The sequence below is a fragment of the Lepeophtheirus salmonis genome, chromosome 11 (assembly GCF_016086655.4).
Source record: "Lepeophtheirus salmonis chromosome 11, UVic_Lsal_1.4, whole genome shotgun sequence".
In the NCBI taxonomy this organism is placed as follows: domain Eukaryota; kingdom Metazoa; phylum Arthropoda; class Copepoda; order Siphonostomatoida; family Caligidae; genus Lepeophtheirus; species Lepeophtheirus salmonis.
The window spans coordinates 13,539,332-13,605,698 of record NC_052141.2 but is presented as its reverse complement, the minus strand read 5'-3'; the positions used below and the strand labels follow the sequence as shown (position 1 = coordinate 13,605,698).

Genomic DNA, 66,367 nt, shown 5'->3' with positions numbered 1-66,367 from the left:
GTCCATCACTTTAAGGTTTTTCTCCAATGTTATATCCACCCCCTCTAGACGACCGTTGGGTTGCTGACTGAGAGCATTCTAAGATTATCTCAATAGACGTTTTGAGTGGCTTTCAATCCCAATTTCCAAATCATGAGAATGTATTTACATATAACTCAGTTATTTTTTAACATTTTTTTTTGAGAGATATTCTATTTTTAGATGTTTGGAATAATTCATGGTCCCTTATTTTATCCAAAAATAAAATGTACAGAGCTCTAATACCACCATTTTTTTTTTTTTTTTTTGTATATGTGGATAACATTGGTTGTTCCTACCTATAAGTCCCTATTATTTGACCTGTTATTGAACATTTTATTTATTCCTTCACCTAGATTACCCACATATATTGAAGAGCATCAACATCTATGACGAACGTTCATCCTTCATTCAAAAATAAGCATTGTAAATACCTTTTCAATTGAGGTAAAAGCCCCGCTTTTAACGAAATTCTTTTATAATATTTATGTATTTTATTACATTTTGTGTTGAAGGATCATTTATCATGAATAACAGAGAAAGAACTGGATTACTGGACTTTTTTCTAGATAATTTTCAGATCACCTTAGTTTATATGGACTAATGAACAAGAGTAAACTGGATTGGACCGAAACTGAACTCGATAGAAAACAAACATTAATATGGTAAACCCGATAATTTGAAGAAAGATCGGAAGAAGAGAAGCTTAGCTGTCATGACGTTTCATTGAATTAGCTGTGAGCTGCTATGAGATGAAATAAATAAACAAACATCCCACTCCGTATCTAGCAAGGACATAGGCAAGGATTACCCCGATGTCGATCCTTAATTCTACTTTGAGTCCTACAAGGGCTTATAATTATAACTCCACGATAAATCTTCATTTTTACTTATCCTCTTTCAAGCAACAGTGATTAGTGCTGTGTCAGTTATTATTTTTTGGGAAAATTCGGTCTTAGGACCGTTCCTATCAGTCTTTGGGATCGGTCCCTCGGACTTTTAGTATAATAACTAATTCAATAAAGAAGAAATAAAGTTGATTGGCATAATCAAGGGCCGAACTTTTAAGACTGATATGAAGGATTGAACTGAAGAGACCGAGACTGAACTTGCCCGGACTTCACTCCTAAATAAGGAATGGCAGAACAGCACCAACAATATGTACATTGAATATTCATTAACGTCGCGACATTAATGAGTGTCGTAGATAAAGATCAATCGGGATCCTTTTACCAAACAAGAGTTTTGACGTTGTGACTTGTCTTTTCTCATCGTTTTTTTTTGTTTTTAGTCATTTTTTTAATTTAAAGAGGTGGTGGCGTTCTTTGACTACATCATTAAATATTGCTAATTCAGTCATGGGTGAATGAAAGGATTTGATGAGGAAATTGTCGCATCATCTATTGTTCGTACTTAGGAATATATATGACAAAAAGGGTTTTTCGTTCTTATATTTTCCTCCACTGAATAGTGTATTAACATTATTTATGACTATTGATTGTTATAATTATTGATTCCACACCCTGGGATCCAAGTACAGGGTGTGTAATTGAAAACTAGACATTTTGAATCTGGAATTTTAATAAGTTATATTTCGAAAACTGGGGTAGCTACATTAACTAAACTTTGTACAGATATTGTCAACTGTGTTGAAGTCATTTCTAATCATCAATGAGGCTTCAAATGACTTTGATAATGACCTTGATGCGGCAGTGGAAGCTCTGACTGGTTTTAATAATGTAATTAAGGCTCATAGAGCTCCAATGCTCATTAACAGGAGACTTAAAAGTATCTAGATTCGGTACCCTTGACCGGCAGGTCCTGGGCTCGACATGCGGCCAAAAGGAAAAGTCGAGCGTGTTGGCATCTGGGTATTATGTTGACCACAATGGAATGTTGGTCTCCAAAAATGACAGTGTAACCTTTGCTATACGTGCCGGTGCACCATCATATGGAAGTAACTTATTCCCGTACGGAAACTTTTTCCTGATTACGGAGATCAACTTAGTCTTCAACATATCGGCATAGTCAGTAGCGCTGAGCCTCTACCCGGTTTTTGAACCAGATAAGTGCCATCGCTAGTACATTGGATGCACCAAATCCCAAGCTCATCACCAATGCTGGGTGCTTGGTAGTAATCGGGGTGCGGTCCTCCTCATCCATAGTTCAGATCTTTTCATCGCTGAAAATGATGATGTGACCAGCCTTTGCACTCTACAGGTTATTGAGAAATGCTTGACCACGGTGGAGCAGGTCCTAACGAACTTGTTTTTTTTGTAATTAAAGGACTTTCCTGCATTTACAAACTCTTTCCTCTGTCTTCTTGACGGCATTCCGGATGTTTCTTTCAGAAACCTTGAATTCTTTGCCATGATATTGCATTGATGTCTTTAGGTGGTTCTAGGCAGCCTCCTTGATGTCATCCGGATTTACTTTTGGTCTGACACCACTTTCAGGCTTCCTATTTATGATAATACCGTCATAAATAGTATACCTGTTTCCCTCAATAAAGTTTCAGATCTCTATTGGAGTGTGTGTTCCACGCAAAGTAGAGACACAATTTCGATTCTTTTGTCACTTTTAAGGCCATTTTTCGATTGATGGTGTTCATTTTTTTTTGGAGGAGTGTGTCAATACACGAAGCCGAACTTTATGGGGACAGTGGACTATATGGGGACAACCAATCGAATCACTTTCTCCATACTGTCTCTGAGCGGACTTTATGGGGGCTATATGGATGGAGTTTTAGCGACAAGTGATTGCTATGTGCGGAACAACCTAATTATTAGACAGATTATTGTTATAACTATGACGATTTTGTAAATTAAAATGCGTTAAAGTCAAGCTTTTCCAGTGATACGTGATCATCCACTCCTCTTATGTTTTATCCAAGTACTTCTCTCTTCTACATATATGTGTCAAGTGCACCCGGTACATATTAATATGTACACGGTCCCAGATTCTCTCTACACATATATACAGATGTTTGTTACTCCTTTATACAATATACATACATACATATATGATGGAATTGATGGACATTTATTGATGTTTTTTCACACAATAAGGAAGAAGTCCTGACCCCACTTTGACCACACAGAAAATGAGTGATGTACCAAAAATAGTCATTTCATTTTTTTTATGGGAGTGAAGGGAAATGCGTTTTAATCCTATTATTGTTGGGAGATTTCTTGCTGGTTTTAAAGTGTGCTTACAGAGGATTGGGGTTCCGAGGATTAATAATGTATAATGTACATACATAATGGAGTAGTTGGAGGGCATCTAATGATCCATGTTCATTAGATTGACAGTTATTCATAGAAATTTATATTTTTATATGTTTCAACTACGAATTATCGTCAATTTCTATGAGCAAATTATTCGCATTATGTTACAAATTACACTTAAAGTAGTCAAAATTGATTGTCCCAATAAAATAATGACAAATTGACTGATTTTATTTGAAAGGTACCATATCGGGGCCAATAAAACCCTCTTAAATAAAATAAAAGTTCTAATTTATAACTAAAATTTTGGGGTATCTTAACTCATCCTGCTAATTTGAATACAAAGACTATAATTTACTCCAATTTCTTTATATTTAATGCAAATGTCTCTTTGTGTATGGGTGTGTGAGTTCTGGAGTCCTGGCCAAACCTGGGTCATTCCACGTCAAGTATACACACCCTCACGGCATGACCATCCCCGGTTTTGATGATTTTTGGTGAGAGTCTATGAAATATTTGGGTTCTGTGGATTCTTATATAAGGATTATAGAATTGAAAATTTATATATAATTTATAAAGTAACAATATGATTGAGTCAATCATTTTCATTTTAAACTTAAATTATATAACAGATTCAACTTTTGACTCATCCGATTCAATATCTAAGCGAACTCTAAGTGATCGGTCTAATTTGGGAATAAATGAATGAAGTTTTTGTGTACCATAAATAGGTTTTAGAAAACCAAACCTTTCTTTTAGTATAGTCTTTTTCTTTTTCATAATCTTCTTCTCTACAAAAATATATCTTCATATTTTTCATATTGTCCTGTGCATATTCGAATAAATCATTCGGCTTTGTAATTTGATTATTATAAGGACGTTAGAGGCTCACTTTCGTAGCTTCTCTTTTAATAGTGCCTCCTACACCATCTGAAGGTCCCTTGCCATGACTTGTGGCAAAGAAATGCCACTCAGTAGACAATTGAAAGTCCTCTTGGTGGAGCATGAGGTTCAAAAAGGCTTTACAGTTTTTATATTGCCCTGCACACCCGTCGGAGAAGTAATATATATTTTTAATATGACACAATTTTTCCTTTAAATGATCTACAAGTCGTTTCAGGTATAAATGTACGGCTACAACATCATGATGGTTGTTATCGGATATAATAGTGCAAGAATGGTCACATAGCTTACCTATTATTCTTATAATAGTAAACCCAAGGGTGTATTGTTGCCTGTGCTTTATTCCAATGAAATGATTGAGCCGCATCCTGGACAATAAACTTTTATTTTATGAAAAGTCAACAATTACCACAACTTCTTCCTCCGTAATTTTTATCAATATCATAGTGTTATTTTTATTTATATTTTATAAAAATATATAAATTTTCAATCATATTATGCTTAAATAAGAATTCTATTTTATTTCCTTTATCAACAGAAAATATGTATATTATATATAATACGAGTTTAAATATAGAACAATAATACCAATATGCTATAAAAGCTGCTCTATATACTCTAAACAATGCTCTTGTCGGAAGTGATCCCTTTAAGACCCCACTCTGAATTTTAAATATGTTTGAAAATATATAATGATCCATATTCTACAAAAATTAAAACAAAATCAGGCTTGCCGCTTGGCAGGGGCGCCATTTTGAAGGCTACAAACTTTTATTTTTGATAAATATAAGATTATGATTGAATATAACTTAAATTTTGTGTTCTTGCCAAATTTTGACGTAATTTGTGTAAGTCACAGAAGCCTAATATTTCACACACTCTCTTATTTAATGTACAAAAACCGGCTCTCCAAAAATCATCAAAATCGGAGATGGTCATGCCGTAAATTGCAAAAAAGTGTGTACACTTGACGTGGAATGACCCACCTATAGATGGATTTTCCTGAAATTTTTCATGTAGGTTTTTAAGGCTCAGAGATGGTTTTGGTAACTTTTTTTAACCCAAATAGCACTTGTCTAAAAACGAATTTTTTGAAAAACAATAATTAAAGAACGTAAAATTTTAAGAAAGATTCTCGCTGCATGTCGAAATGTATCTTTGTATACTTTTTTTGAAGGAGATTATAAGATTTAGGGAAGAAAAAAAAAATTGAACAAGGATTTTTGAGAATAATTTGGGAACAATAGTTCAACTGGAATATTTTTTATTATCTAAACCTTACATTAACTTCTTCATCTCATAAAAACTCATCACTCCGTGATTCAACTTTTATATTTTTTTCGGCAATGAATCTAAATTCAAGCTTCCTTAGGTATTTTTAAAAATTTGTTCTTTCAACTGGACAGAGTAGTGACTTTTTGCGGCAAAAACTTAAGGAAGCACAAGAGTTTAGAATTAATTCCTGAATGTCCCGGGCTATTTGGGGGAATTCTACACTATTTCCTTTTAGAAAAAAGGTGTCAAGATACAACACACACCTGTACAAACATGCAGGTATAATAATTAAAAAAAATTGACAGACCTTATTTAATATTAAGCAGAAGATTTCTTAATGTCCCGAGCAACGCCGGAAAAACCATCTCTAGTGTTTTTATAATATTGGTATGGATGTATTTATGCAGGGCGGCTCAACGGTTGTTAAAATAAGCCAATAACCAAGTGGGGTTTTTTATTACTAGCACAGAATACCACAAATATTGGATCATTTTTAGACCTGTAAAGCAGGGGTTCCCAAAGTGGGGTCGCGACCCCCGGGGGTCGCGAGACACGGATGCGGGGTCGCGAAATGCATTCCAAAAAAAATACAATTTTTTTTTTTATTAAAAAAAAAAAAGAATTATAATTTTTTTTTGTATAACATATACATATGAGTTGATATTAGAGTTAAACCATGCAATTGTAGCCGAGCGTTTAGTTGTTGTATTGAATAAGGCCTCAGCCTAAAGAAGACACAGGAGACATAGCAGCCGTTTAGTACAGCACATCCTTCCGGTAAAACCCCTCTTCAAAATAAGAGTCACTAAATAAAATAGCTTACACATTTCCCATCAGTTTTTTTCTTTTTTTCTCCCCTTTTTTTCCTCCACAAAAAGAACATTTCCTTTTTTTATCTTATGACACAGGTTAGCGACAGTTACATTTACAGCAGCACCAGTCACACGGTAGCTGGCCAAAACTCTTTTGGAAAGCAGCTGAAAATTATTGACAGTCACAATGAAACGTTGGTTAATACCAACCAAATCGAGGAGGCCACAGGAACAGGACAGGCTAGCGGAGAAGGAGAGGCTACCTGAGCTTGAGAAACTAGCGGAGAAGGAGAGGCCAGCGGAGCTTGAGATGCCAGCGGAGCTTGAGATGCCAGCAGAGGTAGAGATGCAAGCGGAGCAGGAGAGGTCAGCGGAGGTAGAGAGCAGACAAGCATCCCCGTCCTCAAGTGCGTCGATCTTCGGCAGAGGTGGAGACCTCCGTGGCAATATACATCACCAGTCTGATCAGCACACCAAGGATCGAAAATATCGAGAGGAATTTATCCAGTATGGATTTACATGTGTCATTATCAACGAACGACAACATCCCCAATGTGTGCGTCTCTCTGGTCGAGTGAGCGGGGCCCCGTGGCCTGTGTGTGCGCGCGCTGTCTGGGAGAACAGACACGCACAAGCACGCACGCACGCACGCATAGTGCATGTGCGCGTGGCTGTGCGCAACATTATAATCCACCTCCAGTGTTGTTGGGGGTCGCCAGTCTCTGGCACCGTTATTTTGGGGGTCGCAGGCTGAAAAGTTTGGGAACCCCTGCTGTAAAGGACAAGTTTAAAGGTAAGTTTTGGGAATTCAAAAATAAAGTAATATATTTTCAGTGAATGCCAATTTATGCTTAATAAAAATTATAAGTTATAAAAATTATAGAATCAGTTCTAGGACTGATTGTCCGATGTTTTTTTGTTTTTTTTTATTGTTCCGATCTTATTTCCATTCAACAGTCAAGACGGAATTCTTCAGTCCTACCTACCTTTATTGTTTTTTTTTTTCATTGATAGCTAGGAATGAATTATAGAAACAAGAAAATAATAAATTATAGCTAGAACGTAAAATTATAAGTTCTATCCAAACACCTCTTACTTTAAACATTAGCTTTTTCAGCTATAACTGAACAATAGTTGAAAGGGCGTCATCTTAACTATTGTAGTTGCCATAAAAGACCAATAAGGACTGGTCCTATGACTCACAAATTATATTAGGACCGGACTTTAGTCTTTTATAGACGGATCCAACACTAACCAATACAATTTTTATTAATGTTTATTTGACGTATATGACGTTTACACCAGGTAATATGTTATGTATTGTCTTTTATTTACTTTTAGATCATGGCGAGGGGATTTGTTTTAAATAGATAAGTAGGTACCTTGTGTTTTGACGAGTTGGTATATTTTAATAGTCATAATATGTACATCCTTTTAAATGTAATCCCTTACAGAATATATGTTTTAGTGTATGATTGTACCCCCAATCCAAAGGATTTCTTATTGACTTTGCTCCGGTCCTTTGCTTCCGTCTGTAGGTGGTGTTCGTGGAACATTACATAATACTTATGATTTGAACCCAAAATTGCCTTTGTATATGCGGTGTTAGGGGCGTTTGAATGGGGGGGGCTAGAGGGGATGTAGTCCCCTCCAAAAAAAGTAAAGGAAACCTGAAAATTTAACATTTGATTTTTTTTCTCAAAATATTTATATTTCAAATTTAATTTTTGAAATGTTTTACATTTTTTTTTTTGCAAACAATTGTGAATTTTTGATATTTTTTTTGCATAAAATGTAATATTTGAAATTTAATTTTATGTAAGTAGCTATGGATTTCTGAAATTTGTCTCTAAAATTTTAATATTTCAATTTTTGTCTACAAAATTTAATTTTTTGTGAACAACTGTTGATTTTTGAATTTAAAAAAAAAAATAATTTAATATTCTAAATTTAATGTTTGAATTTTTGTTCTAAAATATGTAATTTTGGATCTCAAGCCCCCCCCCCGAAAAAAAAAAAGATATATTCCTGTAGATACCCCTTGGTATTTAACTCATTAGATCAGAGGTTCTAAAATATTTTAAATATTTCAGCCCTCCTTATATTAAGGTACATCATTACTTAATCCAAACAGGAATAACACTACCCAGTAGTAGCCCGCTGTTTTTTATTAGAACCAGAGTAGTGGGCTCGCGTGACAATATGAAGTAAAAAAAATATTCTTCTTTTCTTGAAAATTATTTTATGTTGACACATCACACATTGATTCAATACGAGGTCAAAAAGACTTAGAGAAAATCACATTTCAGGGTGAGATGACTCTCCCGTGTCACTGCCGTTGCTCCAAATGACACCCAAGGCTATGATGGAGGATGAAATCTTTGTTAAAATATGTGAGAGACATCACCCTTCACATTACTTACTCAGAATCAATGTGAACATCTGTTCACGATCCAGTTCATCTCCTTGTAGAAAAAGATGATTCTTTCTTTAATGTGTGAACTTCATTTGTTGAACAATTTGTGACTTTTAGTGACTTATTCATAATATTATTTTATTTGTAAATCCAGAGTGATGGCTTTAGAAACAGTGGAATGTTTTTGGTTTTTTTTTCCAAAAATTTTAAATTTTTTTCCCTATAAATTTAATTTTTTTGAGTATAGCTATGGATTTTTGATTTTTTCCCATAAAGTTCTTTTTTTTTAGAATAGCTATGGATTTCTCAAATTATTTTCCAAGAAATTTAATTGTTGTAAGTAATTTTTTTTTGTGAATAGCTGTGGATTTGTGAATTCTTTTTTTTCGAGAAAAAAATCTTAAAATGCTAGCCCCTTTCCCCCAAATATGATCCTGCAGACAGCCATAGATATATGATTCCAGGATTAGATTTAATTGAAAAAGATTGAGGTCGTCCTCTTTTTGTTACACCTTGTCTTGTAGACTTTTCTAACGTCCTTGCCATCCTTCTTCCAGCGATTGTAGGCATAATAAACTCTGCTCTTGGAGTTACCACAAGCAAGCTCTTGATTACAGTAGTGCAGTAACCCGCATGAGCCCAAGCTTTTTAAAGAAAGCAGGGAAACTCCCCTGTTAGCATGAGTAAATACATGTTCGCAGAGGGATATTTCCCCTGCAAGATGTACCTTTTTAAGATACCACAGATGACGTTATTACTTTATCATATATTTTATGTTTGTCAGTTTTCTTTATACCTTATATATCGTTAACTTTATTGTATAGCACAACCTTTCATACGAACAGAAACAGAAAAAAACCCCAAAATCATTTGCCAGCAATTAGCTAATTCTTTTCAGCTACTGTTCAATGACTGTTAGAACTTGTCTGCTTAACAATAGCTTATTCTAATCAAAATAATCAATGTTCAGAACACTGATTTGCATAAAAGAAGAAGAAACGGTATACTTTAGTGATAGCACTATAACGTCTTGATACCGTATGCAACTTCGTCTTCCTTTTGCGGAATTTGCCCCTTTAATTCAGTTATAACTTATAAGTATGAATTAATAGAGACTAGTTAGAGAGAGAGTTAGTTTTGGTTAGGGTTGTTGGAATCGTTGAAAAAGAGCGAATTTGATTGGTTGAAATAGATTACTTAAAAAAAAAAAAGAAACAAAAGCATTGGTACCCTTGCATTTTCTAGACAACTCTTCCATACTGCTCTCTCACGTACATCATGCCAAAGAAAACGTGATTTTTTAAGCCAAAGTATTGCGGTTTCTCGTACCCATCTCGTTGTTTATGGCAAGTAGTCTACAACTCCAAAACCTCCCATCAAATAAGTCTTCAAGAAGCACAAGATTCAAGGAGACGAAGTAGAATTAAGCTTATGGTCTATGGAGTAACATTTAACGCTCCTGGTGGACAAAAACGGTGACTACAGCCACTACCTTGTACAAATATTGATCACGTGGTTTTTATTTTCCTACTTTCTTTAGAAGGTAGCTTTAGTATGAGCTAGCACGGCATTACTTCGCTAACACAAGAATGCCCCATGTATTTTGTTGTCATCTGTCGATTCTCTTGACTCGTTATGTTATACTATTGTTCAGTTTCCTTAGGGAAAGCGATACAATTTCTTGTCGATTCCTCGTCGTATATATATTGACCATTTCATTATTTCTATGACTAAATTTTGGCTGTCATATAGCTACACTTTTAGTAAAATATTACTAAGCAATTATATTATTATAATATAGTGTGGAATAAAATGCCATGTAGGATTTTATTATTATGAATATATAATATGATTTTATGACTGGAAGTTCTTATGAGATAAATAACAGTTGGTATGGTGAATTTATTTGGCTAACTACCAGATGATTTCGGGCCGCTTTTTTTTTGATTTCTTTTTTCAAGAAAGGTTGCATGCTACAATACAGGTCACGACGTGCTAGCTCAATAATTGTATTTCGTTGTCTTTTTTCCGTCATTATAAATAAACAAAGACGTAGAGCAGCATTTTCTTTCAGCTGCTTTTAATAATTTTCATAAGTTGACTCTTGTATAATTTAAAACAGATGACTCAACTAGGTAATATGTAGGTATATTACAAAATTACGATTTACAGAGAGAAAAAACTTGCAACAGACGTGCACATTAGTCAAGAAATGATTTAGTATTATTCCCATAAAAATGATGGATTTTCATTACTTAAATAGAACAAATCAATTTAATGCTATATATATTTAATGTAGATAAATTCTTAATCTTTCACCCTTTTTAATTTTTTTTATCCGTTCCTTCGTTTAATCACATTATTTGTTAGAAAATGAGTCATCAAAGCAGAATTTAAAATTACATATAAAGCGTAATGGATCAGATAAAAAAACAGAGGACGTTAAAACATTTATTTATCTAATATTTTGTAAAGTTTCAATCAATTTGGTTATTCAATATGAAAGTAATTTGTATTAATTTTTAACCACTCTTTTTTCCCAATATTTATCATTTACTGTATGGAGAGCGTAGGTTCATATTATATTATATAATTCAATTGCTGGTATTTAAAAACATCCCCTTTTGCACCATATTGAAATCTGTAATTCCTGAAATTTTATTGAATATTCTTGATATTTCAGAAAGTTGTTTTGTTGACTTGAAATATCCTAGGTATTTAATTAGATCACAGATTTTGGTGTAGAATATAAAATAAACAGTACGAAAAAAAGGCCTCAAATTTTGATAATAAATTATTCATAACTTCCTTAAGAGTGAAGCTAGATACATTATTTTGGTTTCAAAATGTCTTTTTTTAACAGCATCTATTAGATAAAGCAGCTTTTTAAGTAGAAAAAAAAATGAATTTGAATTTTTTTCTACCATACCCATAATATGTACTCAAAAAAGTATAACATTGGAATTGGATTTTTATATTACCTTATATCAATCAAGGGCCTTCTTTTAGAATTCATATAATTTCATACTCTGTAATTGATACTTATTTTGATAAAATATTCAATTCAATGTGTACAATAATAAGTTTTAAATTATTATCAATAGTTGGTAAAAAGAAAGGTTTTTTTTCTTCTTCAAATTTTTCCTTTCGAGAATCGAGGTTGAGGGAGGGGGGAAAAGCTAGCCGTGAACCGGTAAAACACCTGTGGGACATCCTTAATATGACTACATTAGAACTTCTTAGATCAAAATATGTTTATTATATACAGGAGGAACTAGGTTAATAGAAATACGTGGTTAGACCATCATGTAATTCGGCTTGCTAGAATTTTCAACTTAATGTATCGTACTGACTGCTGAGCAAGAAAAACAGATTGTGACAAAACACGCAACCCCTCATCTATTATAACGTTAATACTAAAAGCGGTGTGGAAGTCGAACATTTGTATTAACCTTGAGGAGGAAGTCCTAGATAGAGTGCACCCTGTACACACACTCGTTGCTACATACAATTTAATTGATATAACATCGTTGTTATTGCTTGTATCAAAAAAGTTTATTTTTCAACAAGTCTCCTCGTAATTCTACACACTTCTTCCAGCAATGCTCCAATTAGTACCATAACTTTCCCTGTTGAAAAACATCAGCTCCTTCAAAATGGCTGAAACTTTGGTGAGTAACTCTTTACAGATGCTGGATATATGTGAGCTGTGACTAGTTTTGACTTACGAGTGCTCCCATCTTCTTGTTGAGGTCTGAAACTTTTCAAACTATCCCCGTACATTTATACAAAGAGGAGGGTACAAATATATTCTTAAATATATGATAATAAATGATTTCTATCTGCTCAAAAATGTATGAAATCAACCTTGTAATTATTTAGTGTCAATTTCTGATTGGATCCATTAATTTTCTTTTGTATTTTTATGATTTTAAATGTTGGGAATGGTCTGTAATGACGTTCTATTTGTCATATTAAGCCCTCTTAGATTGATTTATGTACCTTCTACATATTATAGACAAGTCAATTTATGCATTTATACATTTTAAAACTATCATTTATCGTATTAAGGCAGTTGCACAAAGTGGATTACATATTACCTTTATTCATGTATAGAATGATATAATATTCGAGGGTGTTTAAAGTGGAAAGTTCGAAATTGAACACCACTCTCTAGAAATAATTTTTGATAGGAGATGATATAATGCTCAGGAGCCATTGATCCTTCCTTATTTATATGTCCATTCCATTGAGATTGGATCCATGTATGTTATTCATTCTTTTGTTCGGAAATGCTTGGTCAAAGAGGCAAGAAATAGATTTTCAACTTCAAATCTACATATATATTCGCACAAATGTATCAATGGGTTGGTGTATACTCCAGGTGCTCTTTGCAGACTCCAATAGACCATAGTTTTATCATTATAAATCCAAATACTTGCTATAACGCCATCTATTTTCAAGTAATTCTTCACGCTTTTAAAATGATAATAATTTTTTTTAGCCAAATTGTTTCTTAATAGGCGTGAAAAATAAAAATAAAAATGGGAATAGATGTTTGTTCTTGCAAGTTATATATTGAAATAATGAATCTAGATACAAAAATATGTACCTATATTGTGATAGGAAGATGTCCATAAAGAAATAAATACAGAATGAAAATCTTCAGTTTGCAGGAGTGAACATCAAAATTAACAAAATAGAGATGGATGATTACTAAGCACGGTGTTACCTCGCTAACACAAGAATACCCTATGTACTTTTGTACATAGGCTGCCGATTCCCTCGTTTCACTTGATGTGTCATGGATAAAGCTTTAAACAAAGTAGCAGACAAGAACCCACGTGATCAATAGCTACAAAATGTCTTGGTTCACAGATACATTTTTTGTCCACTAGAAGTACTGTTTAATTATTATTTGCAGATATAATTAAGATGCTCATTTGAGGCCTGGAAGATGGACTTAGCTATCTATAATATTGAGTTTTGTGAACTCATTGATTTGTTTATTCTGCTTTATTTTTTCAAATATCCTTAATATAGAACTACAAACATGATAATTAAACTATGGAGTTCAAGTTCCCACCTCTGACAATGATTAACCAATGTATCTAAAATTATATATTTTTATTGTAGTTGCAATCAATAAGTAATAAATATATAATAAAAAATTCCGGGATCTTCTCTTTGATAGGAAATTCAAGAAAGGAAAAATCATAGAATAAAATAATTTCTTCTCTCTCCACAGCTATTTTAAAGTGTGTGATCTGTATGGTTTATCAATCATCCCTCTTTATTAGTTAAAATTTACAATATCCCAATCCACTTCAGTAAGAAAAATAACAGAGTGTCGTCTTACAAGGTCAATGCGTGATACAAATAAACGTAAGGACGTGCAAGAACATTCATATTTTGCTCTTATCAAAATATGTATACAGAGGGAGCAAACGATACATGTCCCCACATTGGCACGCTTTCTTGGACAAAAATGGGCACTAAAACAGGTTTTTTTTGTTTTTGATAGCTTGTTCGAACTTACACCAGTTAGGGAAAAATGGTATCCATTGACGAATTCGTTGTTCCAAATATTTGGAAAATGAGTGGATTACTCTTTGGAATCCGAGCCATTTAATGCCTACCTGGACGTGCTAGATACCAAGGCGAAGCCCTGGATCGACAAGGTTACCAATGGGAGGCCTTAAATGTGGCCGTAGGACTCGTCTCCCTTGTCACACCTAAAAAAATAAAGTCTCAAACGATTCCAAGACAATTTTTACGACTTTATATCCTCGGACTTTTGGCCTCCAAACTCTCTGGATCTGATTTTTTTTTGTATGTGGGGCGTGATGGAATGCCAAACAAACGTACCCCTGCTACACCAAAGACAAATTTATCAGTCGGATCAAAAAGGAATTCCAGGATTTGGCATGAACGCAAGTGGTGAAGGCCTGCTTGCACTTTCAGCCTCGTATTGACACTGTAATTGTGACTGAAGTTGATTTTATTGAATAAAATAAATCATAATCCATCAAGCTTTTAGCTTACACTGATTTTATTTTTTAAATCGGATAATTGGTTAAGGAAAACTTTTATTGAAAAAAATTATTTTCAGTACACAGATAGCCTGTGTACGCTTTACTCTTTTTTAAAAATTTACCCTCACCTAAATGTTAACATAAACTATAGCAAAGGCTTGAAACAAACATACAGTAAAACCTTGAGATGGGATGTAAGAGAAAAGAAGAAGAAGTAGACGTAACAACTGTTTTCCCTTTTCTAATCATTAAAATTAGTTTTTCTGTATGCATAACTAGAGTTTGAGTAGTTTGTAAATCAAAACTATCTTTTAAAATTAGGAATGGAAAAACGGTTATTGGGTACAGCTTATTATTTCATCTGTCGTATTTGTGTTAACTTCTCCCTCTGAAATATGCATTATTACCTATCTTTGGTGCAAATTGTTTTAAAAATGTATTATAAAATATGTTCAAAAGAATTTAAATATTTTCTCTGTACTAATACTATTTTAAATGTTTTCTTCCCCTCAAAATCATATAACAGGCAGCTGATACTAACAATGGTGTTTATTCATTAATACAATGTCTCACTCCCACCTTTTCCTCGCGCCTGTTTTTCCATTACAAACCACTCAGCTCTATCTAAATTATATAATATTATATGTCCCTCCGGAATGTAAAAATAAAAGAAACAGAAAATTAACGTCGTCAATCTGACAATTTGAAGAAGATTTAGAAGAAGTACAGATGACGACGCTTCATTAAATTATCTGCGAGCAGCTATGATGTAAAAGAAATAAACACAAAACCCTCCTCCAGGGATCTGGCAAGGGCATATCTGCCAATATACAAACCTAGCCGCTTTATAGGAATTTTTAATACCTACATCTATGATTCAATTCAATAATCAAAGTAGTATTCAATGAGGTGTGATGATGTCTTTTAATTTTATTTTTAAAGGCATTTGATGGAGTATAATCAAGATTTATTCAAAATTTGTTCATTTTATGCGGTATAAATATCAACCTTCATCCCCAAAGATGGGCCTTTCTTCAATTATGATGTAATTGATGACGTTAGCAAAAGACTCTCTGAAGGTGCATTCTAATGTAAGAACAACAAATTAATTGTCAGCTGATATCTTTCCTCAATTATTCATGCATCTTTTTGTATTTATTTCTTTGAGTCAAGTAACATGTATATGTGAGATAGGTATATACAACTCTAAGCTTCAAGGGTAATTCTACCCATTAAAAGGTGTTTGCAGGCATGAAGGTAAAAAAGGGATCCTTATTTTCTAACGTTTTCTCACACCAGGGGATGCAGCTTGAGCTACTATTCCATTTCAAAAATATTTTAATCGCTTTAGAAACTTTTGTTCCTTTTACCTCCCCCTACTTTTTTGGAGTTGGAAACTTATTCAAATATATATGTATATGATAGAGAATGACTATTCAAAAATGTACATAATTTATGAAGGCTGGGTCCGGGTCAAATAGGTAGTCTATAGGCTACATATAAAACGGTATATGTTTCATCAAATTTATTGGACTTATTCGATGTTTTTTGGGTCATATATGCTTTAAATAAAGGTAAACGTATAAAATATTAGGGTGAACTTTTGGTATAAGTTCATAATAGCTAAAGATAGGAGAGATCCACATTTTCAGGGATCCAGATAGGTTCGTCGTATTCTTAGACCTAAATACTAGGGTAAATTTCGGGTATCCGAAACCAAAATTACAACTATACTTGTCTCGAATTTTATATACATTTTACACGAATTTCAGACCTAAATAAAATAGCCCATTAATGAAGGTTACATTTTTACTGACTACTCTTGTCAAAATAATAAATAACCCAATGTTATTACGATTCAAACATAACTATTAGATTTTATTAGGCATATTGTTATGACCTTACCTCTATTGGATCTCGCAATCTCTCATCTGAAAAAAAAAGTAAAAGGCCCAAAATCTGTTGGTATTTGACCAATTCTTTCGACTATGGAATTATTATTCAATAATAGTAGATAACCATTCACACCTTAATAAAAGTTAATTCGTATCAATTTTAAGAATACTGATATTACTTTTTTGTGTTTGATAAGACAAAAATATACAGCGCATTTTGTTGTTTGCTGTCGATGTTTTTGCTTCTTGAACAATAGCACCATTGTTGGGAAGAATGAGGGAAAATAAAACTTATTTTTAACCCTTTTTTCTGGTTTTTTTTTTTTTTTTGGGGGGTTGAAAGTTGCGTCATACAATAAAGGTAACGAGTTGTGAGATAACACCGTTTAGAATAACTACGCGATACAACTGATTAAGTAGATGCTGCTCCAATACTAATCGAGATAAAAAAATTAAATATTCGATATATGTAGATAAAATCTTTTTATTATAACAAAGATTAAGTATTAAGTAATACTACAAGTTTTTTAAGATCCGTAAAATCCCTCAAATATTTTTTATGACCCGTAAAAGTTTGGATACTCGGAGCCGGTTCGAGTATCGGGTCTTTTCGGATAATACAAGTTTATTTATACAGTACCCGGGTACTTCGGATCTGGATACAAGACTCGTCCTATCTCTAATTACAGTGCCACCGGGAGGTTTATGCTTCTTGTATGATGGTGACATCATGGTGAACCAACCTTACAATTTTATTATATAAATTCTATTAAGTGTAATATTTCCAAAAATATAAACTAAAAAATGACAAAATCACCCATGATTCTTTAAAAAAAATCCTTATAGTATTATATTTAGTCTGAAAAAGTGGGTTGTGCATGCATAAAAATTTCAAAAATTCATAGCTATTCACAAAAAAAATCCAAAAATTAATTTAAAAAAAAAATCAAAATAAAATTTGAAATAGTAAATTTTTTGGAATACAATTTCAATAGTTTTTAGTTATTCACAAAAAGTTGAATTTTTTGGGCAATTATTTCAAAAATCTACAGTTGTTGACAGGAAATTACTTTTTGTTGGAAATATTTCTTCAAATATTAAATGTTCTATGTATACCTTCATATCTAAATGGTATCCTTTCAATTCCTAATTTTTATTTGGTGTATTTTTATAAACAAAATATTTTGAATATAGCAAACAGACATTATATCCGTGCGCGAGAAAATTGCCATGGAGGAAAATTGCAGGTATTTGGTTCAACCTTCATGATGAATAATAACCCATTATAAATACGACGCTTAATATTATATATGACAAATATCTTAACATTTTGTTTGTTCCACCCCTAAAAGGGAGTACCTTCAAGTGTGAGTAATATTATTGCAATATAGGAAGGGGGGAGGGGGAGGCTGATTAATTAGCTTAGGGCCTCCTAAAATATGTTTGAGTACTCTTCGCCCTCAGTTTGAACAAAATATGGGGAATTTTCATTACTGGCAATTTTCTCCAGGGCAATCTTCTACTGGCAATTTTCCCACGGGCAGTTTTCCTAATGCCATTTTATCCAATAAAACATTTTCAGGGACATCATAAATTGAACAATAATTAAACTTGACGCCATCAAGATTAAATATGATTGATCCAAGTTGATATTTTTACTACATTAAATGAACTTATTTCCAATAAATCTTAATGAAACTCGTTCCAATGCCTTAATGAATCAAAACAGGCTTAACAGTTGCATTGAATAATACTTCATGTCAATGATCAACAGTGATAGTTGAATTAAATCAGGGTAATATATACTTGAATCCAGCTTCTTGGCTTCAAACACAATGCTGACCTTCAAGGCCTTCACAAAGGGGTATAAATTGGCACAGGCCTTTTTCGATAACTCCCCTTAGACGTATAATTTTAAGGGGTTATAATCGGGAGAGATGGAGGGTAGGTCTCGATGTCCAAGAAAGCTGGCTTGAAGACAATCTTGGTTTATTACGGTGTAGTGTCCTGGTTCAGAATCCTGTTGGTACAAATACTGGCGAATTTGCTCATCCCCGAGATGACAGAGTTATTTAGCCGGAGAAAAAGTGCCCTGACACCTGGAGCTGTTTGCTTAAAGCCAATATCAAGCAGGGGTTTTTGTCGAAATTGGATGCCAATGATAAACAGTGATATTTGAATATAATTAAAGTAAAATATACGGAAACTCCCTTTAAAGTGTTTTAGTTTGTACAATTTTTATTTATTGATCGATTAGGGACATTAGATCAGTAGGATAATTAAAGAAAAATATTTTATACTTTTCATTTCTTATCAACAGTCCGGATGTAGTAAGACTGTATAACTATGTAATAACCAATTTGTAATACATTTAGGGTCATATACATAATAAAACTAGACATTACACGGAAAGATTTTAAATAAACAGTCATGTGTAAGTCCTATTATTGATTGATCTCATTTCGACATCCCATAGTTCAATATTTTGTTAAATATTAATGGAAAATAAGTTTTGCTGCTTAGGTTTGTAAAAGGATCGACATCAACAATGCTGACCTCACATGAAAACAATCTATTTATGAACTTATCGGTCTGACTATTGCACAATATGGCTTTAAATAAATGTATCTATGAATATTAAGTAATGATTTTAAAAACTTTACTCGTCGTAGCCAACTTAGAATAGAATATTAATCCAAAAATGTATTCTATACAAATTAATTTTGGTGTTCTTCCCGAAATTCCAGCTGTTCTCTTCTTGCCCAATAAGACTGAGAACTCCACATAGTTAACTAATTTAAAGAAATAAATGATTTTCCACCGGTCCTTTTCAGGACCACAACTTGAATTCCTTCAAAGAGGTTTATTTTTGAGCTTCCGATTAAGTCAAACTCCCATTATTGACTATTAAAAGTTAAACTCTTTCCATTGTTTCCTTGTACATAATTAATTATGTAGCTAATTCGTTATTAATTATAAAACGAAAAGGGGGGGAAATGAAGAATTAGATTTTTTATTGTTCTGGAACTTGCTTTTTTAACCTTCCAAAATGCCTTATTGCAACAATGCTGACGTCAAGTGCAAACTCTTTTTTAAATAGGCAAGCTTTCCAGTCTCTTTCTTAAAGAGTACATTCATGTAATTCTGAATAAATACGACAATAAAATAAAGAAGGTTTTTGAGAATTTTATTAGAAAGATTATTGAATTAATATTTTTTTTATAGTCAAAAATCTATTAGCTACAAACTATTTATTTTACAAAAAAAAAAGAATATAATTGTTAGTACATATAGAGATTCAATATAAATAGTAATTAACGAGACGTTATTTATTCACATAAATAGATATTATTTAAAAAATTTGAACTTTAACTAATTTTTCATTTATGTTCTAATCTTAAAAAGATCATGATTGGAAAAGTGAGTGAAAAAGAGAAAAATATGACATTGATTAGATATTCATTATATTCTTCTCTTCATCGGATTCAGCATCTGGGAGCCGTTGATATCGTACCTTTAATTTCGAGAAGTACATACCAAAAATCTCTACGCAAGGTCCACAAACTGCCGTCATGCAAACTAAATTCCAGGCTCTTACGAATGCACAATTTATTTTCCATGTTCTCAAACAGGGGCCATAACACCAAATGTGCTGAAAGAGAGAGAGAAAGAGGGAATTAGGTAATTGCTTTTATAATTAGAGGAGTCTAAATGGATATATATTCCATAAATCAATCCAAGTAGTTTTTAAATATTTAATGATCCATGTAGAATATTGTTCTTTGTAGAAGTAATCTCATGCCACAAAAGCCTGCATTATTATTTATTAATTTGATTAAAAAATCCATATTCTACTATAATACGTCTATTGAATGACAGCGCACGAGGGTTTACAACGGAAGAATTACAAGATATCTCTCAACCTTTCCGAATTATATGTATACAATATAAAACGGTGCTCTAAAAAGTTTCCAACCTCAACGAAAAGATAGCAAATCTCGAAAATAAAATCTAGTCACATACATATAGCCTCTATTGATAGTTATTCACCAAAGTTTCAGCCATTTTGGACGCGTAATTGTTATATAATAGTCGTTTGATTTAGTTGATGTTAGTCTTTTTGTAAAAAATAAATCTGACTGTTGTAACTAAACACACTCCTTTTGGCGATTCTCCCAACTCTATAAACAGTCCCGCCTATATTTTTGTTGGGACAAGGGTTTTGAGTTACTTGGAGTCTACGATGAAAAGTTAAAATAAAAATTTAGAAACTTTTTCATACAAACACTCACTGATCAACTCACTCAAACGACTGCAATATAACAACTATGCATTCAAAATGGCTGAAACTTTTGGTAAGTAACTGCCAACAAATGTTAGATAGATGTGATTAGATTTTATTGACGAGTGCTGCAATCTTCACGTAGAAGTTGGAAAATTTTCAGGACAAAAAATATTTAACATAAATATGCTATCTTTAACATATTGCAAATTGGTTTGTAGTCTTTTTTTCTTGATTCCATAAAAATAACGTTTTTTGTCATATAGTCATGTTACTGAAAGTTCTGGATCTCCACTCCTTAGAAATGTGTTCTCCTCTTTTCTTTATTAATATGACGGATTTAGCTATTGCTACAGACTCTCTTTGATACACACTTATTTCTTAGATCAAACAGTCATGTAGTTAATAAGGTTTTAAATGTGCATATGTGCATATTCGACCATATGTTTTAAGAAATGTTTCTTTTCTCTTTTTTCAGTCGGAGTTATGAGGGAATAAAAATGCTGTGCATATTTTTAAATCTTACTTTGATTCTCATGAGTAATTTATTTTTCGTAAAAAATGTATGTGGTGGTTTTTAAAATTTGGGTTCAAAAAACCATGTAAAACTATATACGATTAACATCTTTTTATATAAAAACTCTTTATCTCTAACCCATAAGCACATATATATGGGTTTTACTCCCATGCTGATTATTACATAATCTGAATAATCAAATAACAGTTTTGCTAAGAAATGAAAAAAAAAAAAGGTAAAATAAATCTGTCAAAAGAAGTATTTACTTTTTCTCTCCCAATCAATTTTTTTTTTAAATAAATAGAATGAGGTCAACTTTGTTACTATCTAAATGTATTTGATGAGGAAATAAGTAAATGCTTGCATATTTGTTAGCGAAAAAGTATATAGATATACCCCATAGTGAGATATTATTTTTCCCCCCTCATGATTTGACTACTAATATTTTTTTTAGGTATTTTGTGATTGAGAAGATAATATTTATGTACACATCCGGCCTTTTGTGATAGACTCACAATGCCTAAGGAACTCAAGAAACAAATCATTGCATTGCTTTGATTGAGCATTTTCACTGATGTAAGTATACTAAATGTATAATAGAGGCTATGCAGTGACGTCACATATTTTTGAGGATCGACATAGGATCTACCCCATAATTCCTTGCTATACGGAGTCGGTTCGGTGTTAATTTCCTTTGTCTCACGTTTTCTTGCAGCGGATCTAATAAAACGTCATGACAACTGATTTTCTCCCAAACATTTTTTAAATTGTCATCACTAGATACATACTGCCCCCCCCATAAAAATAGTGATGAAATAATTTCAAGAAACGTCATTATCACTACAAATTTTCTTTTTTTTTTCATTCACATAACGTAAAGGAATATAAAAAAAGTTTGGCATGGTTATAAAATGATATAAAGGTCTAATAAAATTAACGATAATTAACAAACTAACAAAATCTTAATACAATTTCTTCGTATTTTTTAAAATCTATATTTATCTTCAATACTTTCCAGTATTCTCCTATAGTATTATATTCGTAGTTATACGATGATCTATTTACTTTTATAATGCATTGTTCAAGATTTATCCACATATTTCACCTTTTCTAATCGGAGTTTAGTGAATTTAAAACACTTTTTTTTTCTCAAAAGGCGTTCCTTTGTTTTTTCTTTTGATTTATTTGATTCTTTTTTAAGTCTTTATAAACAAATCAAAAATTCATTTTTTGAAGTCAAACACTTTTATTCGTAAGAAACAATCTTTTTTTATTTATTACACAGCTGCTCTCAACCATTTTTGATATTTTCTATGTTGCATGCGCAGTTAATATTTAGTATTTTCTACATAGTGGGAATAATCAGTTAAGAAGATACGTACTTGTTATGTGCATTCTAGTGTTTTTTGGCGGTCCTAATTTAGGACCAAGGACCGGGTTCCAGTCCCATATGTTGGTTTTTACAGAAGGTAAATTGATCCCTCGGGACGTCAATGAGGGTTTTCCAAACCTTTTTTTAATTATTCTGTTATATAATAAAATAAATTGAATAACTAAGTAACAAAAATAATATCTTCAAAATTTTTGCAGGATATGTGGAATAATTTTAATACATGTTTTAAATATCTTATTTGGCTTAATAAACCATCGATAATCTTATGAAATATTCCAAGGACCAACAGTAAAGGACCGGTGATCCTAAAATTGGACTGGACCGAATAAATAGGGACTAAAACAACACTAGTGTATATCCTCTACCCATAAACTAAAAGCAACACCATGTTGGAAATATTTTTATCCATTAAATAAAATGGAAAAATTCGAAAACATCTGTAGGAAAACTTATAAAGTTTAAAAAGAAACTTTATAGAAATCGGAGTAAGGTTGTTTGTTCTAATACTTTTTAATTGTTTATCCTTCTATGAATATGATGAGCGAGCTCCGGGAAATGACGTCAGATGAAAACTACATAGCAAATAATATCTTAAAACATTTTAAACAGTTTTAATTTGGTTTATTTTTTAAATAATAACGAATAAATAACTCTATTCCTATCGTACTAAAAAAAAAATGACAGTCTGAAAACTGGGCTTATATAAGTATAGATTACTTTAGGGGGTTTGTGTCGTTTAAGTTTATTTCAGCTAGAATGTGCTCCTATGATGTACTTGGAGGTACTTATAACTTATTAAACTCTTTTAAATATTAATAAACTAGCAAAGGGGCACCCAGTGTTGCTCGGGCCAAGGAGGGAGAGGGAAATCACATTAACAATGGCCAATATTATTTCTTCTTAATGTTTAGACGATTTTGGCGCAGACAAGCTTAATAATATATGAGCTTTTATAAATTAAAAAAAAAAAACTTATCTATAAGCTTCAAATAACATAGGAAATCCTCATTCTAATAATGACAATTGTTGACATTAAATAAGCCATTTTAAGACGAATAAACTGCAACTTGTACAATTGATAATACAAGTTGCAACTTGTACACAACTCATATATATTCTTCATACGAGAATATGTACTTTTTAATTATATAATAATAAATCTATTGTTGCAAACTTCATGATTCATTTAAACAGATAAAATTGATAATGATAATATCTTCATCTCTTATTTTGTGGAGATCCAGTCTGAAATTAACTGAATCTATCCTTATAAATTAATAGTGGGAGAACCCAGTATTGCTCGGAGTTATTAGGCGTCGATGAACTTTGCTCTACTGATATTCATATATTTTACTATTTTCTTTTCTTTTTTATTATGACGGGCCGGGCTATACGTGTTGTGTACAAGTTTCAACTTGTATTATCAATTGTACAAGTTGCAATTTCTTCGTCTTAAAATGGCTTATTTAATGTCAACATTGGTCATTATTAGAATGAGGATTTTGGCACAAAATGAGCGATTAAAGAGCGCTAAATTTTTGAAAAATGAGGACACAAAATAGTGTAATTTTTGTAAAAACAAAAAAAAAATGTACAGTTTCTTAAGAATAATTTAAAGGACTTGCTGTTGTTTTATATTAACAATACTTTATTCATAAATTCTATTATATTTTATGTAAAAATCAAGATTATAGGAAGATTTTCTTCCATATATGTTTTCCTTCGAATCAGTATTGGTAGTTTTTAACATTCGAAAATACGTCAACATTGGTAGTTGAAGTAAATTTATAGTTGGCGAGATTTTAGATTTAGTCTTGTTAGATCTAAGCATCTCATCATCAACAACACTGATTATACGTTCAACCTTTTGTATAAATGGAAAATAATTTGGTGTTCATGTATTTTTCCTTTGTTGCAAGATTCCAAGGGTATTATTCAACTGCTAATTTAGCGCCTAATTTCCCCTTCTCCTAATTAGCTGTTATCGTAATCTGGCTCCCTCAAATATCCAATCATGTAATAATAATCCTGATTTCATCATATACATAGTTTTACCTCCAATATGAGAGCTTAATGAAGAAGTTCTTTTGCAAGTGGATTTTCCCCCAAAAATATAATCAAAGTATTATCAAAAACTGCTCTGTAAACTAACTACAATCCCCATTTTCTTCTATTTATTTCATAACAGTTTAGAAAAAGGAACAATTTTCACACAAAACAGGGCAAAATGACCATTTTCCCCCAAAAATGTCACAATGAGTAATTTTTGAATACATTGAGCGATTGCTCACAAATCCTATGTCTAGTCATTATAATTAAAAACTATTAATGGATACTATAATTCGATTAAAATTATTATGTATGTATTTATGAGTAATGCAATGATCCTGGGGATTATAACGTTATAAAATGTGCACAGCCCAGAATACTTTTATTTTATTAATTTGTATTCATAATTATCAAAAATTAAATCTAATTTTTGGGTTGCAACTTGTACATTTTTCTTGTCCAAGTTACAACTGGTACCCATATACAGGGTTGGCCTGAAAAGTTTTCGAAATAGCAAATAAACAATACTTTTTTTCAGGATTTTTAGAAATATTTTTCAACAGAGCCTCTTTGTAACTTTTTACGCAATTCTCCAAGCGATGTTTCCATCTCTGCAACCTGTACAAATAGTACTTGACATTTTTGTCTGCAAAATTATTGTTCGCCAGGCACTTTTTGTTTTTGTCTCTATTACTCCAAGTAGAATTGGCTTAGAATCCTCAAAGGTTAGCACCAGAAGCCTTTATCCTGCTAGTTTTTGAATCTATTTAAAGGTTACTTTTTCAAAAACAAATATTTAATGACAGCTTGAACCTCGATATCACAAAAACACACACATCAGCTCCCTCAAACGACTGTTAACTAACAACTGCCCCTTCAAAATGGCCGAAACTTAGGTGAGTAACCGTCAACTGATGCTAGATAGATGTGACTAGCTTTTATTCAAATGCACTGCCATCTTCACGTTCAGGTCGGAAAACTTTCAGACCAACCTCGTATCAAAGTAAGCTGTTTTTTTAAAGTACGGGAACGATATTTAGATAGCAACAATCTTATTGGAATTGCTTAATAAACCATCAACTATAAAAAAAATAAAAATTGTAATAATATCATCTATACTTTTTGAGTACTATAAAAACAATTCAGTAATAAAATCTTTTTATTACTTTTGCGATAAGATAGAAAAATTATGGCCTTGAAGACTCGTGGTTAGAAACTCGTACTCCATAACGTTTAAATAGACTTGTTAAATGTTTTCTTTTAAAAAAAGGAAAGGAAACGGAGGAACAAAAAATGGCTGCCATCTTTGAAATTTGTCATGAGGTATTTTATTGTATGTCGAAACCTTTTCTCCAAACTAGAGCCCGAAGAGTCTAATAAAAACTCATTTGAATTCTGTCAATCAATGTTCAATACCGATAAAGAAGCAAAAAAGTATAAGAATCGACAGTTGAGAACAAAATACAAAAAAAGTGGAGCAACGTCGTGTGGTTTGGCAATTTTACCCTAATGTTATTTTTATTGTGTCCAATTCACAGAATGTTCCTTGAATTTTCTACCTAACTACTATTATGTATGTATACCACGCCATTAAATGTATCACAACCTTTCCATAAAAAAGAATCATACAAACGTTAGTTATTGGCCAATTCATTTTTCCAATTACGTGATAACTGTTGGGAATTGTTCTCAGCTTAATAAGAGCTTATAAAATTCAACCAATCAACATTCGGAACACATATAATGGGTAAATAATCAGAAGAATCGATAGCTGACAACATATTACAGTGTAATTTTGGGTATAGCTCTCATCATATTTGATCATTTCATCTTTAAATCGGAGACTGCAAAAGCAGAAAGTTGAAACTCAATGATCCCCATCTTTCAACAATAAGGAAAGAGCTAAGCAATGCGAAGTGAATTAATGGTATATTATTGGCGTAACAGGAGACGGAATTTCAACTTATGTTATCAGTATACATATATAGTAGATACGGCATAGAGCCGTAGATTCTTACATAATGAGATGTTGCCTCCTCGAACACCATCCTTCAGTTCCCGCAGTTACTCCGGGTACCCCCTTCTAATACTCCATAAGAGACTAATTGAGCACTTCCTCCACATACTTACATCTACTTTCAAGATACTCCAAAGTGGTAATCGTTTGAAATGCTCAAAAGAGTTGAGATCCTTGTCTTCGTCTACCTCTAAAAAAATACAATTTGCGTCAGGCCCGTACGTTTATTGTATCATGCAACCTTTCATACGAAAATAAACATAAAAAAAGGCCCCAAAAGGAGACCGTTATCCAATTGTGGGTCAATTCTTCACAATATGGAATTATTATTCAATAATAGTTGAATACTGTTCAGAGCGTAACAAAAACTCATTCTAATTCAGCCAATCAACGGCCAGAACACTGAGGAATGGAAAAGAAGCAGAAAAATCAACTTCTAACAACATATACAGTGTACATTTTTGTGTTATTGATGAGGTCATACCCTGCATCGGATGTCAAAGCTTTTTTCTCATTATTAAAAGGTTACGACGATTTAATTTTTGCTTTCCGTATATGCTGTCTTACATGTCCAAAATACGCGAAAGGGATGAATGTTGATTTTGGTATCATATTATATGTTTTTCGGGATGAGGAGTTTGAATTTGATGGTATATTTAGTGTAAAAATAAGGGAAATCAATGATTTTCAATGTTTCTACGTTTCGAGAGGTATATCCTTGGGGCCCAATTTGAGGATGAAGAATTGCACGAAATATTGAATTTCGTGTTTATTTTTTATTTTATCAAGAGTTCCATATTCCATTGAAAAAAGCGTAATTATATTCGTCACTTCCGTGGACATTAATTCAACGATGCAAGTTTAATGTTAATTTAACATAAAAGCATTGACAATCATTGCTTTTTCTTAGTTTTACACTAATTATAGCATCGAATTCAAACTCCTCACTCCAAAAAAATATATAATTTGATAACAAAATCATATTTCATTCATAAGTATGATCTCTAAAATGAGTGATAAAGTTTTTAAACATGTGAGCGCCATCTATTGTTAAAGATTTTAAAAAGGGCCGTATCTCGCTAACCGGTTGGCCGAATTTCTAATAATTTTTTTATTATCTACGCAGAGGAACTAGCACAGTCTCTAAGGGAACCAATATTTGAGTTTTCTTAGAGTAGGCAGCTACATGAGAGGCAAACTAAAAAAAAAAAGAAAAAAAAATACGTTATGGAAAAAAAGATTCTTACATATCTTGAGACACAATGAGCGTGCTCACTCTCTAGCCAGAGAATTTTGCCGTGGGTCGATTGACTACCACTCACTAATGCTTAGGGTAACGCCGTGCGTCGCTTAGCAAAGTATTTTTTTTCTCATTATTATAGGGTTCTGAATTTCAACTTTACGTTTAAATTGTCTCTAAATAAAATTTGACGTCCTTCATTTTGTTAGCTTTATTATATCACGCAATCTTTTCTCTGAAAAGAATTACAAAAAATGTGGGAAATCCGTTTGTAGTAAGCCAAATAAGTCAGTCACACCCACTTCTATCTAACTCTTAAGTACTCTAGGCAAGACTATCATTGTCATTTTATAATATTAAAATTCTACGAAATAATTTTTTTTAAATAAAATTTGAGTATTCAGTGAGTTGATACAATTTGATTGATTTGAGTACATCATCTTTTGCAAGAAATTTTGCTAATTGTCGTGAAAAGTTTTTAAAAAGTAGCATGGATTCAACTTAAAAACCATTTAGCGGGTTTAAAAATAATTTATGAATTTATGATGAGACGTCAGCGGGTGCATTGTATACAATGAATGAAATTTCACAGGCGTTTAGTTCAACTCATGTTAAAAAAGGGGAAACAATGTTCTTAGTACTTTATAAAAATTAAAAAAATTAATATGACTTTTGATGATGTTTAGCAACGAACTAAAGTAATCCCTGAGTAATCCAATCATATATTTGAACCTGTTTTGATTATTCTTTAATTCTTGAGGGAAGAACATCTATACTCTATATAGTGAGTAGCTACGTGTGAGTGTACTTAATAAAACGAAGAGTAAGACCAATGATTTCTTGTGTCCTTATCTTCTATATTATTAAAGCAGAATTAGTATGTTCGTCGAACCCTTATAACTTGGGGCAATGCGAAATACTACCATTAGTATTTATATATGACGGTAGCGAGACAAATGATATTATTAAATTGAGGCTTTTTTTTAATATCAGCTGCCTCTTATATATGATTATTTTTAGGGGAATCATTGCTATAAATAGGTGAATCTTCTACATCTAAAGTAACATTATTAGCAGGAAAATATAATGATTATATTTAATTAAATATATACTTGTTTTATTAGGTATTTTTAAATCAATTTACACCAAAAATAGGCGATAATTCTTCCTTTAGAGATAAATGTTAACACACCCACAACTTATTAAATAATGAATAAAAAAGAAGAAAGAACACATTTAAAACCCGTTTTTCCTTTTTCTAATTTCTTTTTCATTACAAACTACTCAATTCTATGCATCACAGGATATTAAACTGACATCAATTTATATATATAGGTGGAACCTTGTCCTTTTGGAAAATGGCCATAGCTTATTACTGTGTGCGAGGTAGTACCTTGGCTGGCAAAGTTGTGGACCCTATCCGTATTTTTTTTACGTGTTAGTTGGGTAGGATCGTAATAAAGATATCATCCTTCTTCATCTGTTTATTATTCTCAGTAAATGTATTTAATTTTTGAAATAACATTATAAAATCGAATTACCCAACTTTTTTATTTCTTTATTGCCATTTATTGTATGACATAATTTTACCCACATGAAATATCTTTAGTTATATAGGTAATAAACATAAAAGGGGGTAGTCATTTAAATTTTAATACTTGCTCGTGTCTTACTTGTTCCAATAAAAGAAAAGAAAACCACTTAGACATTACTTAAATTGACCTAGATTTGACTAATTGTTTATTGGCTGTAAATATGTCCAGGGGTATGCTATAATATATGTAACATCTAGGGAACACGTGAAAAAAAGAGAGCTTAAAAAGGTTATATGTTTAAAGAGTGGTCCAGATAAATACGGAAATCATTTAAAGGCTTATATCGGACGAACTGGATGGGGGTAGATATATATTTTTTATAATTTAAAAAATACATTTAATAACATTCAATTATTCATATTAAGATCCGTCTCTGTCGATAAATTCAGCCACAGGGTTCCACAAGCTATGACAGGCCAGTTTGACTTCATGCAGATCCAGCTTTTCCATTGTATTGGTGTTGCACTCTTAATTTACATTCCCTGGATGGATGGAGTAGCCAAGGGAAGAAATAACACCTTCCAAAAAGACAATACACCGGTGCAAAATCCCAAAAAAGTGCAGGAGTTGTAGTAGCCACAAAGCGTCCTCACTTTTGGAGCCTGGACCTGAGCCAATGCGGGAGGGAGAGTATGAGGCTTATGCCAAGAAGTATATGTTTGTATAAGATTTTCCCAATTTATCTGAACCCATGGTTCTCAAATGGGATATGCGTACCCCTTGCGGTTCTTGGAGGCACTCCAAAGAAATACTTGGGATTTTGGAAGAACGTTTTACAAGTCTGCATCTGCAGGGGGTGGGCTGGAGCCTCTAAAAATTACAAAAATTTTGTTTATTAAAAAAATTAATATTTAAGAAGAGCTAAGAATTTTTTGAGGATTGTACTTGGGGTAAATACATATTTCACAAGTGGTACATCAATAAAAAGAAAAGGTGTATATTCCCAAAGCAAAGTTTGTGTGTCCTTGGTGAACTCATTTATTAAATATTTTAGAACTGTGTTCTAAGAAATAAGGATGCAAATCCTAGACTGGTCTGAGAAACTGTATGTTTTTTAGTAGATCGAACTAATTTACTCCTTTAAAGAAGTTCGGTCTGGACCGGTATCAAATAAAAGTTCGGTCTAGATCGATACCAAATAAAAATTCAGTCTGGATCCGTCATACAGAAAAAATAAATCTAAATGGATAAGTTTAATTGAATTGCTGATTGCATCATTTTGTGTTTCACAATTGTGAATATCGGAACATTGACGTCATTTGAAGTTAAATGTGTTACATAAATCATAATTGCACAACTCACAAATCAAAAACGGAGAGGAAACACCATTCAAATTCGGTCGAAGTCTGGATCGAAGTATGGCCCACTAAAAAAATAATCAATCTTGGACCAAGTCTCAACACTAATACATGTTATATATTGTTGGGTTTCGTCTTAAAATCCTTGAGCTGTCTGAAGTCATTATGATTTTTAGTGGACTGAACTAATTCGGTCTTTTTAAGAAGATCGGTCACAAAGAAAATATAGGTGTAGATTAGTTCCAATACAATGTCAGTGCAACGTGAGAGGGGGTCCCAATTCATGGACACTATGTTAGTTTTGACATTTCTAATTACTACTCTCATACAAGTGTAAAGCACAACTTTTGAAATGGTTGGACAAGTTAGGAAAAAAAATAATATGTAAAGCCCGGCGCGTTTTAAAGTTGGGAATATAGATAGATATACAGTAACGTCATATAAAGTTAAGTATGTTGCATAAATCATATTTCTACAACGCATAAATCCGAGTAGAGGAGAAAATCGCTACATATTTTAAGACACAAAAATCAGTCCACGTATTGAAAACGATTGGATTTCTGTCTGAGATCGTGGTCTAGACCGAAATATTGGTTCAAATCGGCTTAGAAAAAAATCTTGTATGACTAAACCGGAATAAAAATTGGGTGTTGGATAATTTTTCATCACTTATATCTATATTATTGATGCAAAATTTGTCAATCTTTTGGTCAACGCTGAGCAAGGCCGGGTACTTTTGCTAGTAATTTAATAATTACGTCAAGCTATAAATAAAGGTTCTCTAATGCCTATAATGACTATACTCCTTCGTAGAAATCTATATCACAATCTCCATTGAGGATAAAGTTAACGTCAAATATGGCTGTGATGTGTGATATTGTGTTTTGTTTTTAAGTTATCTACCTATTAGTGTTGAGTGTTGGTCTGAAAATCCAAGACCGATCTATGACCCTTATTATTTTTTAGCAGGTCAAACACATTCTGTATTTGTGGAATTTTGGTATGAAACGGTCTCAATGATATATTCGGTATGGATCGATCCTACGAAATAAAATTGAATTGAATCAGTCTCATGAAAAATTCTGTCCGGACTGAAGATAACGTCAGTTGTACTTTCATATTGTGAACATAGATCTATAACAACGTCATATAAAGTTAACTGTATTGGATAAATCTTATTTGTGCAAATACCAAATATGGATATGGGAGAAAATTGGTCCATGGATTGAGATCCCCAAAAGTTAGTCTATTAAACGAATGATTACCGATTCGAAATTTTTTGAACAAATTGATCAACAATTTGAAAATGGTTAACTTTCAGCCTTCTTTCTGGGATCATGGTCTGAACCAAAATATTGTTCCGAAATGGTCCTGAAAAAATCATTAAAGACCGAACCGATATATTTAGTGTTGGAGTGAGTCTCAACACTAGCAAGTATCTACCCTCTACTTGTAATAAAAAGGGACACCGGAAACTAACTGGGAGAGATAATAAAAAATAAAAATAAAAGAACCCGAAAAAGTAGCCTAGAGTAAGCTTCCATTTCCTTTTTTACCCATAATAAAATCTTTTTTTCTCTCCTCTGTTTCAGATGTTGTTAGATGTTAATGGAGAAACGTAAAAAGGAAGAAGGGAAAAGAAAATTGGAGATGATGAAATCCTCGTAAAATATTATATCATAGGACATATTGTGTGAAATATATTTAATTTTGAGTGTGGGGACTTGTCAATTTTGCTCCATATACAAAAAGGCAAACAACTTATAATTCTATTCTCCTTTTTATGTTTCAATGACTAACTAATAAAATACGATTTTTGCCCCGTTAGTTTTAATTACGAGCTTTCATTGGGTAACTAAGCCAAAGCTGAAATAAAAATAAAGTAGTGTCAGTCCCAAGAAGGATGTAGGGACCGTTAGCATCTTCATCGTTACAGCATACAACTTCAGGAAGTCCATTAAAGCCCCGTATAGTCTCATATATTCTAGAAAAACCAGAAGCTCCGCGTCAACTTCTGTCCTGTCTCTAGGTATTCTTCCTTTAGTCCTGACCTCTATCCTGAGGACTTTCCAATTTAACACATCTTGGAGAAGAAGAATATTTGGCACACTTCTCATCCAAATTTAGATTCGCTCTGAACTGTCATCATGACATTTTTGTATGTCATGGTCACGGTCTTCATCGTCAAGAGCTGCTAATTTGTTTGCTAGGGTGTAGAGGTTGCTATTGCTTGTAAAGGAGGACGGTTTGAATAGAAAATATAGATAAATATAGTATTGCAACATATTACAAATTGGTTTGTAGTCTTTTTTTCTTGATTCCATAAATATCATATTTTTCGTAATTTGGTCATTCACCTGCAAGTTTTGTTTCTCCTCTGGGTATATTCTACAAGGTTGTGTGTCAATTTGTAGCTTAGAGGCAACAAAAATATATTGGAAAGAATAATCCTACTTAATATAATTGGTTGCGGAAAAAGTACTTGCATTCTTTATTTCAACTTGGTCCCAGATTACCTCTCATCCGAGCTCCTGGTGCGTCAACAAGGATGTGTGAGTCCTGGTATTGTATTGACAATGTTTTGCTGTCTCCTAATCACCAATGTTGGCCGATTTTGTTCGATCGCCAGCTTCAAACGGTCGAGTTGTTCACAGTAGAGGACATAATTTGCTCTAACTACTATTGTGCAACACGAACCAAAAGAGTATCGGCACATTTTACTTCGCTAATTTTCTTTGTCGTTTTCTACTTGTTTTTCCCTTTGTATGGAGTAAAATATCTCCATACTTGACACACGATAATTCACAACTGAACTGACAAAGCGCAATACTGTCGAAAAGCGTTTGTAGTATACACTCACACCTTTACAGGGCTTTATCGTATATCATTCTGGTTTTCAAATTAGTATTAGAAAAAATATTTTTGAATGAGAAATTGGATAAGTTTCGAAAATATCTATTTCTTTTCCACAAAAAAAGGGCTAAATATGAGGAAAAATAACATTGATAGATAGAAGTACTGCGGTCCGTGATCCTAGATGTTTCTCTTTACCTTCATTGTACTTGACAATCTTGATACTTAAATAATAAAATTCATAAAAAATATTCTTCAAAAATGTTTTTATTTTAGTTTAATCTCTTTATTGTAATCAAAGGTGTGTCTTATTTATACTTTTTGGAAAAACTTTAAGGCCCATGAACCAGGGTATACATCCCAATATATCCCTAAAAAGATAATTTTTGTGTTTCTCATATCTTAAAGCAGAGGGAAAAAATGTGGTAACATCAAAATTCAAAAAAGTATATTTTTGAATAGGTCTAATGAGATAATTATTTCATTTGAAAAACTAAGAGGCTAAGAGTGGTTTCAACTTCTTTTGATCATTTCATACAAATAAATAAGTGTTTAATCTAAGCTTTAAAAAACGTACAATTAATTTGTCGATCAACAATTCATCTGAATGCATCCTCAAAATATTATTTAAAAAAAATCAATCTGATTGGGACAGACAGCATATTTTCGTGCCAAAATCCTTCTTTATTCATTTCAAAAGTAATTATAAGCTAACCCTTAGAATTTGGACATAAAAAAATGTCTAAACTTTGATACATGCTATTATAGTAGCATTTATATGTTTATATTTTTTAAAATTCTATATTTGACAATTAATAATTTATGTATAAAAAAATACAACATACCAAACTAGGTAATTGTATTAAGTAAAAAAATAAATAAATAAACATTGTAGTATACAATTAGTGCATACATAACTTTTTAGCCAGAAAGGTACACTAAACATCTATAAAATAAATAAACAGTATATTTAAAAAATAACTCATCAATTAAAAATAGAACATTCTCTAAGTTTATCTGTCTATAAAATTTAATAAAAGTAAATACCAACCACAAAGAAACACTTACAATACACAAAAGTCACAAATCTAGAAGCACTTATGATTTGCCTACTTTTATGTCTATTGAAGGCCCTCATAATGCGATTTAAAAGTTTAATGTAATTTATAAAGTTTTCCTTTAAATACCATATAATATCTACTGCCATATCAAACGTCGATGTATCGTCTTGAAACGAAGTATTGAATATATAAATTAAATATGGGATTGCATTATGATTTTTTTTTGTATTATGAAAATCACGGGTCCAGATCCAGATCAAAGAATTAAGAGACATCTTGGGAATTTGAAATGTTTTCTCGCAGAGACTCATAAGATACTTTGCTCGGTTTGGATTTAACCGTAAATCCGATATTGAAGGTATCCATTCTATGGCTATCATTACATTTTTTCAAAAACGAATTGGTAGAAATTATTTTTTTCAACAATTTTCTGAAGATATTGCTCTTTTCAATATTATCCCAGTAATTTTATTTTGTTATTGTATTAAGACAGTACCTTATATTAATATATTTTCCCCCTTCTACATTCAAAGTTGATCTGATTTTTCCAAAGATTGGGGATCAAGAGGCTTTTCCTTTGTTTTCAACATCACTCGTAGTTACATTTTCTAATACTATCAATTTTGAGTATTTCTAATCAACTAATTAATCATTTATCTTTATACAACAGTAATCATTTTAATTGACTTGGATGTCATACAATCACATGTGCCATTATAACCAACGACCATGTGATGAACCATCATTGAAGTCTAATGAGTAATTAAGTCTGATAGTTTCATCCTTTATCTGTGAAAAATACTTTTAAGACAATAAGTAGTAAGACGGATTAAAAGGAGAGGCAATTCATAAAAAAATATATTTGCAGAGGTGGAACAAACTCATTATTGCCTGCACTAAGTTGTCGGTTTTTCAGTTTCCCTTACCTGCGCAAATTCTAATTACCAACTATTAATTGATACTTTCATTTTATTTTCATGTATTAAAATTACATGGTTATAAGGTATGTATTTATGACAAATGTAATAACTGATGTCCTATTTGAACTTTATAATGTTCTCCATAATACATATACGTTTTAGTACATACTTCTTATTAAAATAGTCAAAAATTAAGTTTCCTATTATATATTATATACTTGTACAAAATCGCAACTTGTATACAACATATATATGAAGAAAAAAAGAAAGGATTTTCTTCTCTTCTTGAATTTTCTTCAAGTTTGTGTTTATGTTGAGATATCACATTGCTGATTTTTTTCAATAATTTGAACTTGACTAAACTCGAAAATCGACATATTGTCGTGAGACGAATACAACTCGACGCAGAATTTAATATTTACAATTTTTGACTCGAATAATTATATTTACCTAAAGAGTCGATACATACAGATATTTTATGAAATCAATTATCTATTTTCAATTCAAAACAAAGACCTCAACTTTCCCGTCACTGATATCAGTGTCAAGCCTCTGTAACTTTTCCGTAATCCTGCCTTACAAACACAAAAACAAACCTCAGGGAAAACATTGGTGAATTTTTTTTAAGATACCAAATTATTTTTTTGGTTAATTTTATAACTGAAAATTATTATTTTGTAAAGATCCTGTCATTACTATTTAATAAGAAAGAACATCTAAGTAATATCCATTGCGTGTGCAGGGAGTAACAATAAGGGTTTACTCGGGAGTAATAAGTATAAATCATTGTTGGACTGGGTATATAATTGAGGATTGGGATTGGAGTAATTGAACCCTATATGTTCTTGAAGATTAAGAAGTGAGATTTGTATTTTTTTTCCTTTTTCTAACGGTTGCCTGTAGATTATCTTCTAAGACTTCATGACAGCTAAGCTACTTTTCTCCAAAACATTCTTCAAATTGTCAGGTTGGACTAAGAGTGGAATTGAGGATCAGTATTTGATTAATTCCATCCTACATGTACTTGGTATATACGGAGTGGGATTGGTGTTTATTTCCTTACTTTCAGGGTTGATTGCAGATAAGCACCTCTTCTACAAATCATTTTTGCAAATTCAGTATTATCGCTAAGGTTGTGGCGGTTAGGACTGAAACCTGCAGTCCCGTCCAGTTCAGTCTAGGTCATCTCATGTTCAGTCCTTTATGTCAGTCCTAAATCGTATAAAGTTCGGTACTTGATGAAATCAATTTCTTTTTTGTTTAAATCAGTTCTAGTTCTGACAGTCCGAAAAACTGAAGGTCGTAAGGACCTATCCTAAGAATGGACTGCACCAAATAAATAAGGACTGAGACAATAGTAATTTTCGCTTTAATTTTTGTTTACTTTTATTTTTAATAATGTCATGTCATATTTTATACAACTCTGTAGATGACATTCAAGCAGAGCGACTTGAAGGTAAAAATAATAGCAATAAAAAAAGGAGCAATTCTACGTACAAACACTATATTATTTGTTAAAATATTCTTGTTTTTTTGGTGCTCTCCATTCCCCATAATTATCACTTTTACAGAGCAAACGTGTAACAAATAAACAATTTCTTAGAGCTGAAGGACATTCAAGGAGAAACTTAGCACATAAATAATTCAGACGGTGAACTTCATTATAATGAGTTTTTTTTATTTAAAGAATTGTAATTCACTGTTCAAGCAAGGATCTATAATGCTACATGACTAGAGCTGTATAAAATATGACCTAAATGCCCTGCGAGACTTTTAGTCGTTACTACTTGAACATTATATTTTATTTTCTAATGCTGTTATCATTTACTATTTAATCATTGAGAAGAGAACATCCAAGTATTAAGTAATAACTAGTGCGTAATAACCCATGAAAAGCGGAGACCTACAATGAGGGTAAGTCGTTGTTGGACTGATAGTAGAGGTTTGGGTAGCAAAATGTGGCTTCTCGACCCTCCTGGCCTTCATGCCCTCTATCAGAAGGTGACGTGGGTTCCTCGTGTAGAAAAAGAATCCCAATTACTCCTTCACAGACCTCCTGATGGTCCTGGCAGCCACGTGGAAGTATTTAGTGAGTCGATTCATCGAATTGCTGGGGTCTTCATTGATTTTCTTATCCAAGTTGGACAGGGACTCTACATCCCTTTTTGAATTGGGCTCTCCACTTCCACCTTTCCTGGAGATATCTTCTTCATCATTCTTTGTCTGGGGCCCTATGAAAATCAAGCTCCTGGAGCGCTTCACAATGTTCATAATCTTTGCCACCTCAACTTCCGCATCTAGGAGATCTGAGATGCAATGCCTTTTGCCCCCTTGCTCACTCAAGATGACGAAATGTTTGTTATAGTCTGTTTATGTACAAATGATGTCAGAACCAGAATGTCAAAAAATAATCCTTAAGCCTTCCTATATTAATGAGGAAATGAACATTAATAAACAGTACTTGTTTTACTACCCTACCCCGTAGAAGAGTATGCCCCTGCTTTATTTTCAGTGTTTTTTCCTTCCTTTCACAGCTGCTAGTAGCTAATCTGATGAAACGTCATGACAGCTCAGCTGTTCTCCTTTCAAACATTCTACTTATTGTCAGGATTACCATGTTCCCTTTTGGCTTCTTTTATTTTGACAACCCGACATGTCATATTTTGTAAAACTGTACATTCAAGCAGAGGAATTCATTAGTTGCATTGCATCATTTTCAATTGGGTCAATATAGGGTTTTTATAAATCAAACAACATTTACCAATAATTAAAGTACAGATATCGATATATTTTTTTGTATTTCAGAAATTATATTAAAAATAAATCCACAAATTTGTAATTGTTTTATCCTCTATGTGGCATATAGGATGCAATGATGAGCAAACTACGGCATGTAGGTCTTATGTGGACATTCAAATGCATACAATTTTATGACCTAGTCAAAAATAAATTCTGCTCCTATCGAAAACTTGCGGGAATAATTTTTTAGAGAGAAAATCTCTTATTCTCTCTTTCAGTATGTCACAAATTGTACTTAAAATAACCTAAATTGATCATTACAATAAACGAAGGAGGACTTACTTAATTATAAGTCTCATATATAAAAAAAGCTTCTAAGCGGTTGCTAAAACTCTTGTGTATTTTCACTTATCCTGTCAATTTGAATATAAAGCCTATAATGGACTTAAATACGTCTATGAAAAAAGTAAAAATAAATAAATAAATCCACTTATTTGAATTTTCTCCTATTTTTAATTTTTGCTCAAAATTGTTTTTATCTTGTCACATTACTAGTGGTGTGAACTAATTTTCATTTTATAAAGCCCTTTTATACTTGATTATATGATTCATTGAACATTACTTTCAATCATCCTCTAAAACACAATGATTAACCTTAATTATTTTTCCAATTATGCACCTCAATAACTAAATGCACTTCTTCAACAATATATTCAATGCTATGGTTTTAATTCGTGGGCCATGAGAGTATGTCTAAAAATGAGATCTTTCAAAATCAGACTAGCATGAATGGGATTAATAAATACGTAGTAATGACCCATTAATCTTAATCAAATTTATTTATCACTTTTTGTGGGAAAAATATGTTCCCAGTGATGCGTCCTGAGCAAAACTTGTCTCGTTATTATGAAGTAAACAAAAAAAAAAAAGATACAAAAACTCGACTCGTGTACCTAAAATGCAAGCATTTACCCACCACTCATCAAAAATTCCCATTTTCCTTTTTCGAGGACATTATACAGGTCACTTCATTGATTATATCACGCAACCTCTCATCCAAAAAGAAACAGGGAAAGCTCCGAAATTATATGGTAGTTAGCCAAATAAGTCAATCATACCAACTGCTTATAACTCTTAAGTACTCTCAAACTATTATTGTAATATTATTATCATTATTTTTTAATGAATTATATATATATATAATAATAATAATTACATTACTTCATTTTATTTTATTCGCTACTGTTTTATAATTTTCACAAAGTATTGTTTTATTGGAATTCAAAAAGTTTGGCCTCCATATGAGCACGATAGCTGTTTTACCCGAGCCAGTTAAGAATGTTAATATAACAGATGGGCTAAAAAATCCTGGGCTTCACACTTAAATGGTACTACTTCTTTTTTTTAATTCATCTCATTTTCAGTGTGTACCAACCTTCAAAAGACAGCTGCCTAAACTTTATGAAAATCTATTCATTAATTTGTAATTTATTGTGCTAAGTGTGACGTTACTTTTGTTTGTCTCCAAGACAATAAAAAAATAAAAAAATCGTGTTATAATTTTACACGGCTTCTTGATGAAAAAAACAAACAAAAAAAACCTTTAAAGCTAAAGAGTTTTCTTTGTTAAGTCAGGGACTTTTCGGCCCACTTGTTATCTAGTATGAATTTGACATTGAGTGCTACTACAGACTTATAGCGAAGGATATTGGGAAGCTTTTGAATACTTCTAACATATAAACACTAAAGAGTTCCATTAATAAAAATATAATCAAATGTGAAATATAGTGAAGATCCAACATACAAATATTTGAAGCGCCCTCTATGTTGTTCACATGCCTACTTTTTACTACTATAATTTAAATGTTTTAGTCCACTTTTGTATTCACATAATCATGCCATTAGGTTTTTCTGTCTCTATGTAGTTTTATTATTACTGATTAGAGAAGGGAATTTAAAAAAAATAATAATATGGGCACTTGGTAGGTCGAAGAACTTCCACTTACAATCAAAGTGAGTTATGCATCTCAATTTGTTCCAAACTTATGGGGGATTATGCATTTTAAACGTTTTTCTTGACCTCTCAAAGTTTAATGGCATCTTCCTGTGACCATACATGCTCTTTGTAGCATGCTTGATCAAAAATGGATCCATTACTTTTGCTCTAATCCCAATGACGAACAAACAAACATATCCTCTGTTCAAATTTGTTGGGGGACGTATGATTGTTTTCTCTGACGGGTTGTTAGTTTGTAAAAAGTATGGGGAAGAGTATTCAAGGGGTTAACAGTTTTTACGGCGACTAATGAGTATTCAAGCGAGTAACGAGAATAACTCACAATTCCTCTAGGTTTTATTCTTAGAAACTCAAAAATACTACAGTAGCAAAATGCAGCTTACCATACGTCACTAGTCATATGGATCCTTAATATGATACTTATAGTCAATCGTTCCCACTCTTATTACGAGCTCTTGAAAAACGTAGCAAATTTTAGAGGACCCTCTAGAAGGCAACATTGTCAATAAGACTGAGTTTCAGTACCCCCTGTTGATCAAGTGTCTTTCATACACGAAAATAGTTTGACATTACTCTTCATTTAGACCTAATTAAAGCCTATTTATTATTTCTTTCAAAAATGGGTGAATAGTGATTGATAATGATGTCTTTTAGCAAAACTTGTTCTATGGGACGGCGTTCGTGTCCGATTTGTGAGCGCCCTTCAAATTATGCACTGGATGTCAAACTTTTGGAACTGCTGCATATCTACATATATAAATGCAAGAAAAACCATCATGGAACGGAGCTTTCTAGAATTTTCAATTTGATGTATCGTACGGACTGCTGGTCAAGACAGATATATATTTACAAAACACTCAGCCACTCATGCACTATGACGCCAATATTAAAAAGCGTGGAGAAAGTCAAACATCAATCGTGCACAAGCTATGGTATACACTTATACCTATTTCTATTAATGTTGTATAGAACCAGTCAAATGATACTTTAAACTTTTCAATCCTTATTTATGAGATATTGAGCTCCCTATGAACATACAAAACATTGTTTGCCAATATGTAACGCCGACCAATCAGTGATCATTGGGTTTTCCAACGAAAAATCAGCGCTCAAATATCAGTCGGGCTCAACTCTTTTTCTACCTAGAGGCTCAACTTATAAAACTCTGAGTTGATTCATTTCTCATAAATCGTTACTCTCTGTTTAAAGTGGAAGTTTTTAATCTGTACAATTTTTAAAGTTGTTTGTATGACGTAATGATATGTTGAATAATAAGAGTAAGTCAGGGACTTCCGGACATATAATTAATAATAATCACGTAACCTTGGGTGCCTTTTTGGACAATATTTTTTTATGGAGAAGAAAAATGAAAACAAGAAATAATGACGAGGGTATTTTTTGATGGAAGGGAGGAAGGATTCTAATGCCCCTCAACCCTTTCAATGGCAAGGGTATTAAATGAGGGATTGGCATGATAATGTATACATTTCATGACTACAATTACATACATATAAGTATCCACTTTGCCACAACAATTAGTGTTGAGACTCGGTCCAACACTGAATTTTTCCCCCTGTTCTGTCTTAAGTGACTAGATTTAACTTGTGAGAAGACGGACTTGACATAACCAACACAATAAATCGAAGGTCTTTAGAGAAGCAGTAACAAGTTGCGATTTCTTCGTACTAAAACTACTTATTTATATACAAAACAGGCCCTTCTAATAAGCAACTATTGATTGATACTATCATTTATATTGATCCGTAAAAAATATCGTATTTATGAGTAATACATCCATTGGCATTTGAGCTCTGTAATGCGAACAGTAATACTTATATTTTAATAATTTATATCCAACTTGATATAAACAAAAATTGAAAAACGATTGAAAATGGAGGATGTGCACAAAAACTGCAGAGCGGATCCAGGTAGTCGATAAGTTTAAGGATATCACGGAGAGTTTAAACGTGAACGTCAAGACCGTGAATAAGGTTAGGTGCATGTTGAGGAAAGGGACCCTAGTTTCAGATGTAAAACGAGATGAGGAGGTCAAGAACACTAGCCAGGATCGAGGTAGTCCTATCATTGAATGAAACCTACCCTTCAACGTCAACCAGGAGGCTCTTGAGGGAGCTGGAAGTTCTTGAATAAAACATCCGCAGGAATTTCTAACATCCGGTATTTAACATTATATTAAGACAAACAATTTTTTTAATGTCATAACCCGTGTTTGAACCCCCAAATTTTTAAACTGTTTAACAAATATTAGAGCATTGATAATTCTTGGGGCCCCCACCCCCAAATAATGAAAACTATCAACACTCCGGGGCTTAACTATAAAAATACTCTAAAAGTGGGGCCGGATCGTTCAGGTACAACTTGTACCAATTTCAACCGTGCTACTTTAAAGAACGGAATTGGTTCGTCCCACTAAAAGTCATAAGAGTCTCAGACCGGTCTATGATTTGTAGATAACAACACAACACTAATAATATCATCCTTAAAAAAAGTTAACTCCTTCGCCGACAAAATTTAATTTCTTATAAATATATTCGGTTACTCCATGTAACATGGATCTTTTCAATTTCTCTCCCACACACTATATGAAGTTTTAATATAAAAAAATGACAGTTTGCAAAGTTATACTATATATACATATACTCATGTATACTGGGTGTAAGCTTGTAAATTTCACTCATTTATTATATTGATTTGAGAGGTTCACGGTAGGGAAATTAGAAGTGTCTGTAGTTGTATAAGCAGCCATGTATCTCAAGCATCTGCTGCATTTTGAATTATTTAAATAGGTCGAGAAATATCAAAACAGTGAGATTCAAAGCTTACGGAATCAACTCTTCTTCGTGCAGGTCATAGTCCAGCTAGCTGAGGTGCCAGGCTGACAAGAATGGCTCTTAATTAATACCATCTACAATGTTAAGAAGCGGCTAAACCACAATACCATAGATACGAAGAAGGGCTTTGCAAAAAAGCCCCTCATTAATGCGGGTGCCCTCAAGGGCATCATCAGAAAGGATGACTACCAAGTCTCTGCGCAACCATGCCATGTACATCTACTTTTTCAAAGTTAACCGGCTTCTCTGGGTCCAGGTAAATTTCCTCGACGGCAATGTTGTCTTTCAGAAAGATGGGGCCCATGCTCAGACTGCTTTCTGGGGCAAAAGAATCTGGCCCCATACAGTCTGGATGTCAATCCCCTCTTCTTTTCTTTCTAGCGGCAGATCAAGAGGAGGGCTGTATCATCTGTTACGTGAACCTTGAAACCCTGAAGGCCTCAGTCAATGAGGAGTGGGCTGCCATTGACCCAAACTTCATTTGCAATACTTTGCAATTAATAATAACCTTTGTTCTAAGTATAATTAAAGAATGGGAAGCAATTTTCTTTTTTATTTCCTCCTGTGTAAGTTTCTAGTTTCCACCCGGTATATAGATGTACACTTTTTGCAGTCTGCAAAAACCCTTTAACGATCTAAAACCATAAAAATGCATAATATACGGTCTCATATAAAAGTACTTCACTTCACATATGGATTAAGAGAGAGAAACGGACTTTTTAAATGTTTTTTTTTCTTCTACTTCTGTGGAATCGACTTACTCATTAAAAATTGTAAGTGGGGAACGGTTCTAAAGCACTAAAAAAATTAATGTAATAAGACTCATTGAAGTAATTGTACATAGATGTACAACCAACTATAAATATAGGATGGGTCCTAATCGGATCGGATATTTAGATACAAATATTTGGGGTAGCCCGACTTTCGGATACAGATAAAAATTATTAGTATAGATGCAGTGAACGCCAAAAAGTTATATGTGACAAGGACTTTCTTGTTCATTGTAATAATAAAACAGGAACTAATATTAACAAGGGTCTTTATTCCCTAGTACCATAAGTTCCCGGTTTTTTTTCAACCTCAATTCTAAACATAGGATTTTTTTCGTGACCGGTAATTTAATTCCCAGTAAATTCATCCAAATTTAATCCATGGACATTTCATTCCCACTTTGAAGAGGGATATTTAATGACGTTATACGCTTTATGTTTCTACACTAGTTAGTAGTTTTTTTTGTTAGAAGTGAGCAGTCGGCATTGCAGATAAGTGATGACTAGGGATAGAGGGGAGGGGGATATGAGTGGTATATGGATTAGAAATGAGGTCATGATAAATCTTAATAATGAGTAGGAAAGGAATCCCAATCCGTGATTAATATTTATACCTCGGGAAATAGAAAAATTACTTCCATTTCCCATGGCATAAACACTATGGATCATTCATATCCGTCTCCCATCCATCACTAGTCATCGATGACTCACCACTCGTCTCCAGTCCCTATCGCCCATCCCTAACTCTATACCCCCACACAAAGACTACTAAGTAGTTTAGAAACATAAACCGTATGACGTCACTAAATATATATATTCAAAGTGAAATCGAAATGTCTTATTGTAGCTGAACAAGACCTTTTGGAGCAGTGGTTCCCAAATTGGAGGTCACAGGACATAACAGAGGCGTCGCGAAATGATTTCCAAAAAAGAAGAATTTTGTTTAAATTGACATTACTTGGCATCAACACTTAAATAACGATGAACTTAGATATTTAAAAAAAAATTCTCTTTTGGATCAGTGTGAAAAGTATTTCCCAGAAGATAGTGCAGAAGATAACTGGATCGCCCATTTTACCCCTGTTGTCTGACATGGAAGATGCCTTTTTCAAAATTTCATCCGATCAAACACTAAAAACATATTTTAATACTAAAACATTTGATGAATTCTGGATTTCTGTGATGAATGAATACCCATAGCTTGTTAAAACAGCTTTAGATTTACTCTGAACGTTATTGGGTTTGATATGGAACTTAAAGTTTTATATTCATCTCTCAAGGAAAGGTGTATGGTCTAGCCACATATTTCAAGGGTCACACTCAAAAAAGTTTGGGAACCACTGCTTCAAGAGCAAATATCCTTCTTTTATGTAGGTTCTATTATTTACACTTCAAATAAGTTCCTTTCATGTAAAAACAATTGAAAAAAAAAAGAAAAGAAAAAGAACAACCCATAAAATTTGATGATTTGTTATCTTAAAATAGCGATAACAGCTAAGCAAAATAAAATTAATTCGCCAGATTACCAATCCCAAAAATATACACGATTTATATAAGTATAGACATGGACTCTCGAAAAACTGGCCTAAAAATTGTTTCCAACCTGTACTTGTTTTGAATTTAATAAACGTTTAACCCCAAGTTTGGGGCTTTATCAACTAGGATCCATATTAAGGTTATATTTGAGCTGATTACTGATCAAAGTTCTGATCCGATTTCAAGACCCGTCCCATCTCTAAAACAAAGAAATATTTCCTAATGCTTCACTAATAAAAAAAACGAAGCTCTAAATAAGAAAATAAATTTTGTTAAATTTATTAATTTGTTTCTAAATATTATTTCATGTATGTACTAAGTATATACATGAAAGCTCATTATGCAAAAGTAAAAATAAACCCGTCTCGATCTTAGTATTATTATTTTTTTTTTCATTTAATGAGTAAATCTTTTTTTTCTCTTCCTAATCCTCTCCTTATAATTATCATAATGACAATAAAAAACGACAACTGTTAAAAGAGTCTATTTGTGAAATCCTCTTCAATATCTTTTTTTCCCTTAAAATTCTGTACATTTATATGGACAGAATTTTGTGCGTTTTATGGTTTTGTTTAATCATTAATTTACATGGTTATAAGATTATATTGTATATATATTAACGACTAGGATACAGCTCACAGGATTTTCTACTGATTTGAGAACGAACTTTAAGGGGTTGAAAAATAATCTCGGATTTTTTTATATCCGTCCTTTAATTGAACCTGTGTTAAGATTTAAAATGAGGGACTGAAAAATATCGTGATCAGGTAATCAATTCCCTGTTAATTCATTCCTGAGTATATAATTCCATTTTTAGGGAGGATATATTGTGACATCATATGGCTTATGATTCTAAATTGCTTTGATGACAGTCCTAGGTCCTAACAATTTTCATATTGTTTACATAGAGAAGAAAGAACTATATAAATAATTTTAAAAGTTGATTGGGGAAAATGATTTACCAAGGTGAAAATCCAGGTTGGAATGGGCATTTTTTAAAGAAGAAAGTAAAAATCAACATGGTAACCCTGAAAATTTGAGGAACAAGGGCAGGTTTACTAGAAATTTACTAGAATTACTCCGATGTCGATTCCCAATACAACCCCGTAACAAATACTCAGGGTTACGCACCGTCTTTTATGGCCATAAACGATCGTTCAAACAGGTATTGAATGTAATTGAATCTATTTAGGAAGGGATATACACTACACAGGAGTTAAAAAATAATGACAGCTAAATATTTGAAATTTGTACGTGAATAGCTATAGATTTTAAATTTTTTGTTATCAAAGTATTTAATATATAAAATTTAACTTTTGGTAAAACAAATATGAATTTAGATATTTTTTTTTGTACATAACCATGGATTTTTGATTCTTTTTTTTTTTTTTTTTTTAATCCAAAAACCAAGCCCCCCCTCAAAAAAATATATATTCCTGTATTTTTTTTTATTTATTATTCAGTTTTATTAGTCATTGATTTTATTAAAATCAGATGATTAGTTTACGAGAAAGTCAACTTAAAACAATAAATTGTTTTGTTTGTTAAATAGAGGTCGTACACTGTATATTTTCCAACTACCATTATATAGGGATGGAAATAATTTGAACTGGTGGATGCTATAAAAATATAACGAAAATTAACGTGTCAATCCTGACAATTTTTCGGATGAAGAGCTTAAGTGTCATGACGTTTCATTAAATTAGCTACGAGTATGGAGAAAATAATCCCCCCCCTTCTGTATCTAACAATTATATAGTCTCCGATGTCAATGCTCAATTGTAATTCGAGTCTGAGTATAATAAGAAAAAGCTTTGTAAAATAAAATCAGACTTTTTCAGGTTGCAAATTAAAAAAAAATTCTTTTCTTTCATGACTACCAATATCCACAATTCCATTCTTACCCAATAATAAAAATTTATGATGATCTAATTTCAAATCCATATAGTCCTTAGGAGATGGTCTTGCATAAATCATATAATGTATATCATAAAATAATTAATCTTCGAGGTCCAGTGACGGAGTGACACTTTAATTTGATTGAATATGTAACAAATTAAGGGCTTCGTCAAAATGGAATCACATGTAAATATCAGCTAGGTATGTCTGTCAAGCCTTTGCTCAGAGTTACTCATCAAAGTTTCAGCCATTTTGGACTCCCAATGTAAAATATTTGTGTTTGAAAGTGTAACGTTTATATAGATTCAAACAATAGCAGATTTATAAAGGCTTAATATATTTAAATTTGTGGCTTCTAATCCGATCCAACTAAAAGAGTAATTGAGCCAAAAACCAAAAGCTTAAGTGAAAAATGTCAAATACTATTTGGGCAGGTTAGAAAGAGGGGAACAACTCTGGGAGATGTGTATAGAGTCAAGGAGACTATGTAAAAAAATAAAATCAGAAAAAAGGTTTTGTATCTTTGTTAGGTCGGAAAATTTTCGAACCGCCCTCATATAAAAAACAATCATGGATATTTGCTTTTTCTAAAAAAACAAAAATTGAAACTTCTTTTATAAAAACATAGATTGTAAAAATAATGAAATTCCTCTTTAAAAAAAGTCGGTCCCGAAATATACTCAAAAGAGAGCATCGAATTAAAAAGAAAAAAAAAATTAAAATGGATTTTCTAAAATACAGGAAATTTGAAATTGTCCTGTATTTTATGTTAAATGTGGGCCACTTTGCCAATACCAGGCCCTCACTGCACAGGGTTGCACAATAACTAATAACCAGTTTGCAAATATAAACACAATGACATGACCAAATATCCTTTTTAAAAATGGAAATGTGCTTGCTAGGAACTTATGTTCCTAGCATCAAAAAGCTTATTGATGTTTTATTTCCTCATAATAAAAATATGTTTATTGGAAAGGTTTTTCATACAGAATAAATAAGGAATCATTCAATAGCAATTTGAATTCAATAACATTTTATAAAGGCAAAAACCATTGGAAATTATATTTCCCCTCTGATAAAAAAGAAACCATTATTTTCTAATTTCGAATTTGATTCTCAAATACATATTTTTTTACTATGTTGGTCCACAAAGTATGTGAAAATATCACTCATTTTTCATTGCTATTTTTTTTACTGATGAAAAGTTTAGACGTCTATCTGCAATTTTCTACTATTAAAAAAATGGAAAAAAAAATCAACTAGGAGGAAAATCTTTTTAAACTTTTGAAAAATTATTTATTCTACTAAAAGCCTAAATTTGGAGGAATACAGAATTTTTCAAAAGTTTAAAAAGATTTTCCTCTCAGTTGATTTTTCTTTCCATTTTTGTGAATAGTAGAAAATGGCGGAGCACATTAAAAGACGTATAAACTTTTTGTCTATCAAAAATTTAATAAGAATGCAAACGTTGTTGAAATGTATACTAACTTAGGAAATAAATAAATTAGAGAATCAAATGAGAATTAAATGAGAAATAAGAAAATTACTTCATATACGTATTTATTTTTTATTCTGAAAAAGTGTCTCAAACCCACAAAAAATTGAATTTGAATATTGAGCTGCTATAAATATAAAAATAGTTATTAATTCACTAGTCCACAAAAAGTTACCACTTGAATTGAGATCGTTTGTTTCTGGTTGCTCTCACCTCAAAAAACATTTCTATATCTTTTTGGAATCATGATACAGGTATCTACAATGTATATTTTTATGCCTTTCTCTTTTATTCATATCCTTCAAGACAAAATTTAGTTTTCAAAACATCCCTATGTCCGCCCAAAACCCCAAATACCTTCTGTTATAAATGTCATTTCTATGTTTCTCAGCGTAAAAACAATTAGGGCCACACCTACTCAATCCAAGGGAAAAAGTAATTCGACATTTTATATACTATAATTCATTACAACATCAAATGGAAAAGGTGTAAATTAGGCAGCGAATTGTATAACCTATTGTGAACTTGTCACATTCAATATTCCAACCTTCATTGCAGTCAAAGCAGATCACTTACCTGAAAGGCTAAGCAAGCCAGATTAATAGCTGAACAAAAAGCAAAGATGGGTGCAAAAAGTGTTGTTAAAACGATGTAGCAGCAATTTCTTGTTCCACGGAAACAGGTATGCGAGCATTTCCAGGCGCAGTCAATCGTTCTTAGACCCTCGGGCTCACCAATGATGTCATCCCACATAACCTAACAGTATGATATTTAAAAAAAAAAAAAAAAAAAAAAAAAAAAGTATATAGAAAACATACTTGGAGATGTTCATTCAGCTTCCCTGGATCCCTATCCATCATGTGTTCATCCCCCATTGGTTTTATCGACATGTAAAGGTCCTCTTTCTTCTTCACTCTTTGAAATACGTCTCCGTACTAACAAAAAATGAAAGGAATGGAAATTGGTTTTAGAGTGGCTATAATTATTAGTAAACATGACTTTTTTTTTTTTTTTTTTTTTTTTTTACAGACATAAATACGTTGATATATGTTATAAATATTGAATTAGTCCTTGGTATTTTCGAGAAAAAAATCGATATGAGTGGTTTGTTGATAATAGAGACTCACTAATGTATGATGGAATAATTATCATCAAATCCCAACTACAAAAGCCTTTAAGTAATTGATATTAGTATCATCTTAGGTTGAGTCACTAATCAGAACTAAAGAAATCAATTCAGTTCACGCTACATCCATGTACTTAGTTGCTATACATTAAACCATGAATATTTAATAGATAATATGATTTTATTTAGTTTATCTTTGTTTGATTAAATAATTGATTAATTCATTTGTCATGGCTTATGAATCGATATCACAGAAAACGAAAAAGTAGTTTCTTTTTAATTTGTTATTGACTTCCTTTCTTCGTGACTTGAGGAACTTTTGTCTAGTTGAAGAAATGAAGGATTAATATTGAGCTACCAAACGTATCAACTCGCATTTGAGCACCTGTGATTTACATCTTATATATATTTATAGATGCTTGATACTTTTCCTTAAATTATTTTCCCTCTGATCATTTTGTATTAAACTCTTTCGCCTTAAAATATATATAAATAATATTTTTACGTCTTATTGGTATATTTTTGGTTTAAATTGATGTTTCCTTTGAACTTTTAGTCAAAATATTTAATATTTCTTACTACAAAATACATTAAATATTTGTTTCCTGTCGGAATAATCATGGAATTATGTGCTTGCCTTATAATATGCTTTTTGGTCAATCCATGAATCTTTTCTATTATGAATGACACAATGTAACAGCATTTATTATTATTGTTATTTAAGCTTTTAAAACCTAAAAAATCAAGTTCTTTAGGTATAAAAAAGATTTATTGCCACATTTCGACATGAAAAAACAATATATATCAAAAATCAAAATAAGTAATAAATTGATAAAAATATTTCAGTATTAAAAATTGAATTATTTGTTACGTTATCTCGATTATATTCAATAAAAAAAATGTATAATACCACCAAAAAATCGTGTAAAATGGAGGAACTTACTTAGATGCTAATATTTTTTTTATTTTTTCTTCAAATGCTTTATATCATAGACCTTATATTCCAATTGATTTATGGTCAATTAAGTTTATAATATTTATTAAAAAATTTAAATGTAATAAGATGGTTTGGTTGGGTGAATATAAATTACAATAATTTTCCGACAAATAAAAATTAATTACATAAGAGTCTATATAATTACATAATTGAAATGTAAGGGACTTCTCTGATATATAAATATTCACAACAAGTAAACACTAATGAATTAATTTGAAAAGGAAGCATCTATTAACTTGTTTTAATTCCCTTACAAATAAATTTTGTAATTATATAGACTCATGAGTAATTAATTTTTTTTCGTGGGAATATTTATGTAATATATAAATATGGGGTTCAGTCTGCAGGCGTTCCAATACCTTCATTTTGTTGCATAGTGTAATCCATCATGTCGAATGTGAACAGAGAAGTGATTAGTCATTTTTCTTTTCAAATGGTGACGTTTTTGTTTATAATTATTTTTTTAATATTATATCCAATAGACAGTTCAATTTTGTTGGTATATGTATTGCAATTTGGTGGCATAATTCTATCAATATTCCAACAGTAGACAACTATTTAATGGATGTGATAGTAATATAAATTACATATTTTGATTGAGAAAATCAAAGGAACATCAAATTTAACCAAAAGTTAACAATAATGACGTATGAATGTACATAAATAAAATGTTCATTCACATATTAAAGTAAATATCCTGTAAGCAAACTGCCATTAAGGCAAAATAGTGTAAGGGGAAATAGTTTATGGCTAATATAAAGTAATGTTTTTTAACAAAAAATTTAATTTTTTCTTAACAGATGTGGATTTTTGACTTTTTTTTTTCCAAAAACTTAACTTATGAACAGCTGTGATTTTTTGAATTTTTTTTTTCTAAAAAAAAATAATTTTTTGATAAAAGCAATGAAATTTTTAAAAATTATATTGAAACGCTGTGAAATTTTCAGATATATATGCAAAAATTTAATATTTGAAATTTTTTTCTAATTTGTTTATTTGATGTTATTGGTTATTTAAACGTATGCTACACTTGCCTTAAGCATTGGAGTTTTACGTAAAAAATAAGGTATTAAATGCAAGATTATTCTAACAGATAATCTAAAAAGGGATTTGCCTTGCAAATGTCCTAAATCAGGGTTCATAGAAATACAAATTTATACCCAAACGCCTGTACGACTTATGTTTGACATCCACCACACTTTTCGATATAGACGTCATAGTGTATGAGTGGTTGTGTATTTTGTCAAAATCTGACTGTCTTGCCCAGCAGTTTGTAGAATACACCAAATTGAAAATTCTAGATTGCCGCATTACGTTATGGTCTAACGTTGTATTTCTATGAACCTAACCAAACAAAGAAATTATTATTTTTAATAAAAAATATATATGGATGGATGCAGCTCAATGGACAACGCACTCTTCAGAAATTATTCATTTAAACTTAATGCGCGTATGTTCGATTCACGGTTGCTCCTAAGAAAGGGAATGACCTGGATCTATATTGACTTAAAGATAATTCCTATGTCGGATGGAGTAATTGTAATATTATAATTTAATTTGGGGGACCACCCCCTGCAGATGCACCTGAATTGTGTACCACTTGCAAAATATTTTTTCAAAACTTTAAGTACCTCTTGGAGTGATTCCAAATAACCCAAGGGAGAGCCCCCGTACCCCCATTTGAGAACCACTGGAATAAAATACTATGTATGATTTTAATATTATGAATGTATATGTGTTAATGTATTCAATTAGTATGACAGTATGATAAATGTTTGGGAGTACTTAAGAGATAAATAACGGTTGGTATGATTGACTAATTTGGCTAACTACCAACCAATTTCAAGCATTTTTTATGTTTCTTTTGAGAGGGAAGATTGAGTGATACAATATATGTTACGCCGTGAGTAACAAGGTCCTTAACTAAGTAATACTATAGTCTCGCACCCACCTTTTCCTCGCACTCTTTTTTCTATACAAAATGACATTGATAATTATAATGTTTACTTATACATCTGATCAATTATAGGAACATGATATATATGTATATATCATTAATAAAAATGAAAGAAACTTTCCAAAGGTCAAAAATGACAATGTTGAATAAAGCACATCAAAATTAATTCAAAAAGTTTTTATTACGGTAAATTATAGGATAGTCAACTTTACAAAAAAAGTTATAGTCACAGACCGGAAAAAGTTGAAGCTTTACAATAAAAAAATGGTCCGGGGGTTACTCTTAATAGTTTGCAAAAGACCAAACTAAAGAGACATTTAATTAATGAAGGATTTATGCCAATATTTTATGTTAAGTATATTCAATAAATACTTTCAGTGCATGAATGATCATTTGGGATTTTTTGAGTAATTAATTATTCATTCTATGCAGATACTAAAAAATACACTAGAAAAGTAAGTTCATGACCGAACAAAAATGCCAATTAAAGTTCGCTAAATTATATTCTAATAATAGATATGTAACACATCCTTATAAAAACAAACTAGAATAATTTTATCAATATTGAACATGAATTAAATGTGAATTCTTTGACGAATTATTGTCTAATTATTCTCATGAACCATTTGGATTTGTCGAAAATTGTTTTTAAAGTAGCCAACATGGGAATAAAAATACATTGATTGATTTTATTTGAAAGGGGCAACCTTGGGACCAATAAAAGTCTCTTAAATCAAATAAAGGTTTTAAACTATAGATACAAGACTTGGATATCTACACCCATTCCATAAATTTCAATAATAAGCCTATAATTCACTTATATATGCCTATGAAATATTGGACTATATATACGCACAATAAAATAATAGGGATTTTATCTTTTCTGGATATTTGTGGAAGATTCTTTTAATGCTGATGCACTATATATGTGACCCTCAACTTAAAAACAAATTAGAATGATATTACTCAAAATTGAGAAGGTATTCTCAACGACAAATTATCGTCCATTTCTTTGACTGATAATTATTCTTATTAATTCTTTGGATGAGCCCTAAATTAACACTTAATTTAGTCAAAAGAGATCGTTCCAGTAATAACAAAGAAAAAATTGATGGATTTTATTTGAAAAGGGTCATATTAGTGTCTATATAAGTCTCTTAGAATAAAAAAGGTTCTAAACTTTGGTTCACTTACTTGGTTATCTTAACTTATTTCATTCATTTGAATAAGAGCCAAATATTATTGCAAATATGTCTATGCAATTGAAGGATGGAGCATTTTTTTTACAATGCGTCATAGTCAGGTTGTAGAAATAGTGGTAGGGTGGGCGAAGTTTCATTTTAGAGGCAAAATTAAAACGTTTTCTTGAAAATACAGTCGATAGTTAGCATGTGTGCGAGGAACGTGCTTTTCCTGTGGAAAATAACTTTTGCCAAAAAATGGTTTTAGAGAATATTTTATAGTATTAAACAAATGGCAATTTAGCTCCTGAATTTTTGTTGGTGTGGTGAATCAGTTAGTTCCTTCAATTTTTAATATATAAAAAACCGTTATTTTAATTCATTTTCATAATTTGAAATCGAAACGATTATTTGAACGGGAATAACTCTATGGATAATGACACTACAGAGCTGAAATTTCCATCAGATTTGGTGTTGTGCAATAATTCTAAATTGGTGAGATTCCTTTAAATTTGATAATTGGAACCGGATAAATTTGAGGATATTCAACATTTTTAGGATCGTTGTAGAATCTCAAATAACTGATTTTCTAATTCAATACTTGATGAAAGTTGAGTAATTGAAATTAGTTCATATTTCCATATATTAAAGAATAAACAATAAATTACAAAAAAAAAAAAAAAAAACATCCGGTCTCTAGCTTACGTACAAGTAGATAAAATTACAATTGAACGTGATCGACAAATTTCAATTCTTGCACTGCAAGCAGTTGGCCGTCTCCAGGACCACCAATTACTACGTCAGCAAGTTCAAACGTTGGAGAGGAAGAAGGAATCAAAAAAGACCAAACTGGATCCGGAGGAGGTAAAGAAAAAAGCCCAGGCTAATCCTCTCAAGGGAACATGTAAGTGATCTCAGGGGATTTCACGACTTGGATTGTTTAGACATCTAACAAATAACGGGTTTAATGAGCCTTGGTAGAGTGGGAGGCCACTTTCGACACTTGCAATGAAAGAAACTTATCTCCTCCGTTCCAAGACTCTTCTGAACTCATTTTTGGCCTCCCTACAGCCCTGATACTAGCCCTCTCGAGTACACCTTTTGGGGGCTCAGATATATATCCATTTAAAGTATTAATAGGTTTGAAATTTTATTGTTAAATAATAAATTATATCATGTTGAAGTGTAAAATTCAAATTATTTAGGTTTCAATGGACCACGCGTTATGAAATATCAAACTCTTTTTATTCATAAAACTTGATTACTTTTCTTCACTTTTGTTTTATGTTGGCGTATCACATGGTTCTTCAATTTGTAGTTACACTTACAAATTTCAAATCTGCTTTTGTTTTATAAAATAGCTTTTGTCAAATTTCGGAACAATTTATTTTATAGAAGACTGATAAAACCTCTGAAGCAATATTTTCAATTATACTCCCCCTCTAATTTCTATGGATGACCCACATAAAAATGTATAAGAAAAGACATTTAACCTCATTATAACATGTATATGAATATACAGGGTGAGACATAAGTCTTAGGACAGAAACTTGGACTTAATATTTCTCCTAGAGGGTTGTTTAATTAAGTTTGTTGCATATGATTTACAAAACTTCATCTCAGTTTTTTTTTTGTAATTTTTTTTTTCTAAAACGTGTTCTTGAGCCTCTAACGAAGACATAATGAACCTGATGCGCACCATCATTTTGCTTCATTTGGAAGGGAAGAGCTGGAGGACCATTAACAAGACCCTGAAAGACCTCCATGTGTCCAACTCATCGGTCCACTGCACGATCAAGCGGTTCAAGGAGACTGGAAGTGTCAATGAAAGGCCCAAGATTGGTTGCCTATGGTCCATGTGGACACCCAGGTTGATGGAGGCAATGAGGTCGAAGAAGATCCACCAAAAAAGAAGCGCTCCACGGGAGATGGTTCATCAGGCTGGTGTGTCTTGAGTAGCCATGCATTGGGTGTCAGGGGGGGAGTCTGAGAAAGAAGCCGTATCTTCTACAAAAGCGGCAACTTCTCAGGAATGCCACAATGGTCAAGAGGCTGATTACTTCAATTCTTGTACGCACGTTTCAATCACTGATAAGAAGATCTTCACCGTGTAGCTGGTTTACAACAGACCTGGTGCTGGGTCGGAGCCTTGAGCGCATAAAAAGATGTTTCGATAAATAAGTATTTGTTTACTTTCTTGGCTGTTGAAGTTGTCCTTAGGGGTATGAGTCACCCTCTATAATATAAAAGACAAACTCTCTAAATGTTTTCCTGATCCATTTTTTTACTATTATAAATAAATAATAAATATAAAATTCTACAAATAGCCTATAAATAGAAAAATAATAATTGAATTTCTAGTTACTTCTCATTTATGTTGTTATTCTGTGGAAATGTCAAATGTATATGACTTGAGCTGGGACATAGTTCTTTAAAAATTCACGACTAGTACCTGATGAATACCTTTCTCCCTTCCTCGATTAATTATGACTAAATATATAATTATATATACATTTAGTAACTTAATTAGTATACATAGAGTATAAATAATATAAAAAACCACTAAAGACCATCTCATAAATTAAATACACAGAAAAAGAAATAAATATAGTTTATGGAAGGTTGAGTGATTTAATTTTTTTTTCTGATGATTAAACACATGAACTATCGTCAAATCTAAACATATGGTTGATCCCTATGTTATTGCGAACATTGAAAAAGGTATGGAATAGCTTAAATCTCACATGGCTAAAAAGAATTAGAGTTGGTAACGATTATTAGGAAATGCGAATGAAACATGTGAGATTAAAATGTGTAAGAACGCTGAGGATTTATTGGGGACAAACGTCCAACTCATGGGCTTCCCCTCTAAAAGTACTTCTTCCTATAGTAGAACCAAATGAGCCAATAAATGTTGACTCCGGAATATGTTCAGGGAATGCCCCATTTAAAAAAAAAGCATTTGACTACAATTGGACAAGCCGAGTTTGCTAAGAGATCAACCACACCTCAAAATTTCATTAGCCTGAAAAGAATCTATTCTGTTATTGCAAATACATCACTCTAGTAAGGACTATGATCAATTTATTGATCCGGGATGCGAATGGGATTGAACCAAAAAAAAAATCATTTGGCTGGTGTCCACCAATCCAAGGACAAGGATAGATTTAAGATTGAAACATTCATAGAGAAGGTGCTCTTTATAACGTATGGCGCAAGAGAGTCCGGGTCAGCTATGTCTAGATGTTTGGAAGAGCTAGTGCAGATACACATACATTTTTTTTGGTATTTTTGAGGAGAGAGGAGCAACGACGGGTTTGGATTGGAATTGTAAAGGAATATTAATGTTTATAAGCATCTTTTTTTAGAACTGGCTCGATACCCTCTCTAGATACCCATATTCTTCTTTTCTCCTTAGTTTTTTTTATTATTAGCTTATTCTTTAACAAGTAGATGAGTATTGGGGACGATTTGATTATTGTTAATAACATATGAATAATAGTTAAATGAACTTTTAAGATAGTTAATATGGTTGAGTATATATATATGTGGATGGCTATTGTAATTAAATAAATTATATTATTATTTAAAAAATAACAACCCAAAAAACCCTATGTTATTGTAATGTGTAGTGATAAAAATCATGTTTATTTTGGGCATGCTAAAAAAAAAGAAACGGAAAAACAAAATGGCTACCCTGACAATTTGAAGAATGTTTTGAAGTAGAGGCGCTTAGCTATAATGAAGTATCTGTGCCGATGAGGGTGGAGGAGAAGGAATAAGTAAAGGCATTGTCAAGAATTACTTCTCAGTTCCAACAAGTACTTAAAGTTATTATATCTCTGCCCCGAATCCTCAACGTTACTCTCCGTCTTTATTATGCACACACCAAGGTTAATAGAAATACAAGGTTATACCATAACGCTTTTGTCACGAATGTCTGACTTCCTCCACGCTTTTTAATAGTGACGTCCAACCGTATTACTGTTAATAATATAGTTTATTCTATTATATAGTGTTAATATACTGTTGATATTCTCTATAACGTCAAAATCTGTCTGTCTTGCCCAGCAGTCGGTACAGTACATCAAATTGAAAATTCTAGCAAGCCCAATTACATGATGGTCTAACCTTGTATTTCTATAAATCTAAAGGTTTTGAATGTAATAGAATGTGGTGGGAAAAAAGGTCACACTCAGGGAGATCTGCAGAATGGTATACATTTGGGGTGGGAAAGGCGGGGGGGGTCAATTTTTTGAAAAGTTTAAAACTTTGCTCTGCTGTATCATTTGGTTGACCTTTCCTTTTTTTAGAAAATAAATTCTGAAAATTTTTTTTACTTCTTTATTCATTACATTTTATATCTTTTAAAATTCTATTTAAAAAAAGTCCTTCATTTAAAAGCTAAAGCCCGTACAGTTCCCCCTGCCGACGACCCTGACTACTCAAGCGTTGAATAATAATGACAACAGCTAAGAAAAAGAAAATTCATTCTTTGGATAACAGATTCCCAAGAAAATTGGGTAGTTAAAAATACATATAATTTACACCAGGAGATTTTTAAAATTGCTTCTTATTCTTTTGAATCTACATTTTATCGGCAAAAATTTTCTGTATCCTTCTGAAACATTAAATTTTATTAAATGCAATTTTTTATTTACTATATTTGATTTAAGATTTAATCGTATATTTAGTAATTTTTAATCCATGTTTAGTTAAATTAATTAACTCATTATCTTAAAAGGCATTCCTCTATATATTTATGATATTAAGAGGTTGATTGATTTAAAAAAAAAAAAATGTTGTGATGATTTATTGAATTAATTGTCAAAACATAACGACTGGTTAACATTACCTTAAGAAAGTCTCTCAAGATTCCTTATAATAATGTTCCTCAAACTGTAAACTCGAGAGAGGACACCAATATTTTCTACCAAAATCGTTATAGTAAAATTGAAAATTAATTCATAGATCTTTGTTTGGGTTAATTCCTTTTGTTAGCAAATCAAATTTGAGTTCCCCAGACACTCCATAAAAGATGAATTAACAATCTTTTACTCATCATGAGGCCTAACATTTATGAGTGTTTAAGATTCCTCCGACGTAATCCTTCCTTCTACTCCAAAGTCCGAATTACAAAAACTGATTTAGCTTAGTTTCTTCTTTTTGAATTATTTTAAATGTTTCATTAATTGAATTTAGTTATTTTATCTGTCCTTATTTTGATTTTTTATGAAAATATTGAAGAAATCTTCATGAGATTGTGTAGCAAAACGTGGACTGTTGATCAATGTTAATTTTCTTGTTATTATATACAGGTTTAGTAAATATTTTTGACATTCTGGTTCAGCCATTCGTTGTTAATAAAGAAATTAAAATAAAGTTTTCGTTAACTCGTCATCATGAGTGAGCAAAGAGGTAAAAAAAAACAAAAAAACAGTGCATCTCAGATTTCCTAGATGTTGAAGTTGAGGTGTCGAGGATTATGGACATTGTGAAGTGCTCAAAGTACCTGGTTTTCAAGGTGGCCAAGATGAAGACGAATGGAGAAGACTTCTCAAGTAAAGCAGGAAGTAGAAGACATAATTTAAAGAGGGATCCGGACTTCCAGTCTAGCTTGAAGAAAAAGATCAGGGAGGACCCCAGCAATTTGCATCGCCAACAACTTATCTGTGGCTGATAGGACAATTCCTCCGGACCCCACATCACCGTCTGACAGAGTTTATGAAGGCTATTAGGGTCGAGAGTTAAAGAGGCAAAGACATGTGCACGCCTTCATCGCCAGATTTTAACCAACTGGCCTTTACTGTGCGGGATACTTTGGCAAGTAAAACCAACAAAACTCCACACCCAAATGTGGACTCACTGAAGGCTACTATAGTGTCTTCGCAGACAACTTGTTTGAGGAGTTTGTCATCAACTCCTGCAAGGCCTTCCGGCGACGTGCAAAGACTATGATGGATGCCGAAGGTGACCATATAAAGTGACCAAGTATTATTTTGAAATAAATAATTATTTTGATATTATTGAAAATAAAAAGAAATATTGATTTATTTCCTTGGCAACCTTTCAAAAAAATAAAATATGACGCTAACCTTTAATGTATAAATTGTCTTATTAAATATTTATCCGGATTTTTCTAAAATTCAAACATATTAGCGAGCAAAGAGTACTATAGTTTTTATAGGGAAGGCAGGAGTGAGACTTATGCTATACCTGAATTAATACCCTTGTCAATATCAGCTGCCTGTGTTATGATTTTGGAGGGAAAAAATCAATTACTGCTATACATAGGACAACCTTCTAGATTTAAAATAGCAAAAGTACAGGGATATATTACTATTATTTATTTACTTTATTATGTCTTTTAAAATCAATTCATCCAATAGATAGGGGAGGATGCTTCTTTTGGAAGAGATGTTTACACACTCACGACTGATTAAATAATAAACAAAAAAGAAGAATGTTTTTCCTTTTCTATACGGTTTACTTAATTTTTTCTGTTCACCATTCCCTTCTTTAATCATGAGTAAATATTACATATCCTTGATGCCTTGGACAAGATCTATAAATAGTAGTTATCTGTTGAAAAGAAAGGGATGGGCTCCCCTACATGAATATAAATGAAGCAATATAGGTCTCTACCTGTTTTGATTTGACTTGTTTTGATGCTTGTTGAGTCACTCCTGATATCTGAAAAATAAGGTTTCAATGGCTCTCTTTTTCGATTGGTTCACGGAATTCAACTGGATTCAACTTGCGTCATTTCCATATTTTGTCTTTTCCTTCTTACTATTTACTTTTCAAAAAACAACAATAACAATAAAAACTAACATGGCTCTTCACAAAAAATATATTATTGGTATTAATACCCTCACACAATATAAGAGAAAGCTTTTATGTACTTTTTGGAAGTAAAAAGGCTCCATGTTCTGTCTGTTGTTTCACTCACTCACGCACTCATAATTATTACTTGCTCTGTGTATGTGTGTCTTATTCATGATATTAAAGTGGGCCAAATCATAATAACAATAATAACTTCTACAACTACAAGAAAAACCTCCTCACCTTGGCAACCATGAAAAATGTTATTTTACACATTCCTCTCACAACTATCATTTATACACATTGTGCAAGAAAGTCCAGAACGAAAGAAAAGAGTTTCTATCTGTGAAACCCGTGACTTATTATTCAATGGGGTATAGTGTTGCCTCCAGGGCTGCGGAGCCGGATTCATGGTGTTGGAGTCGGATCTTTTTTTGGTGTAGGTGGACTCAGACTCCGTCTACAAAAGTTATTATAAGCTATGTAAATAAAACCTATTTATAATCTAAGTCTAAGCTTTTTATTTCTAAATGGTTATAAATTATAGGTACTAAGTACATTTTATTTATGAAGCTTGAAACTAATTTATAAATTTAATTCAACAATCTCAATCCTGTTCTCTATGCTATATAAAATCAAAATTCCCTCACGTCTCTAAAGTCTAAGTCAGTATGTTGCGTAGGGTGTAGCTACTAGCTATGATGGTTCATTACTTGTTATGTTAATATTCAATGTGATCAGAGTAAAGAGAAACGCTTCAGTGAGAAGTTATTTGTATTGTTTTTTCCCCGGTTACGAGTCAATTAGTTATGTTCCAAAACTTATGAATTTATTACCAATGGATTGATCCATTTCATTTGTTGTTCATCTTGTTAAGTATCTTATACTTTACATAGTCTCTTTATACAGTTGTAAACAAAGATCATCATAGCATTATATTGCGTATAACAAATGATGTAAATCCAAAGGGTTTTTTATACCTGGCCCGTTAATTTGTAATTGATAGTATAAAGAAGGAATTTTCCTTTCCTTAGTAGTTTGCATTATTATTTAATTTCTGAGTAGTGAACATCCTTTCCTAAATAGATTCAATTATATTCAAAACCTGTTTGAACGTTCCTGTGTTCTCATAAAAGACAGAGTCTAACCCTGAGGATTTGATGCAGAGTCATAATTGTATGTCTTAGTTGAACTCAGAGTAGAATTGGGGATCGACATAGGAGTAATAAGAGCAAATGTCTTTGTTTATATCCTTTTCTCCTTCCTCTCTTATAACAGCTGATTGTAGCTGATCTAATGAAACATCCTAAGCATTATTCTTTCTCTCCTCCAAAACTTTCCTCAAAATTGTCAGGGTTATCATGTTGATTTTGGCTTTTTTTAACATGCCCATTCTACCCCGGATTTTCATTTTTGCCCATAACATTTATATAATATATTGGGATTTTAAACTTTCTTCATTTTTTTCAAGATTGTTTCTATGCTGATATAACATTATTATTTATTTTGCTTATTTAAGCAAAGTTTTTTTAGTGTCTCCTTAAGCGTTTTTGATTACTTATGTAATCTTGATCTATATACCAAATCAGATATAAAATTGTATTCTTGTCAAATATAAAATGTCCTTAGAATCATGTAACTATGATAGTTTTGAAAAAACACGATAGTAAATATATACTGTTTATGAGGAAAAACTCTTTTACAACTTTAATAAATGAATTTCTTTTTATCGTTTGGATAATGCCGCAATAATGACGTCATATAAAAGGAATCCTATGGAAGGATGAAAGGCTTAGAGAAGACACTTTATTTAAGGGATATTTAAGGTCTAAAGAAGAAAAAAATTTAATGAACAAAAAAGGGGGAAAAAAAATTTAGTATTCATTTTCAAAAAAAATTAGAAGATAAAATTATTCAGCTGATCAAAAATTTAAATCTTTTCCCAGAAATTGAAAAAAGAGGAAGGCTATAATGTTCCAAAAGGAGTTAGGAGATGTTTTAAATAATGGTTTTCTATTTTTACGAACAATTACAAAAGATACTCAAATCTATTTTGTACCTCAGAGATAGCTGAGACGGAATACAAAGAAAAAACCATGTTGGAAACTAAACCGTCAAAAATACTTAAAAATTTGTTTCAAAAAGATCAATCAATTACTATAATCAAGAAAAAAATTGAAAGTGCCCTAACAATCACTGACCAACAAGAAATTTTAAAACTCTTCCATACGCACTTCCAAAGGCGTATTGGTGTTGATAGAGTTAATTTTCTTCGATCTAAAACAGGAACGAATACACTTTTTACGTGGATATTGCAATTCCAAATACATAAAACAGTATTTTAATGGTAATAAAACTTCTGTACCTGAGGGTATGGTTGGAAAGATTTTTACCCAATGCGTGGATGAGGTAGTTCCCTACTTAGTCCAACTGGGAAAGTCCATGGATATCTATGGGAAACTTCCAAAATGAATTACCAGGGCGGGATTGCTCTTATCCCTCAGAGAGGTGTGGCGACGGACATTAATAATTGGAGACCGATTACAGTTCTCAATGAGAACTGCAGAATTCTTTCTCGTGTTCTCCCAACTGAAATTAAACCAATTTTAAATTCATACATAGGAAGGGATCAAGAAGGCTTCCTCAAGGGATTTTTGACATCATAATTCCTGTTGACTTTACCAAGGCTTTTAATTTAATTCTAGATGGTCATGCCATTAAAACAGTAGACAAACTCCTTCCTAATAAATACTTAAATCCTATCAGAGCTCTTCTCTTCGATGGAAATTTAGTTATCTCTATGGGTGATGGGAACCCTGTAAATCGTAGTTTGCACATCCCTGTCTTAATATTTTGCGATTGGGCAATCATATTGAAATGTCTAGATAGCTGCTATAAAATTTCCAAGATTTCAATCATTATTACTCTCGTTGTCCTCCATGAATTGACTTAATGAATCTATAAATCTACTTTATTACATTCATATACGAATAAGAACCATTTTGATAAGATCAACTTTTTTCTCATAAATGATTATTTTCCTTTATAAACGATATATTCCCTAAATAAAGTCAACTTTATCATCCAATACTAAAACTTATTCAGAAATAGTATCTTGAAGAAATAAAGACAAAACAATGAAAAACTAGAGAGGGCACTCGGAAAGTTGCAAGCCTCCACCTTAAATTATTTCTCTAAAAATAAGTATTCATTTCTGCCGGATGTTATAATGCAAAAGTTTGCAATGTTTTTTGTTTTATTTGTTTTTGACATTTAGCGTGCCCTTGACCGTTATAGCAGGGGTTGGGAACCTATGGTACGCATACCACTGCTGGCACGGGAAATCAGAGCATATTCCCGGGGTTTGTGTGTGTGTATATATTATTGTTGATAGTGGTACACTCATTGATTAGAAATCTTGAAGTTGGCACTCCATTTTTCAAAGGTTGGCTACCCCTGGTCTATAGGAAGTAATTTTATTATACACACACTAATTTGATCCAAAATTATGGTTGCTTATCACGGTGTTACCTCCCTGACAAAACGAGCGGTATTGTGAGGAGATTTACTTAAAACAATCATTTGAAAATAGTGCTGAACATACCTTTTATTCAGTATGGGATCACTTAGCTCTTATAATTGCCTCAATACAAGGTTTCAATCCCTTGCAGACCTTGACTATGTAGTCAGACTCGAGCTTGATCCACTCCTTCTTGTTGGATTTCTCTAGAGACTGGACAGTCCTCTGAGGAATATTATAGACCCTCTCCTCCACACCCGCCTAGATAGAGTAGTCCAGAGGGGTTGCGTATGGAGAGGACAGTGGCACCATATCGAGGTCCGAAAAGTTATGTCTCAGGAAGGCTTAGTGGTAAGATGACACGGATCTTTTTCTTGAGTTAAAACAAACTTGTCACCGAACTTACCCCTGGCCTAAGGTAACACTTTCTTATCCAGAAGCTCGATGTAAGCATCTGCAATGAGCCGCTCCTTCCCACAAAAATGAGAAGACAGACTACACAACACCCAAAACCATGGTTCTGGCTGGATTTTTTTTTCTTTTAAGACATGTATTTTGCTCCGTTTCCAAAAGGACAGGATTACAATTCCTTAGTGAGCCCTCAAGGTATATACCGGTAGTTGCATAAATACGTGGACTATTTGTGGCAAATAATTAAATGTGTAATAAAATTCGTATGACGTATTTTTTTAAAGACTTATATAATAGAGAATTTATTCTGGTATAAAATTTAATATAATTACTAAATATAACCGCCATCAGCTGCTATGTAACCCTCCAAGCGCCTTGCACACATTGATGATGTAATGGTCTTCCATGGGTGCCCATTGCTCATTGACGTTGGCCTTCAATAAGTTCAAATTCGGGTGGCGGGTAGCACAGGCCTTCTTCTCAATTTGCCACCACACACTATAGTCAAGGAGATTCAAATCAGGTGATTGAGGTGGCCAAATGTTTTTGTTCTAAAATGGCATGTTGGCAGCAAGCCAATCCTGAGTCATTCCAGAGGTATGGGCAGGTTTTTCAGATCTTTTCCCTCCTTGACAAGCTTCTGGACCTTGAACACAGTAGTCCTGGATAGTCTAGTGTCCTTGATTCTCTCCTTGAATGGAACCTCGAGATATAAGCGTTTAAAAATTAGTCCGCGTATTTATGCAACTACCGGTATATATTATATATCGTGATGTAATTGTCTGTATTTTTAGTTGGTCCGTTTCTTAAGAATTGTTGATCTGCTGTAATCCATGATAGAGACACGACTTTGTGAACATGTTCATTCAATATAGCCACCCTCAGCAGCAATCACAGCCTACAAACGGCGGCGGAAAGCCTTGCAGGAGTTTATGATAAACTTCTCGGACAAGTTGTTCCACTCCTTCACAATAGCGGCCTTCAGGGAGTCCATGTTCGGGTGAGATGTCTGGTTAGTCTCCGTCTCCAAAGTGCCCTACACAGCAAAGCCAAATGGGTTCAAATCCGGCGAAGATGATGGCCACTTTTTGTTGGGCCAAAAATCACCCATGTTGTCAGTGAATAACTTCTGGCGTTTGGTCAATGTGCATGAGGGTGCAACATCTTGGGCCTAACATGGTTGTCCTCTGGGTAGGTGGCCTTGAGCCATAAGAGTATGATGAGTCTCAGCACCTT

General features: G+C 32.3%; 1 protein-coding gene across 2 annotated transcripts; it reads right to left on the bottom strand.

The window, feature by feature from the left end:
* Positions 1–19,747: 19,747 nt before the first annotated feature.
* LOC121126438 (caveolin-1) lies at positions 19,748–61,168 on the bottom strand. Of its 2 annotated transcripts, none has more exons than XM_040721762.2 (4): positions 61,021–61,168; positions 49,933–50,049; positions 49,691–49,870; positions 19,748–20,233 (listed from the first exon to the last, which is right to left on the bottom strand). In XM_040721762.2, the coding sequence occupies exons 2-4, from the start codon at positions 50,002–50,004 to the stop codon at positions 20,033–20,035; spliced, it is 453 nt and encodes a 150-aa protein (XP_040577696.1). In that variant the 5' UTR covers positions 50,005–50,049; positions 61,021–61,168; the 3' UTR covers positions 19,748–20,032. The 2 variants fall into 2 exon arrangements, with proteins under 2 accessions (XP_040577696.1, XP_040577697.1); XM_040721763.2 differs by lacking the exon at positions 61,021–61,168 and adding an exon at positions 50,242–50,321.
* Between the last annotated feature and the right edge of the window lie 5,199 nt (positions 61,169–66,367).

Excerpts from the sequence above, each read along its gene's own strand:
- LOC121126438 (XM_040721762.2), bottom strand. The coding sequence starts at position 50,004 with ATGTCGATAAAACCAATGGGGGATGAACACATGATGGATAGGGATCCA. Across the intron at positions 49,871-49,932 it reads AGCTGAATGAACATCTCCAA|GTTATGTGGGATGACATCAT; the intron begins GTATGTTTTCTA and ends TCATACTGTTAG. Across the intron at positions 20,234-49,690 it reads TGGCTTGCTTAGCCTTTCAG|CACATTTGGTGTTATGGCCC; the intron begins GTAAGTGATCTG and ends TCTCTCTTTCAG.